General features: G+C 34.3%; 6 protein-coding genes across 15 annotated transcripts in view; 4 read left to right on the top strand and 2 right to left on the bottom strand.

Annotated features, from left to right (window-relative positions):
• Nucleotides 1-5,424: 5,424 nt before the first annotated feature.
• On the top strand, nt 5,425-7,761 carry LOC109192496 (auxin-responsive protein IAA26-like). Its single transcript, XM_019343163.1, has 6 exons — nt 5,425-5,874; nt 5,971-6,442; nt 6,756-7,030; nt 7,142-7,262; nt 7,393-7,457; nt 7,552-7,761. The coding sequence occupies exons 2-6, from the start codon at nt 6,027-6,029 to the stop codon at nt 7,572-7,574; spliced, it is 900 nt and encodes a 299-aa protein (XP_019198708.1). The 5' UTR covers nt 5,425-5,874; nt 5,971-6,026; the 3' UTR covers nt 7,575-7,761.
• An 8,653-nt stretch (nt 7,762-16,414) lies between these two features.
• Nucleotides 16,415-19,223, top strand: LOC109192495 (protein IQ-DOMAIN 14-like). 2 transcript variants are annotated; one of them, XM_019343162.1, is made up of 4 exons: nt 16,415-16,433; nt 17,591-18,006; nt 18,296-18,502; nt 18,585-19,223. In XM_019343162.1, the coding sequence occupies exons 2-4, from the start codon at nt 17,623-17,625 to the stop codon at nt 19,116-19,118; spliced, it is 1,125 nt and encodes a 374-aa protein (XP_019198707.1). In that variant the 5' UTR covers nt 16,415-16,433; nt 17,591-17,622; the 3' UTR covers nt 19,119-19,223. The 2 variants fall into 2 exon arrangements, with proteins under 2 accessions (XP_019198707.1, XP_019198706.1); XM_019343161.1 differs by lacking the exon at nt 16,415-16,433 and adding an exon at nt 16,456-16,548.
• On the bottom strand, nt 17,539-36,209 carry LOC109192497 (suppressor protein SRP40-like). 3 transcript variants are annotated; one of them, XM_019343165.1, is made up of 4 exons: nt 35,776-36,209; nt 35,375-35,683; nt 26,706-26,720; nt 17,539-17,558 (listed from the first exon to the last, which is right to left on the bottom strand). In XM_019343165.1, the coding sequence occupies exons 1-2, from the start codon at nt 36,060-36,062 to the stop codon at nt 35,383-35,385; spliced, it is 588 nt and encodes a 195-aa protein (XP_019198710.1). In that variant the 5' UTR covers nt 36,063-36,209; the 3' UTR covers nt 17,539-17,558; nt 26,706-26,720; nt 35,375-35,382. The 3 variants fall into 3 exon arrangements, with proteins under 3 accessions (XP_019198710.1, XP_019198709.1, XP_019198711.1); XM_019343164.1 differs by lacking the exons at nt 17,539-17,558; nt 26,706-26,720 and having other exon boundaries at nt 35,217-35,683; XM_019343166.1 differs by lacking the exons at nt 17,539-17,558; nt 26,706-26,720 and having other exon boundaries at nt 35,217-35,680.
• Nucleotides 27,455-29,442, top strand: LOC109192498 (jacalin-related lectin 19-like). 3 transcript variants are annotated; one of them, XM_019343168.1, is made up of 3 exons: nt 27,455-27,563; nt 27,650-27,874; nt 28,946-29,442. In XM_019343168.1, the coding sequence occupies exons 1-3, from the start codon at nt 27,561-27,563 to the stop codon at nt 29,291-29,293; spliced, it is 576 nt and encodes a 191-aa protein (XP_019198713.1). In that variant the 5' UTR covers nt 27,455-27,560; the 3' UTR covers nt 29,294-29,442. The 3 variants fall into 3 exon arrangements, with proteins under 3 accessions (XP_019198713.1, XP_019198712.1, XP_019198714.1); XM_019343167.1 differs by having other exon boundaries at nt 27,457-27,563; nt 27,644-27,874; XM_019343169.1 differs by having other exon boundaries at nt 27,483-27,570; nt 27,649-27,874.
• LOC109192494 lies at nt 31,636-35,131 on the top strand. Of its 3 annotated transcripts, XM_019343160.1 has the most exons (3): nt 31,636-31,901; nt 32,654-34,818; nt 34,887-35,131. In XM_019343160.1, the coding sequence occupies exons 1-3, from the start codon at nt 31,820-31,822 to the stop codon at nt 34,971-34,973; spliced, it is 2,334 nt and encodes a 777-aa protein (XP_019198705.1). In that variant the 5' UTR covers nt 31,636-31,819; the 3' UTR covers nt 34,974-35,131. The 3 variants fall into 3 exon arrangements, with proteins under 3 accessions (XP_019198705.1, XP_019198702.1, XP_019198703.1); XM_019343157.1 differs by lacking the exon at nt 31,636-31,901 and having other exon boundaries at nt 32,491-34,818; XM_019343158.1 differs by lacking the exon at nt 31,636-31,901 and having other exon boundaries at nt 32,492-34,815.
• Nucleotides 36,210-53,812: 17,603 nt separating the features above from the next.
• The window catches only part of LOC109192213 (acid phosphatase 1-like), a 14,677-nt gene continuing 3,012 nt past the window's right edge, over nt 53,813-65,477 (bottom strand). The window contains exons 2-4 of one of the 3 annotated variants that reach the window (XM_019342781.1): nt 55,698-56,023; nt 54,581-54,790; nt 53,813-54,172 (exon numbers count right to left, since the gene is read on the bottom strand). In XM_019342781.1, coding sequence (XP_019198326.1) covers nt 53,998-54,172; nt 54,581-54,790; nt 55,698-56,023 — 711 coding nt within the window. In that variant the 3' untranslated portion in view covers nt 53,813-53,997. Of the gene's footprint in view, nt 54,173-54,580; nt 54,791-55,697; nt 56,024-64,604; nt 64,958-65,062; nt 65,273-65,477 lie in introns of those variants that run through there. The other 2 variants (XM_019342782.1, XM_019342783.1) reach the window with 2 other exon arrangements.

Below are 65,477 nucleotides of genomic sequence, written 5' to 3'. Positions count from 1 at the left end.
TAAATGATTTTTTTTTTTTTTATTTTGAAGTCCAATAATTGACCCACGGCCCGCAACATTTGCTTTCTTCATCCCTTCTCGCTTCTGCCATTTCTTTGAAGCATTTGGGATGGAGAAAAATTATATGTAGAGGCTTGCATTAATTGCACTGTTTTAGATATTGAATAGGCTTTCATCAAAAATTTAATTAATATTGTAATCCCAAGAACCACCATAAATAACAAAAGCATATCAAATAGGCTTTCATTGTAAAGCCAGAGATTTAACTAATATTGCATCGTGTCATAATCCTAATACCATAACATTTAATAACTCCATTAATTTAATAAATGTAATCCTTTGTTATGGGCGAGAAAAAAAAAAACAGCTATTTTATTTTTCAAATGTTGTGCTTCTTTTATCAGGACTATGTGGTCTAATGGTATCCGGGTTGAACTTCCATCTGGAAGGTTGTGTGTTCGAGCCTCGGTGGAGGTGTTATTGGTTCTTTGTGTTTCAATAGGTTGAGAAAGTATATGAACAGATACTACAATGTAACAGAGCATTCAAAAAAATGTTGTGCTTTTTTTTTTTTTTTTTTTTTTATAGTAAAAGATATTTTGGCTATTTTATATTTATAGCTAGTAATAATAATAATGTTGGTAATTAATTATAATATTAATTATTTCCCAACCATATAGCTTTATTATATGTAAGATATTATTGTTATTGAATTAATTGTATTCAATTAATTGGTTGACAGTTTTTATATTTTGAAATTTTGAGACACAAAGACATAAAGTGTATCTAACTCAAAACACTTCTCCCTCACTTCCAAAATTTCTTATATATATTTCTAAAATATTTTTTCTTATTTTAAGTAATTACCTAACCAAAATACGTACACATCTACTACCAATTTTGTTGACTCACCAATCATCTAACTCTCATGAAAAGTGTCTTCTTAAATGAAAAAAAAAAAAAAATTACACCAAAATTGTCGTCAAGAAATGCAAAAAAAAAAAAAAAAAAAAAAGGATAGATGTTGATGAAAATAGATAGATGCATGTATGAATGCATATCATTTTGAATGATACGTAGAGTAGCTAGTTAGGGTAGTGGGTATTAAACAAGAAACATACCCACACGTGGGCAAGAAACCCTATTAGTCTTTGCTTTGATAAATTTGGCAAGCTTCAAAGAATTCTGATTGTCTAAATTACTAAAAATAATTTAGTATAATTAATAATATAAATTATAATGTTGGTAATTGACACACCAACAACTATGTTATCTTTTAAGGTGTAGGTTTGACTTTAAGGATACAACAAAACCTACTAGTTGGACTAAAAACAGTAAATAAATATATGTGCATGGTGCTCTTGTTACATATATATATTATATGTAGAGGGCAGTCTTCTTCCTATCTGTGAGGGATCTTCGACAGTATATTACAATCTGATTATACAGATCAGAAGTTATAGATCAATTGAATTTCAAGTTTTTTCAAAGAGTTGATACAAGGTAAAAATTTATAACTTTTGTAGTTAGTTATTGTAAAAGGTCTTTAAGCCTTGTATGTGTAAAAAAAAAAATGCTGCAATCAATCTTGCAAATTCAGAAAATGAAGAAATTTCAAATATAGCCACCACTGTAGCATTTATTGATCCTATAGGTAAAATACTTATTGTGCACACTCTTTAAATATATTACAACTAATATAAATTTACAAACTTCATTTCATTTTCTAGACTCAACTTGCATGGATTAAAGGCAAAATCAACATCAATCTTAACATAAAATCACTTATAATATATAGGATGTAGCCGCAGTTTGAAAAAATTTATGGATAAAGTGACAAATTAATTAACTACATGCATTGGGGTGATTTCATGTGCACACGGTGTGCATTGATTTGGTCAGAGTAACTGACTGCTGCTCTAGCCATTCATTTTATTTTTAAGTACTTTTTACTATTTTTTACATTAAAAATATAAAAAATTATATTTTATGTATTACGAATCTCATTTAGTCCTTTTACTTTATTATAATTAAATTTATAATTTGTATCCATTAAAGGTTTTAATTAAATTATAATTATTATTAGAAACTATAAACGATAATAAATTAGATACTGTAAAAGACTAATAAATTATAATTGATGTAAAGTGTGTTTCACAAAAAACTAAGAAAAAATTTGAATCATTAGAAAGTAGTTATTTGATTTTTTTTTTTTTTTTTTTATATAGTGGATGTTGATATGAAATGTCAAAGCCTTAAAAGATTAGGAAGGATGCCCTTAAATATTCAGCTTTAATAACTAAAATAATTTGATATTAATTTAATTAATTAAATAAAAGGAAAGTTTAATTAGTTCAATTTAAAACTAATCAAATTAACCTAACTCAGCTCTAAACTACAATTTATTTTTCCTTTTTTTTTCAAATATTCAAGATAAAGTATATAAAAATAATTTTACATCAACTGTAATTACTTTCACGTCAATGCCACGTAATTTGTAATTGAAAATTATATTGAGCTTTTCTTGTTAAAAGAAGAATTGTACAATTCATTTTTTTTTTTGAATATTATTAACTCTATTACAATGCAATGCAGTATCTGTAAATAACTACTTTCTCAATCTACTGAAGCACATAAAGTTAATTGCGCCTCCACTAAGAGAATTGTACAATTCATTATTTAGTCTAATATATCCATGCAATATAATCATTGATTAATTTGATAATCACATTAGATTAATTAACAAATTTCAATTTAACAAATAGGCATCCCAATGGGGATTTTTAGAGGATTTTTGATGATTCAAAAATCTCCATTGAGGTGTTGTTTAATGGGAGTATGAATTTTTTTTAGAAAGAGAAAACTCATGTTTAAGTTGAAGCCCATTTCGCAAGATTTTTTATTTTTATTTATTTATTTATTTTTTTTTTTTTAAGTTCTACATGTAGTTTTTTTTTTTTTTAAGTTCTACATGTAGAGATCAGATATGCATAGCATCTAGTAGTCACATGCGTTTCACGCACCTGCTAAGTACATGGAAGTGGTAACCAACCGCTCACTGCTACTCTATTTTCTCTTTGCTTTTTCCTTGTATAATTTGGTTAAAGCAATTTATTGTTGTTATAGTCATTTATTTTCAGTTTTAGTAATATTTTTAATTTAAAATATATTTAAAAATTAAATAGAAAAACTCATACTTAAGTTAAAACCAACCGTTGTGTGCGTTTCACGCGCATGCTATGTGCATGGGAATACTCGCCAACCGCAATCACTCCCTTTCTCTTTGTTCTTTCGTGTATAATTCGGTCAAAGAAATTTATTGTTGCTTTAGTAATTTATTTTCATTTTTAATATTTTTTATTTTTACGACTAACGGGTAGTCAGCGGTGGACCAACACCGCCGTTAATAAAATGTGTATGAAAAGAGATATTGAGATATTAGGAAAATTCATATACATTTTAAGTTCTGCGTATAGAGACACAAATAGCACCAAGCAAGCGTGTACGGGCTTGCTAATTACATGGGAGCGGTCACCGACAACCACTCCCTATCTCTTTGCTCCCCCCCCCCCCCCCCTAAAATTTGGCTTAAGCAACCTATTCTAATAATTTATTTTAAATTTTTTAGTAATATTTTTAATAGTTAAAAATATTAAAAAAAAACTAATTTTTATTTATTTAAAATCTCATTTTTATTTGTTATACTTTTTTTAACGAGTTTTTTGTTAGAAGAAACATTGTATTGTATATATATAAAAAGGTAGGTACTTGCCCCCGGTCCCAGGACTAATATAGTGATTAGGAAAATTCAAGATGCGTTTTAAGTTCTGCGTGTAGAGATGCGCATAGCATCAAGCAAGCATGTGCATTTCACACGCTTGTTAATTACATTGGAGCGATCGCCAACTGACAACCGACAACCACTCCAATCCCTATCTCTTTGGTTTTTCCCGTAAAATTTGGCTAAAGCAACTTATTCTAATCATTCATTTTAATTTTTTAGTAATATTTTTTAATAGTTAAGAATATAAAAACTAATTTTTATTTATTTAAAATCTCATTTTTATTTGTTATATATATATATATATATATATATATATATATATATATATACATTTGATAGTTTTTGTTAACTTATAAATTATAGTTATTATTAGAAACTAGAATTGATAAATAAATTAAATACAAGAATAATAAATTATAGTTGATGTAAAGTAGGTGGCCTCACAAAAAATGAAGAAAAAACTTGAACCATAAGTTTTCAGTTTTAATAACTTTAATCAATTCAATTCAAAATACACCAAATTAACCTAATTAATGGGGGAGTGAAGTCCTTAAAATATAAATTAAAGCTCTCTCAAAATCTATTTTATGTACTTTTTAGCCCTCAATAACCTCTTGTTATTTTGTCAATAGATCAAAAAGTATAAGCATTTGAATTTCATTTTTCACATTATTATATAAACGTGAGGTGATTTGTGTGGTTGAAAAAACTCTTTGAGACAAAATCTCACCCTAGCTCGACTCTAAACTAAATATATTTAGGTTCTCACTCATCATTTTATTTGTCACACTTATTATTCATTGGACAAACTAAAACTCTTTTTGATTTGTTTATTTTATTTAGTATTATTTATTTATTTTTAAATTTAATTTATTTTTTTTGTCTTTAATAATACTTTTAGTGTAGTTTCTTAAGATATAAATTTTGTATACTAATACTAAACTTAATATTATGAAAAATTAAATTAAAAATAATTTTAGTCAAACCTTATTAATCGAATCAGACATATAAAATGAGATGGAGGGAGTAATTAGCTTGTCAAATAATTTTGGTTTGTTTGACCACTATTAGCTGTTTGACTTGGTTAAACAATTAATATGAGTGTTTGATTAATTCTTATTGCTCCAAAACACTAAAATTAAAACAACGGCTCAAAACATTTTTTTTGGACCAATTTTTTTAGAAAGTCATTTTGTATGTAATCAGCTATCAACTAATAGCTAATTTGTCAAATATTTCTCTACAATCAGCTAATGTTATCAATTAGTCAAAATCACTAACTCAATCAGCTAACAGTTATTTACCAAATACCATATTCGTAAATAGAAAAAGAGTTTATTGTTTGAAGAGGTAGGTACTTGCCCCGGCTCCGAGACTAATATTTTGAGTAATCATCTGACCTCAAGTTATAACGAGAGGTGACAGGGTGGGAGTTCGAACCCCATTAAAAAAATAATAAAAAGAAGATAAGTACTCTATGAAGCTTGAGTGCTTGACTTTGTGAACCATCAAATTCTGTTCAAATTGAAACGGAAAAGGTAGGTGTCAGGGATGTTAAATTTGCATTTGCCGCAAAAATTACTATCACAGGAATTCTGTCATTGTCATTCTATATGTATATTAATGTCTCTTTTCTCTCTCTAGTCTCTATCTCTCTCACACACAGTAATGAGGTATCTGTTTTTCTAGACAGAGAGAGAGTCAGCAGAGCACGCTTGCTGCCTTGCCCACGGATCACAACAAATTTCAAGGGTTGCGTCTTGTGTGAGAACTTCTCCAATTCCGTTTACAAAAACAGATTCTTTCTCCTTCTTCTAATCTCTTCCAATCTTTAATCCCCTTGCTTTCAGCCTTTCTTTACTCCCAACAAAAAGACAGAAAGTTTGTAATAAAGAAAACCAGAGAAATTAAAATTAAAGCTTTGGATCACAATCCTATTTAGCTAACACTTCACTTGTAGTTTTCCCTGTTTCTTCTTGTCTTTGCTCTTCATCTTGTAGTCTGTCACACTCCATTCAGGTTTCACTGTCTGGGTTTCACAGTTCTTGAGGTTGAGGCATGGGGGTGTCTATAACTTTCAGCTTTAATTGGTAAAGTTCTCATCTTTTTTTTTTTTTTTTAATATTCTGATCTTCCAATGTGAAATTCTTGAAAAGTTGGTGCCTTTTTCTTCTTTCTGTCTGCAGAAAGATCTCTGTGGAGTGGGTTTTTTTGTTTATTTTGTGTTGTCAGGAAAAAAAACATGGAGGGATATTCAAGAAAGGAAGAGAAATGCAATAAGGTTCTGTTTGAAGGGAGAAGCCATGGGGTTTCTGAAGAGAAAAAGCTGGAACTGAGGCTTGGTCCACCAGATGGAGAGTGGTGTGTGAAAGATAGGTCCAAGGTTAGGGGAAGAGATGATTCACATTCACACCTCTCCTTCACCCATTTCTCCTGTGCTTCTGCAAAGAGAGGGTTCTTGGAAGCTCCTGTTAATGGAGCCCAACCCCCCCATCAGTTCTCATCCTTCCTTGGCCTTCAATCACCCAGCCAGAGCCAGTGTTTGCCTGTGAGGCCCCAGGAACCATCACAACCTGGGTGTTCTAAAGGTGTAGACTTGAACAGTTCAGAGAAGATGGCATTTTCACCACCTGCTGTGCCAAACACCTCTCAGAAAAGGTTTCTTTTTCTCACTGTTTTGTTATGTTCACTGTCTTGGTAGTCCTTGCACAATTGTTTTATAAGTCTGGGTGTTTGGTAAATAGCTGTTAGCTGTTAGCCGTTAGCTGATTGGGTTAGTGGGTTTGATTAGTTAATAGCATTAGCTAATTGCAGAAAGATGTTTGGTTGATCCGATTCCCTGGTCTAGAGAAATAAGAATGAATCGTGGATGCGTTTTCTTTCATATATGGATTGGATTATGATGATTTAGCAATAATTTTGATCGAACGATACTGACCCTGTGCTATTCTTGTGCTATGGGGAACTAAAGGACTGCTCCTTCTCCAGTTGTGGGGTGGCCGCCACTTCGTTCGTTCAGGAAGAATCTTGCAAGTAGCAGCTCTCTGAAACAAATCCCGGAGTCACAAAATGCAGTCTCGAACAAGTTTTCGAGTGAAAAACCGATGGAAAGGAGCCAAAAAGGTTTCTTTGTTAAGATTAACATGGATGGAATCCCGATTGGAAGAAAAGTGGATCTCAGCGCCTATGACAGCTACGAAAAACTTGCTTCTGCTGTCAATGAACTCTTTAAAGGCCTTCTTGCAGGTTTCTTTCCCATAACTTTGACAGTTTCCTAAGTGTTTTCGATATACGAATCATGATTAACTGTATTCTAGTAACAGTATTCTGATTCGAGTCCTCCTCTCTATGTTTTAGCTCAAACTGAAGGGGGAGAGAAAGCGATAACTGGATTGTTAGATGGAAGCGGGGAATATACCCTGGTTTACGAGGATAATGAAGGGGACACGATGCTCGTTGGGGATGATGTCCATTGGCAGTAAGCACTTTTTATTTCGCCCGTTTAGTCCTTATTCATGATTCAACACAAAAAACATCTTAGTATGCACCAAACAATCCAAGAAACAGACATGTTCTGATCAATATGTCTTCAACATATCTTATTTCAGAATGTTTGTGTCGACTGTGAAGAGGCTGCGCGTGTTGAAAACCTCTGAGCTCTCGAGTCTAAGCCGTGAGTTCGATTTCTTCACTTTCTTGGATATGTTGTGTGATGATATATATAGCGTCGTCTTCTGATATAAGTGTCGGGTTCTGATAAGTTTCAGGTGGGAAGCAGGTGAAGCTCTAACTTAACAAGGAGGAAGCTAAGCAGCCTTTTGTGTGAAGAGTCTTTTGCAAATATTGTGTTGAGTTGTTTTTGTAAGTCATCTATGTTTTTGGATAAAATTTTGAGTTGAAGCAGAAATGTTCAGAAAAAAATAAACATGTAATTGTATGTATAATTCCAGCAATCTTTTCGTTCCTGTGAAGACAAACAATTACAAAGTCATGACTCATGAGTTAGAATAACTAATTGATTGGATTCAATCTTTTAGTGTGATTTGACTCATGTGCATTATAACTCTTTACCCCGTTGTTTACCCGTGGTATTGGTGGTGCCATTTCTGAACCAAGCAATTCTCTTTTAAGGATGCATTTTATGTATTATGGAAAATATAGAAATAATGGCAGATAAAGAAACATATACACAATGAGATTGAAACTTGAACTGCACCAACCCAGATTACCATGGCCCAATCTAATTAAAAATACCTCGCAACCTAGTTTTGGGTCCTAAAAGAAATACTTTGGAGCATTATTGCGTGGACTGTGATCTGTATAACTGTGTGAATCACGGTCCAATATGATGAGAAGGATATTATTCTAAAGCATAAATTATATTATTTTAATTTATAAAATACATTTTTATAGTTCGTAGAGTACATTATTCTAAAGCATAAAGTACATTATTTCAATTCATAAAATACATTATCTTACCTAGAAGGTTATTATTCTAACACATAAATTACATTATTCTAACTTATAAAATACATTATTCTAACAAATAAAGTACAGTATTCTAACTCATAAAATACATTATCATACCCTGGAATGTTTATTATTCTAAATATATAAAGTATATTATTTTAACTCATAAAATATATTATCTTATTCCAAAAAATTCATTATTTTAACACATAAGCAATTACAACAGACGCTATTATTAACTAACAGTTTTTTTTTAAATATCAAAATGACATCGTTTTGAGCGCATGGCCACACAATAATTTGCCAAATACTTGTTAGTCCTCAAATTGCTGACATCTTTAATGTATGAATGAATAGGTCAAGTTTGCCTAAAAATTATGAACCCATAAGGATTTATGTTGGGTTCATTCAAACTAATGACTAAGTATTCGTTTGCACTTCTCTCTTAAGATAAGTTCTCCCTTGAATCAACTCCTATATATCTCAATCCATTGGATAATTGTATAATATTTAGTTTGTCAACTGTCAATTCTTTAATGAGTTAATACCTAAAATTGTCCTCGACTATAGTGACTTTTTTCAATTTCATTCTAAACGACTTTTGTGACCTAATATAGTCCCAGACTTTTGTGTTTCGCTCAATTTAGTCCTCCGTTTGTTATTCCGTCAAATTGGTGTTAAATAAAGGGACAATTCAATAATATCAATATTGACCTCTCTTTACTTTCAATCTGCGAAGTGAGAAATCTCTCTTTCTTACACGAATTACACCCAGAGTTACTTTCAGACCTACGAATCAAATTTTATATTCGCAGCTATAGAAGTGATTCTAGGAGTAATTCGTAAAAAAAAGAGGGATTTCGTACTTCACATGTCTATGAATAAAGAGATGCCAATATTAAAATTACTTAATTGTCTATTTATTTAACAACAAATGGACGGAATAACAAATGCGGGACTAAATTGAGCAAAAACACAAAAGTCTGGGACGAAATTGAGTAAAAACTCAAAACTATGGGACTACATTAAGTCACCAAAGTCGTTTAGGACAAAATTGAGAAAAAACCACTATAATCAAAGACGATTTTGGGTATTAACTCATTCTTTAATAACTACTTTCTTATTTGACTATAAAATGGTAACCAGCTATTATAATTTAAAAGTCCCAAACTTTGATAATTTTATCCAATTAAATCTGTTAGTAGCTAGTACTCAAAATAATAATAATAATAATAATAATAATAATAATAATAATAATAATAATAATAAAACCTCTGTTAGTAATTCCATCTATTGACGGTTAGATGCAAGGTCAGCATAGTAATTTCTCTCACTCCTCCCTTTTGGTCATATTGCCCAATTCTTCCTAATTTCTATTCCATCTTCTTCCTTGACTATAATTTAATTGTATCAGCAATAACTTAAAATCAATGTTGAAAAAATTACTAAGTGTCTTCTAAGCGCCTAGAGACCGTCTAGGCAGGCACTTAAAGTGCCTAGGAGACGGACTGTCTAGTGTTTAGGTACCGATTAATCAACGTTTAGGTGCAATTTTTGCAACACTGCATAAAATATTTATGGAAATTGGCAAAAAGCTCGACTTATTTCTGGCGTTGCATTGATTCACATTTCCCACTGAGACCATTTTGTTTTTACACAACGGCCCAAAAAATAAAATCCCACCCACAAACCTAACCCATCTCTCTCCGATCTCTCTCTGTGTATCTATGGCAATTTATATCCTACACCACGGCGCGCGTTGCACTATGCGCCCAGATGCAAAACGACGTTGTTTTAATTTTTTTTTTTTTGAAATTTCCCGCCCCAGTGAATGGCAGTAGTTCTTTCTTTAAAAAAAAAACTTGCTGTTCAAGAATGTACATAATGTTATACTAGAATACACATAATGTTATACATGAATGTACATAATTATATAACAAAATATACATACTCTTTTTAAAAGATAATACACATAATCTAACATAATACATAATAAACATAAACTTTTAACATAATACACATCAACTCTTAGCATAATACACACAAATTTTCTGATTCGGATGTACATAATTGTATAAAAAGAATGTACATAATTGTATAAAAAATACACATAACTGTATGAACCAATACACATAACGTTGTGAACAAATACACATAACGTTGTGAACAAATACACATAATCTCAGCAACTTCCTACCGCGCCTCCCAACACTACCCCAAAACGATGTCGTTTTGGGAGGCGCGTGGCGCACAGTGCTATGTGCGCCGTGGTGTAGGATATAACGATTGGTGTATCTATCTTTCTATGATCTTTTGCACAACTTTTCTTGCTACTTTATGTTTTTTTTTTTTTTTTTTAATTACAGCAGAGTAAAATAAGATGGAATGGAAATTAGGAAGGAGAAATTAGGAAGGAGAGGAAATTACCATGTTGACTCTGCTTCTAACGGTTAATTAACGGAATTATTAATAAAGGGTTTAATTGGATAAAATCATTCAAGTTCAGGACTTAATTAAGCACGAAAAGTCACTTACGACTAAATCAAGTAAAACTAATATAATAGAGGACTAAATTGTGTATTAACTTTATAAATTAATTTTTAAAATTTTGGATCCGCCCTTCAATCCGCATCCGATCCAATTCTCCAAATTCATTATTGGTAGAACAAATTAGATTAGATTGGATTCACATCCCTAGCTAGTGGATATTGATGCCAACTGGAGAGTCTTAACGGAAGTTATAGCGGTATGAGTATTTTTGTCCAAAAAATTATATAGTACAACTCTAAAAGCACAATGTACAAAATGATTAGCATTAACAACATGGACATAAATAAGAGATATAACCTTGATTGAGACTTATTATGTTTTTAGATATATTAAAAATTATAAAAATTTAATTGTAGTGAACTAATTAATTCAATCAATATCTCATTGTGACTGATATGCAGTAACATGATATTTGTAGTAAATTTAAGAGGGTAGGAGTGCGATATCATATGATAATTTGTGGAATTCAACCATAATGATGTCTACTTAAGACTCCAAATCATGTACCGTTGATCTTTCATTATCTTACCTATAGGTAATAGGCGATTAAATTTGGAGCCATTATTGGTACTACCGTTGTTGAATCTAACTCCTAAAAATTGATTGATTGATGTTAGTTAATGATTATTAATCTTGCTTAGCTCTCCAACGTTTTCCCTCTTACGTTATATGGCATGCAATAAAGAAACATTAACTACCATAAAAGACCACAAATATCAAGTTATGTTATATGGCATGCAATAAGGAAACATCATCAACTACCATAAAAGACCACAAATAGCAACAATAAATGTTTTTATTTAAGTTCTATTTGGTAACATAATTAATTATATTATCAGTCAATTTTAGTTTGTTTGTTCACTATTAATTGTTTGACTTGGTTAAACAACCAATATGAGTGTTTGGTTAATCAATTTTTTGTAATAGCTTATTGTTTCAAAACGCTAAAATTCAAAAAGCTGCTCAAAACATATGTTTCGATCACCTTTTTGATAAAATAAATTATACCCTTAAAAGTCATTTTGCAAGTAATCAGCTATCAGCTAATTACCGCTAATTTACCAAACATTATTTCCAAACTAAATATATTTATACAACCAGCTAATACTATCAACTAGGCGAATGTTTATATTATAATTTTTGTATTAAAAAAAAAAAAAAACTTTAGTGTCTGCATTCTAGCCGAACTCGAATAGCTTGAACTCAAGTCGAGTCGAGTTCGGACTCAAAAAAAATTAAAATTCGGTTGAGCTTGAGTTTTGACTATTTAGACTCAACTTACTCGATTATTCCCCTATGAAAATTAAATAAAGGACACAATTTTTTTTACATAAAAACTCATAAAGGAAAAACCATAGCTATTTTCAATGGTCCATGCCAAATCGCACCTTATTGTTTTAATATGTAGAAGTTAATTATATGAGAAAGATGGCATGTCTTCGATCTAAGATTGGATAATGTTCATCTCTTCTTTTGATAATTCATATTTATAAGTGGTGAAACATAATCGTAAATCGTAATCCCTGCAATAAAAATAATATATTCACATAAAATAATCAATATGAGAGATTGAGATAATCCAAAAACCATACCGAGTAGAAGTTTTCTTGGATGGACAATTCATATAAACTGTACTTTCTTTTCTTACTATAATTGTTCGTCTTACAAGCCTTATATCAAACTTGATTTAGGCCATGAAAAATACAATATCAATTCAATTCTTGTAAATATTTCACTCAATAGACAAGTAAATTTTAGTACAGTGTAAATCTGGAAAAAAAGAAAAAAAGAAAAAAAAAAAAAACTGGTTGGTCTTTGTGGTATAATAGGGTAATCTTGTCACCATTGATGAACTTTTACGTATACCTAAAAAATGGAAAGATTGGTCAAATATAAATAATAAATTGTTGAATTCAAAGAAGATATATAATTACTCCAAACCTATATATCTACACGTTGGAGCACCAATAGGTTGGTGTCACCTAGCTATATGCCTATATCTTAGCAGATTTTTATTTTACTTTTTAAAAGAAAAATACTCACTAACCTCGGCTTAAAAATTAAAAGTTATTATTTATTTGCAACAAAAATTTGGAATAATTACTCAAAATGAATGATGGAGTAGGTATAACATGATTTACATATATGAAAATCATGAGTAATATTTCTATCATGCAGGATCTTTTAAAATGGACAATCATATGATAGTAATAAATCGAATATTGATGCTTTTTTTTTTTTTTAAATTATATATACTTATAATGTTCTAGACTTATTAAAGTTAATTAATTGAATTGTCAATGACCTTGTGATTTAGTAGCATGAAGTGACTCTTTCAAAGGGGAGGCAAATCATGATGTGCATCTGTGTGCACCATGCATGGTGCATACGGATGCAAAAACGACGTCGTTTTGACTAAAAACACGCGTCCAACTTAAAAATAAATAAAAAAAATAAATTTCGATTCCCGTCAACAACATTATGTTGTGCATAATTTCTGAATGTATAGTTATGAAATTATGGATGTATAGTTATGCAATTCTGGATTTATAGTTATGAAATTATGGATGTATAGTTATGCAATTCTGAATGTATAGTTATGAAGTTATGCAATTCCAGATTTATAGTTATGAAGTTATGCAATTCTGGATTTATAGTTATGAAGTTATGGATGTGTAGTTATGCAATTTTGGATGTATAGTAATGAAGTTATGGATGTGTAGTTATGCAATTCTGGATGTATAGTTATGCAATTCTGGATGTATAGTTATGAAATTATGGATGTGGAGTTATGCAATTCTGAATTTTTTTTTAAGTCGACGTCAAAACAATGTCGTTTTTGCATCAGTGTGCACCATGCATGGAGCACAGTATAACGATCCCAAACGGGAGGTCATGAGTTTGAGTCATCAGTAAGTTGAGAAAGTAGTTATGAACAGATACTATATTGTAACATATTGTGTTAATAGTACTCAACAAATTAGAATTATCTTTTGTGCATATAAAGGTTTAATTGATTGAAATTATAAAGTGTTGAGTACTAATATGTAAGATAATCAAACGTGAAATGAAAAGCAAACACATAATTGAAAACGTTTATGAAATATTTATGGCCAATTTAAAATTACAAAAGTTATACTATAGACCACAGTCTACTTGCATTATGGAGTTTGCTTAATTTAAAATAACCTTATGTGTCAAGAGTTGATATATCCTGTACATACCGTTAACAATTTATGTGCTTATAAATAAATTGAAGACACATAATAGGGTAATTACAGATAGTCATACATAATATATTAATTGCAAACACATAATAGGATGGTAACATAGTAATTAATCACAGACATATATATAATTTTTTTTATTGGTATTGTTTGTTTTAAGAATTTATATTGACAAATTTGAATAAACATCACCGTGTGTCCGTGTGAATGATAGATTTATTTAGGCCAATATATATACTTTGTAAATTAGAGGGAGAGAAATATTATAGACCTTGTATAGTGACTTAATAAATCTATAATAATAACTAATAAATATGTAGTTATGACTTAATGTACTTATAAATTAATTCTAAAAAATTTAAAAAAGAATCAATATGAGTGTTATTTAAAATTTCTTAGTCAGAGTTTTTTAATAATATATTTTTATATATTAGTTTTATTTGTGCAAAAAAAAAAAAAACAATTTAGGGATATAATTATTAATTTATTAAATAAAAAAAATAATAAGTATCTTGTGTAACCTAAATTTAGAAGGAAATATATAATATCAACCATTTTAAAGAGCTATTTAATTCCTTTGCTAATATAGTATACTCCAATTGATTAAAAGATTGACTAAAAGAGTTATAAATTTTATTCTTTTCTTTTTCTTCCCAATAAAATCAGGGTAATAGAAGTTTACACAACACTTGTCGTTTTCCTCTCTAATTACTCTACTGCCCTTGCCTTTCCAAATATAGTAAAGACAACCATTCTGAGTTTCTGCAACAATCCATCATTCCCTTTCACTTTCTCACTCATTTCTCCCAGAGATTATCTTCCGAAAAATGGCAGCACACATTTCTGAAGGCATCCTATGTGATGCAAATATTTTTTGGGGTACCTATAATCTAACATATTTATAGTATTTGCTAACATCTTTGATTGGCATGATGGGGTTTGAGGCATCATGTAATGTAAATATTTTTTTTGGTAATTATAATCTGACCTATCTATGGTATTTGGTTAACATGATTATGTCAATATCTTAATTGGGATGAGACTTGAACCATGACATTCCGTTTGAAATGATAATACTGATGTCATCAGACTTATTCAGATCACAATGTACTTGACTCATTTCTATTTATTTTCACATCATTATTCCATAATTACTTATTTTGTATCATAATTACAAAAAAAAAAAAATGATTACACCCCAATCTTGAGGGTGTCACCGCCCTTACTTGGAAAGTAAATGAGGTTAACCGCAACAGTATCTGGCCCTTAGGGACCTAAATGTCCACAACAAGACTAATTCAATATCTTGATCTTTTTGTTTGTATTAAGTCTAAAACTATACGATTGACAATAAAGTTAACTTATTAATTTTTATTAAATTGATTAACTAATTGATATTGTGAAAAAGTTTTAATATAACGATTAAACAGCCGTGTCAACTAAACACAACGACATTTGTGTAATATTGAAATAACTTTTAATAATACTCTATTAAACCCGATACCATTGAAAACCATCCAACTTGTATTGGTGCACCCCATGGTTGTAGCTTTTATTATTAGAAGTTATTTTAGATTATACCAGGTATTTGAAACCAACAAAGATTGTACAAGGTATAATCGTTAAAGAACTTCACAAACAATAAAAAAGGAAAAGTGACAACAATATAATTAAAGGATGAAAAATAATATTTTCTTATAATTTAATAACTAAAATTTTTATTTTTCAACTAGTATTTAATACAAAAATTAATTCATTCAACTAACCAAATTTTAATTTAGTTCAATCAATGATTTTCACCCAAAAAAATCCATTAATCCAAATCCGAATAATTAAATTTAAAATTTATTAAATTAACCAAATTAAAACTCATCATATTAGTAGTCTAGCTACTAACTTATTTTTGAAATACTATTTAAAGTAAAGTATTAAAATAAATTAATATTTTAATCTTTTTATGTTTTATCAAACAAATCTGGGTTGTTTAAAATTGGTTAAAATTCTAAAATAAATTATACCAAATATTTTGAAACAAATGAGGCTACGGCAATAGACACTCACCGGAAGGCCTTTCTATGATAATTACGCTTAACTACTGTATTTGGTGAGGGATTTAATGGCGGCCGTTTTAGTATCCGTTTGAACGGTGAGGAAATCATTAGATTTCCCAGAAACCCATTTCTTATTTTGTCTATATAAAAACAAAGCTTCAGGAACATGCATTGCATATACTCCATACGGGTGAAAAAGAGAGGGAAGAGATTCATAATGGGCCACTGTGTCAGCCTAAAGTAATGGGTATATATATGTTTTGTTGCTCCAGAAAGTTAGAGAGAGAAACAAAAGGGATTTCTTTACAGTGAGAGAAAGCTAAGCTTGCAGCTTTGAACACAATTGCACAAGTACTAAAGATTCTATTTTTATTTTATTTTTAATCTTCTGTTTTTGGATAGCTTTGGTATTGAGAGAGGTGGAGATCCAGTGCTTTTTTGAATCTGAGAAGGCTTCTTGTGTATGGTGAAAATTCACCCTTTTTCTTCTCTCTCATTATTTTCTGCTTTTTCAATGGTTTTCAGTTCTCTTTTACTCTTTATCATCCTGTTTGACCAGAAAAAAAAAAGGTAGAAATTATGAAAAAGAAAAAGAAGGAACAATTTGGGCGGGAGTCATCTTGATTCTTGAGCCCTGGCAATGCGATATACCAGATTCTATAGATTGTAGGCAAAAACACAGATTAAGTTTTGATACTTATAGTATAAGAATTACACATAATGTAATGATTCTTTATAAGCACTAATATACTGATCATTCTACCTAATAAACAGCTGAGTTACTATGATTTACACCGGCCAGAGTGTGGGACTTTGGAGACGAGAAATTTGTTTTTTGTGGGCAAGAAATCAAATTGCAAAATAGGAGAATTTTTGTATTTGAAAAAGGAGGGAAAATGATTATGCTGTTTGTGATAATTACCCCCAGTGAATTGTTGATGTTGAGTTTTTGGGTTCTTGAAAAGTTTCAATCTTTGTTTTCTGTGTGCTATTTTTCAGTGCTGTTTGTGACTTTGTGATCTTTATTGTTGTTGTTATTAATTACCCACTGTAAGTTTTTGTCTCTACTTGTGTTTGGGATTCTTGAGGTTGAAGTTTCAATCTGTTGTTTCAAGTCTTTAACGGTTTTTGTGTGATTATTATTATTATTACCTTCGGTCAAGTCTTGAGAAGTTTCAGTCTTTTCTTTTAATGGTGATTATTACCCTCTGTTAATTCTCGTTTCTTCGGTTTTTATTTTTGAATTAAATTATTTTATTTAAACCTGTTTCGTTCTGAGAAGCCTTTTTGTCTTATAATACAGTTCGTCACGAGGTTTGTGTCGGTAAAAAAAGAAAAAAAAAAGAAAAACCGGATCTTATTTTAAGGTTTCGGATTCCTTTTGTAAACCATTTCCTCCATGTACTCTGTTCTTATAACATATATATGCTTGCAAGCATGTAAAGTTTCTTAATCTCTCTCTCTCTCTCTCTCTCTCTTACATTCTTTGATTGTTTCTCTCTCTATAGATATAGTTCTGTATCGTGGATTTGGAGGGAGAATGGGGAAAGCTGTGAGGTGGTTGAAGGGGTTGCTGGGGATAAAGAAAGACAAGGAATTTCCGGACAAGAAGGTGAATAAGCGGTGGAGCTTTGGCCGGCTGAGCAGCGATTCACGGGCGGCGGCGGCGGCTGGGGGCCAGTTTCCGGGGGATATGACGCCGGTGAGATCTTACCTGTCTGACTCCGAGAAGGAGCAGAACAAGCACGCAATTGCTGTGGCTGCCGCCACCGCAGCCGCGGCTGACGCGGCCATGGCGGCGGCGCAGGCTGCGGTGGCGGTGGTGAAACTTACCAGCCAAGGCAAAGGTGGTGGAGGAGTGGCGTATGGGAGGAGGGAGAAGTGCGCTGCTGTCAAAATTCAAACTTTTTTCAGGGGCTATTTGGTAATTTTCCTCTTTTGCTTCATTTTTCTTGCCCGCAATCTACCAAATTGTGTTACATTTTTCTTGCCCGCAATCTATCAAATTTTGTTACGTTTTTCTTGCCCACAATTTATAAACAAAAATAAATTTTGTTTCGTTTTTCTTGTTCAGAATCTATGAATATAATTCAACTGAGCTGTTCGTATAGGCAGTCATTTGAATATCTTATATTCCTATGTTGTCTTAGCAAACCTTAGAGTCTAACATAAACTACTAAATTGTCTTGTGATCTAATTTGATCCATTTGCAGGCAAGAAAAGCTTTAAGAGCTCTGAAAGGAATAGTAAAACTGCAGGCTTTAGTGAGAGGTTATCTTGTTCGGAAAAGAGCCGCCGCTACTCTGTATAGTATGCAAGCTCTCATCAGAGCTCAGGCGGCCGTCCGATCACAAAGAGTTCGTCTTTCGTTGAGCAATGACCCCAGATTTGTGGCAGACATTCGAGCCAGAAAGTCCACGGTAAGAATTTAGGATTTTATGTCAGTTCTTGATTTGTACGAGAAATTGTTGAAGAGTAATGAATTAATGTTTTTGTTTGCAGGAGAGGTTCGAGCAATCAATGATGAATGGAATGGACGAGAGCCCGAGAACAGTGGAAATCGATACGTACAATCTGAAATCAAGATCCGGGTGGAGGATCAGCGCCGGCATGTCGGATTCCGGCGACGATCAGATGAACTCTCCCCTCCTAATTTCAACCCCTCCGCCGTGTCGGATTCCCGGCAGGCTATCGATCCCGGACCGGCGCCATTTGTGCGATTACGACTGGAGTTTTCTGGGCGACGTCGACTGCAAGTTCCCGACGGCGCATAACACGCCGCGAGCTAGGGGCTCCGGGCGTTTCAATGCGCCACCAACGCCCGCGAAGAGCGTCTCCGGGGAGAGCTTGTTCCCGGGTTACATGGCGAATACCCAGTCCTTTAACGCGAAGCTGAGGTCTCATAGCGCGCCGAAACAGAGGCCGGAGACGGGGCAGAAGAAGAAGAGGTTTTCGTTGCCGGAAATAATGGCGGCAAGAAGTAGCTTCAGCGGCGTTGGAATCCACAAGTCTCGTTTTCAAGTTGACCGGGAATAAAGGTTCTGGGCAAGTTTTGTATAGAGAAAGTTTATATTGTTTCATAGGGTTTGACTGAATCTTTATATATTTTCATGAAATTTATGATATTGTCTTTGTTTTCTGTTTTGTTTATACAAGTAATTTGAAAGTTTATAACTGAAACATTATACTGGAAGAACCAAATGATATTAACTCCTTATTCATTCTACCTGACTTCCATGAATTCTGGATTTTAACATTTATCTTCTTACAGTTTGTGCAAAAATATGATTTTAACTTGCACATATCCAGGTTCCCACTATTAGGACTCTATGTATATAAGTCTGTTTAGAACTTCTTATCCTTGTCACACTGTGACTCTCTACTTCTTATCATTGTCACACTGTGACTCTTTACTCTATATATTCACATCATCTGATCTCATTGTAATTAAGTTCAGTAAAATACAATACAATCAGTTCTCATCTGGTATCAGTAAGCTAGGGTTTTTTTTTTTTCTTTGTCTCTCATCCCTATGGCTGACGGATCTGTTAATTCCTCCGAACGGACCGTGTCTGATGCTGCTATGTCGTCAAGTTCGTCGTCAATTGTGTCGCTATCCACCGCACATTACTTCATCAGTACGAAGTTAACCTACAAGAATTATTTGTTCTGGCGTACGCAAGTCGTCCCGTTTCTTCACGGGCATGACCTAATGGGGTTTGTTGATGGTACGAAACCCTCACCGGCTGTTCTTCTTGCTGCCGACGCCGACACCGCCGACGCCATGCCACGGCCGAATCCCGCCTATGCCGTTTGGATGCGTCAAGATCAAGCATTGTTGTCCATGCTTGTCTCCTCCCTCTCCGACGAGGTCATGCCAATCGCCGTCGGACGTCGCACGAGTCGTGCCCTTTGGGAGGCCATTATTCAGACGTTGTCGTCTTCCTCCCGCGCCCGCGCGTTAAACCTTCTCGGCCAGTTGCAAGGACTGGACCAGGGTGATTCTTCGGTTGCGGATTACATCGGGCGAGCTCAGGTGATTGTTGAAGAGCTCACCCTCGCCGGCCGCGTCGTCTCCCTCGACGATCAGAATCTCTTTGTTTTTCGCGGCTTGAGACCGGAATTCCGTGCCCTCACCGCGTCTCTTGCCGTCCGTGGGCAGCCGGTCACGCTCCAGGAGTGGCGGACTTCCTCGGTGCCCAGGAATTTATCGTAAGTCGTGATTACGGCGGTGCTCCGGCGGCTCTTGCTGTTCAGCGCGGTGGTGGCCGATCAGGTCGCGGAGGTCAGAACCGTGGCGGCGGTCAACGAGCAGGCGGTGGCAATGGCGGGTCCAATCGTGGTGGTGGCGGTAGACAGCAAGGTGGCCGCGGTCGCGGACGCAACAGTGGTGGCAATCAGGTTCAGTGCCAGATATGTAGGCGGACTGGTCACGAGGCTCATGTATGCTATAACCGGTATGATACCCCACCTCAGGCCAATCTAACATATCAAGATAATTCAGATGTTGGTACTCCTCAGACATGGATCCCGGATACAGGGGCAACTAATCATGTTACTCCGGACATTGCTGCTTTGACCACCTCAGAAGAATATGTTGGCAATGACACCTTGCGTGTCGGTGACTGTATGGGTTTATCTATTAGTCATGTTGGCCATGCTTCTTTTAATACCCCTTCTAGATCATTCACATTGTCTGATATACTTCACGTTCCACGTTTGTCTAATTCTTTATTATCTGTTCAGAAGTTTGCATCCGATAATAAAGTCTTTTTTGAGTTTCACCCCTCTTTTTTTGTTGTGAAGGATATTAATACCAAAGAAATACTTCTTCGGGGCAATAGTTCTGGGGGACTATACACACTTCCATTACCTAGTTCGTCTCCGTCAGCGTTTCTTTCCGCTCGTGCCTCGGCTTCCACTTGGCACAATCGTTTGGGTCATCCTCATAACCGTGTTCTTAGCCATATACTTCGATCTTGTTTAGTTAGTGGATCTCGTGATAGTATTCGTTGTACTAATTCTTTATGCAATGCGTGTCAATTAGGCAAATCTGCCCGTTTTCCCCTCCCTCGTGTTGCTTCCTCTAGTTCTCATGTACTGGATCTTATTTACACAGACATTTGGGGTCCTGCGCCCACTTTATCTACATCTGGCTTCCGTTACTTTGTGATCTTTGTGGATGACTATTCCCGTTATACATGGTTCTTCCCTATGAAATTAAAGTCTGATCTTTATGTCATTTTTGATAAATTTCGTACTCTTGTTGAACGGTCCTTTAATTGCAAAATAAAGGCCATTCAGTCTGATTTAGGTGTTGAGTACAAAAAGTTGCATTCTTCGTTTGTTCAATTAAGAATTCAACATAGACAATCCTGTGCCTATACACATGAACAGAATGGTCGTGTTGAACGAAAACATCGTCACATTGTTGAAACTGGTCTGGCTCTTCTAGCTCATGCCTCTGTTCTTTTGAAATTTTGGGATTTTGCCTTTGAGACTGCTGTCTATTTAATTAACAGAATGCCATCTTCTGTATTAAATAACTCCATTCCTCATCTCCTATTACATAAATCCCCTCCTTCCTATCTTTTTCTTCGTGTCTTTGGGTGTTTATGTTACCCTCATCTTCGACCATATAATCGTCATAAGATGTCATACAGGTCTTCTCCATGTGTCTTCCTAGGTTATCCTGAGTCATTTAGGGGGTACAGATGCATGGACTTACATACTAATAAGATTTACACATGCAGGCATGTCAGATTTGATGAAGAAGTTTTTCCCTTTGCTACTAAAACTTCTTTGCAGGATCTATCTGCTCCGTTTTCTGGACCTTGGGCGGAATCTGTTCTCAGTCACAACACACATATTCCTGCCGTGTCCAATGATGAGCCGCCAGAACCGCCGCTACCTGCTTCATTCGAACCAGCCGTGGATCCCGGACAGGCTGCCTCGTCGGGTGATCCTGTGGAGCCTGTTGCTCGCCGGCGAGGCCGTCCACGTGGGCCGTCCATCAGGCCCAATGTCCATACTCACTCTATGGCCACTCGCAGCAACGCAGATGCTCCTCTTTTTGCTCTAGCAGCTCAGCTGCATCCCACGGAACCCACATGTCACTCTCAAGCTGTCAAATATCCTAAGTGGCGTGAAGTCATGGACCAAGAATTCAATGCTCTCCTGCATAACCACACATGGTCTCTAGTTCCACCCACTGCAGGTATGAATATTATTGGCTGTAAATGGGTGTTTCGTACGAAGAGAAAGGCTGATGGTGCTATTGAAAGGCATAAAGCCAGGCTGGTTGCGAAAGGTTTTAATCAGGTTCCAGGTCAGGACTTCTTCGACACTTTTAGTCCAGTGGTAAAGCCTACGACTGTAAGACTCCTTCTATCTCTAGCTTTATCATCTGAGTGGTCTATCAAACAGCTAGATGTTCATAATGCTTTTTTGAATGGTAATCTGGCTGAAACAGTTTATATGAAGCAACCCCCTGGTTATATTGATGCTAACTTCCCGAATCATGTTTGTTTGTTAAAAAGATCTCTGTATGGGTTAAAACAAGCTCCCAGAGCTTGGTTTAATCGACTACATACGTTCTTACTATCGGTTGGCTTTCAAGCATCCAAGACAGATGTCTCTCTGTTCTATTACTCTAAAGACTCTGTTTTGGTTTATCTATTGGTGTACGTGGATGACATTCTTGTAATGGGAAGTGATCAGGGTATTATGTCACAGCTCTTGTCCAAACTGTCTGCTACATTCAAAATCAGAGATCTTGGTGAACCAAATTTCTTTCTAGGTATTGAAACAGTTAAGAGTAACAATGGGATTATTTTATCTCAACAACGGTATATGAATGATATTTTAAAACGGGCTGGAATGTCTGAATGCAAACCCCTTTCTACACCTATCTCTGTCTCGAAAACTGTCCCCTTTAATTCAGATCTATATGATGATCCCACACAGTACAGGAGTCTAGCTGGAGCACTGCAATATCTCACTGTCACATGACCTGACCTATCCTTTGCAGTTAATCAGTTATGCCAGCATATGCATGCTCCCACCATATCACACTGGGAGCAGCTCAAACGGGTACTCAGGTATGTTAAGGGAACAGTTGATCATGGTTTACGCATACGACGGTGCTCATCTAGAGACATTCATGCTTTCTCTGATTCTGATTGGGCTGGTTGTCCTGACGATCGAAAATCCACGAGTGGTTTTGCTGTTTTCTTGGGGAGTAATCTTATATCATGGGTTTGCAAGAAACAGAGAACTGTTGCCAGGTCATCCACTGAGGCTGAATACAAAGCTCTTGCAGATGTTTGTGCTGAGGTTCTATGGATTATGTCATTACTGCGTGAGATACAGATTCCGGGTATTTCCATTCCAAAATTATGGTGTGATAATCTAGGAGCTACATATATGAGTGCCAATCCAATCTTTCATGCGCGCACCAAGCATGTAGAGATTGATTATCATTTTGTTCGTGATCGAGTAGCTTCGGGCGACATCCAAGTCAACTTCATCTCCACAAAGGATCAACTTGCTGATATCTTCACCAAAGCTCTGCCTGGACCTAGATTTTCTTCCTTAATGGACAAGCTACAAGTTACTAGTATACACTGTGCTTGAGGGGGAGTATTAGGACTCTATGTATATGAGTCTGTTTAGAACTTCTTATCCTTGTCACACTGTGACTCTCTACTTCTTATCATTGTCACACTGTGACTCTCTACTCTATATATTCACATCATCTGATCTCATTGTAATTAAGTTCAGTAAAATACAATACAATCAGTTCTCATCCCCACTAATGTGTGTTGAAAAGAAAAGACGAGAAAAAAGTTTGAGACATGTGTACCGGTTGAGATGAGGTTTTCGAATTCGTACATCCTGTCCCAGAATATTCGCTCTGCTTCAAATTTCAAACACTACGTACGTACTACAAGAGATCTTTGTCATAATCTTTTTCTTTGTTTTCTTAAAGCAATCATATACTCTTTTTTTCCCTTTTTTAATCAAAAGTATTTTTATGATTCAAATAAGAAAATGCAATAATAAGGTTGAACATCTAGAAAGTGATAACTAATCTGATTGTACATGGGCAGCTCAGTTGATTACAAGGGAGACGTTTGAGAACAATGACTCAGGATCGAATTTCACCAGCACCAGTGTGAGAGCAACCTTTCAAAGTGGTGTTCAGTTGAGTTACCATGAATCATCTTAGATGCTAACAATGATAACTAATCTGATAAAAAAAAGGTACTAGGATAATTCTTTTAAAATTAACCCTACGATTGAGGAGTGTTGAAATATAAGAGGAAAAAAAAAAAAGATACTACGGATAATTCTTTTTATAAATATTAAAAATTTAAAATTTTTAATAATTATAAAATTAACTCTGTATTAGTGTATTTTTTTACTAAACTCTCAATCGTTAATGAACAGTTGAGATTGATCCGTCCTCACTTTGTATAAGAAGGCATTATTCTCATTTACCCCTACATAGTTCGTGATTCAAAAAAAATTCAATTTTGATTCTCCAAAACTTCAAAAATCTAACTCATGACAATATGTGCAAATTATCACCACAACTATTATCGACAATGTTACCAACAATATACATCGTCATCACCCAATGCCTCAACCACCATAATCCACCCACCCCCATAATCTCTATCCAAAAAAAAAAAGAAAAAAAAAAAAACCAAAACAAAAAAAAACATTACTACTCATACCATCAAACTACTAGGCAATCACTATACTCGAAACGTATTACCATCTTTTATTGATGAACCTTTTTCATCACGTAACTCATCAAAATTACAATTACCAATTTTAAATCACCTCAAAACACAAATTAGTTCGAATCCGTTCAATATCCACTCTTCGAAAAAACATTGTAATTCAAACTATATAATTAAATGATAAGTTATCTTTGTTTTTAGTAGGGGTGGGCATCGGTTCGGTTTGGGTGACGCTCGAATTTTATTTCGGATATTTGAAATTTTCGGGTGATTTTTTGATACATGATATTCGAACTAAATTTAATTCGAATATATTCAGTTCGGGTAAAATTATTCCGGGTTCATTTGAATATACTCAAAATTTTATTTTTATCAATTTTAAATTTTTTAACGATTTTATTATTTTTGTATTTATATTTTCTATATACTATCAAACTAAAAATAAAACAAAATAGTAATTACTACTTAAGAGACTTTTGAGAATTAATATATTATTAATTATGAAATAAATTTAAAATTAAATATATAATTTATATTATTATATTTATAATAAAATTTTGATTAGTTCGAGTTTCGATTCGGATATCGATAAAGTATTCAAATAAAATTTATATTTAGATATACCAAAATTTAAAATATCTAAATCGATAATTATTTAAGTTCATGTGAAATTTAAAATTAAGTTCGAATTTCGGGTGGTAGTTCGAATAATTTAATTTAGGCCTACCCTAGTTTTTAGACATTAGATCTAAATTTGAATTCTGTTATCCAAATAATATCGCATTTCGCATATATGCATGTGACAGAGTAATAGCACCGTTGTAAGGTCAATTAAGAATTTCATCTTAATTAATTTCATTTGCTAAAAAACAATTAATTTAATTTGCTCGTTACGTTGGCGCCAATTGTTATTTACGGCATTATAAAAAGTTTAAATCTTATATTTTTAAAAAGTTTTGAAATGGGTTGCTGAGGCAAAATAATTAAATAAGGCATAATCAGAATTAAGTAAGTAGCATGTTCTGATGATTCGAACACTTATCAATGCTGAATTTTCACAATTTCCAATAATTCAAGATGAAGGATCGTCGTTGTTGGTTGGTCGAACGGCTATTGCTTTCATCACGACACGCTTACCTACGTTAACAATTCAATTTTTGGAGAGATTAATAATTAATTTATAACCTAATCTAATCATTATTTTTTCTCCACACCCCCGGCCAGATAGAACATTTAAAATGATGTAAATCACGGTAACTCAATTCTGATTATCTGTATGCATAAGGGATCTATTCACTTTAGGTATAATTTTTACAGCTGTCGAAATTCAAACATTGATCTATTCTTACAAATACTGTCTACTGAACCAGTGAACTAAACCCGTGTGGACAAATCTAATCATTATTAGATAGCTAGGTTGTTGTTTTACTCATTAATTAACACTTCACACGAGGTTAGTTCACGCTAATCGATGGCATCAACTTATTTAATCGTTCTTTGTAGTTTGAAATCTTAAAATTGTGTGATGTTAGTTGTATCTAATGAATAAATTATATATACAATCAGATCAAATGAGAGATAAGCTTCTCATAATGAGAAATGTAAATAATTTGATTCATCTATTCAAAATGATAAATGGCTAGACAATAACATAAAGAAAGGGATGGAGTCAATTTCATTAGCATAAATGGAGTTTTTGGTACGTTATATGAATGATCAGTCAATTTTTAGCTAGTTAATTTGATCCACTTTGCCTATTTTAGTATGTCAATTAGCTAAAATGAGTGTTTGATAATCAGCCAATTATCATATTTTAAGAATTCGGATCCAATAATTCTAAATAATTTATTTTCCTACTGACCAGAAAACTTACTAAGAAAATAAAAGACTCAACATCTACATAAATTCAATAATGTTATCTTTTATATGTAGACATGTCTAATGAACTCAAATCACGTTATCAATACTTTAAAAAAATAACATAATTCATTAAATCAACTAAGCGAACATTACAAAGAAAAAGGGAGGGGTAGCACTCCATATAGTCTAACATAGAAGTAACCTTAGCTAGAATGTGGGCATTGGGCAATACCGTTTGCAGACCATTTGACAAAGTGAAAGCACATATTAGAGAAACTCTCCGTGGAATTTGAAATGACACAAAATTTTATAATTAGCTGTTTTACCAAGCGTCACCTGAATTAATTGTTATGCATGCATATACTAGTTGTAGATGATATCTGGTAAGAATTAAGAAAACTGGTTGAAATGACTAAAAATAATAACAATAATAAATTATAAGTCGATAGACTATTGTATGGCTGAGAACTCGTAAGTAAAAATACAAAAAAATTTGGAACAAAAAACATTGTCGTAATAGTTGATTACCTGGGGAATTTTCAGATTCGTCCTTGTTCTACTGCTGCCATTATCTCCTTAGAATCTTTTTCAGATTGCATCCGATACTCCACAAACATCATATATAGTATCAGATTCCAATTAACACAAAACAATGGGAGACTCATCAGGAGTATCTATACCACAAGGCAACATAGGTATCAGATGCTACAACCACTTACACTTATCTGTTCTCTAAATCAGTCTTTTGGCTCTAAACTCTCATAAACCCATTGCTATATATTTAAACATTTATTTATTGCTGCAACCCCTCATTACCTATCTATCTTTCATCAGTTTCTTCTGCACGTACTCTCTTGGATCAACAACAATGGTATCATTTATTGACCAAACTCGATCTTTAATCTTTTCGAGTTTTAGTTATAACTCAGACCTATATTATTATATTGTTAGGTGCAGGAAGAAGCTAGTGCAGTGAAGAAAAGAATAGAAATTGGACCATGGGGTGTTCATGGAGGCGGCAGTAGTGAGTGCAGGGATGATGGTAGCATCGATGGAATAAGAGAGATAAGCCTCGTCTATGGCCGTTGTATTGACTCCATAAAGGTAGTTTACAATAAAAATGGCAGGCCTTTTATTGCAGAAAAAAAGCATGGAGGAAATGGTGGTGACAAAACTGGGGAGGTATATATGTAACAAAATCTTCCTTATTTTTTCAAGTCATTTTTGTCATTCACTTTTTACTTTGTTCACTTAACCAAAACCAAAACTCCTTTTAACAAACATGATAATGTTTGGTAAATGGCTGATTAGTCATTTTGACCAGCATTTTAGAATAGATCAGTATTGTAAAAATCGTGTAATCGGCGCCTAGGTGGTCAGCCTCCTAGGCGTTCGCCCCCGCCTAGGCGTTCTAGGTGCCCTAGGCGGTCCCTAGACACCTATAGGGTGCCTAGCGATTTTTTCAACATTGGAATAGATGAAGCTCAACTGTCTTATTTCTTAAATGAGTTAATACCCAAAATCGTCCTCAACTATAGTGGTTTTTCTCAATTTCGTCCTAAACGACTTTAGTGACCTAATATCGTCCCAGACTTTTGTGTTTCGCTCAATTTAGTCCTCAATTTGTTATTCCGTCAAATTGGTGTTAAATAAAGGGACAATTCAGTAATGTCAATATTGATCTCTCTTTACTTTCAACTTGTAAAGTGCGAAATTCCTCTTTCTTGTATGAATTACACCCAGAATTACTCCCGGACCTGCAAATCAAATTTTATATTCGCAGTTTTAGGAGTAATTCTGGGAGTAATTCGTAAAAAAAAAAAAAAAAGGATTTCGCAGTTCACATGTCTATGAGTAAAGAGATGCCAATATTAAAATTACTGAATTGTCTATTTATTTAACACCAAATGGACAGAATAACAAATGAGGGACTAAATTGAGCAAAAACACAAAAGTCTGGGACTAAATTGAGCGAAACACAAAAGTCTGGGATGATATTAGGTCACCAAAGTCGTTTAGGACGAAATTGAGAAAAACCACTATAGTCGAGGACGATTTTGGGTATTAACTCTTTCTTAAATATTCAATGTGGGATCAACCTCACACCGAAAGCAATAAGTTATAAACTATCAGCTAACTCAATAAACTGTTAACTAACGGCCATTTGCCAAACACTCATAATAAGGTTTGAGATTATGAAAGAGGCTCCTTACTCTACTCCTAAAGTGGCCAATTTTCTTCCATCTATTTCAGGTAAAGCTACAATTTCCAGAGGAATACCTAACCAGTATTAGTGGCTACTATGGACCAGAACGTGGCAGCCTTGTGATACGATCGCTCACCTTTAAAAGCAACCTGCAGAGGACATTTGGGCCATTTGGGTTGGAAGAAGGAACCCCCTTTTCAGTGCCCGTGGAAGGAGGTAAGATTGGTGGGTTGAAGGGGAGAAATGGGTGGTATATAGACTCAATTGGCTGCTACATTGCTTGTATCCAGACGCCTAACGCCGCCGCCGCCAATCAAAAGGGTAAAAAAACACGCAAGAAACGTACCACCACTGTGGTTGGGCACCAGAATAAAAGCTGCAGCACCATAACTTAAGTTACGTTCCTTGTAAAATTATACAATGCAAAGATGCCATCAAGAAAGGGAAGGAGTTTGTAAGGCATTAAACACAAGTAAAGAGTGCATCTCTACTTGGATGAAATCTACATTCAATCTCTTTAAATAATACTTTAGTTTGTGGAAAATGAAACTAAAAAAAAAACATAAATCATACAATAATATATGTATATATTTCCCACAACTGGGCCAATCATTGTTCCATGGACCATGGTTCATACAGCTGTGTGAACTATAAATAAAAAGTATATTTTTAATATATTAAAAGTACATTATTTGAAAATATATTATTTGAATGTCGAGAGTACATTATTTTGTATATTATCAAATAATGTACATTCAAGTACACAAATAAAGTACTTTTAGTATATTAAAAAGGGATAATCAATTATTTGATCCCTTAATTATTGGCGACCTGTCAATGTAGTCCATCAATCGCTTATTCATTGATTTAGTCATCGAAATCAATTATTTTTAGTCGGTTTAACCCCTCCGGCCATCTTCCGTCAATCAGCCGGTGAGGACTCCGATTTAGCAGGGGCATTTTAGTCTTTTCTTGTCTTCAGCCCTCTTCTTACCAAGCATTGACGGTGGGAACGACGCACAACGAAAACCAGATGTCCAGGAAGAGAATCATGGAGATAAATGCATGACGCTCATAGCACCACATGTCGATGGTGGACCACGTGATGGGTGGCAGCGGCGACTGTCCATTTGGGGGCGCTGTACGTTGAGGTAAAGATCGTCAGATCGGAGGCCATGTAACAAGGTCCTGGTTTACGTTGCAGAGCAAGACCCGTTATGCCACATAGGGCGGCGATACACGGCGGAGCTAGCTAAACCGGGTTGGCAAGGGGAGTCGGAGGTGGTGGAGGCTAAAGGTGAAAATCATGTTTTCAATTTGTTCACTCCAACGTTTCATAATGTCATGGCTATGGTGAAATAAAGCACTGGACTCCGCCGCCGCCTCCCATCACATGGTCTACCGCCGACGTTAATATTGGAGTCTATTTCAAATACTAGATATTAGAAGAGGGTTGAAGACAAGAAAAGACCAAAATACCCTTGCTAAATTGGAGTCCTCACCGGCTGGTTGACAGAAGACGGCCGTAGGGGTTAAATCAACTAAAAATAATTGATTTCAGGAACTAAATCGATGAATAAGTGATTGAGGGACCAAATCGTTAATTTTTCCTATTAAAAATGTACCTTTTATTCATGGTTTACACAATTGTGTGGACTGTAAACCATGGTTAACAGAAAAATTTGCCCAGCTAGAAATAGTTGGGCCAGATTTTGTCTCCCAGCAACATTGGTCCACCAAAAGATCACACGCAAATTATGCTGTGCAACCGAATGCACCTTGCAAGGTGCATACGGTTGCAAAACGGCGCCGTTTTGGTTAAAAAAACGCGCGTCCCACTTAAAGAAGAAATCAGGTTCGATTCCCGGCAATAACATTTTTATATATCCAGAAATTCATAACTATATAATCACAGTTTCATAACTATATATCCACAATTTCATAACTATATATCCACAGTGAATGAATGAAGTAAAAATCCACAATGAATGAATGAATGAAGTAAAAATCCACAATGAATGAACTAAATATCCACAATATATGATTGAACTAAATATCCACAATGAATGAACTAAATATCCATAAATTCATAACTATATAACCACAATTTCATAACTATATATCCACAATTTCATAACTATATCCACAGTGAATGAATGAAGTAAAAATCCACAATGAATGAATGAATGAAGTAAAAATCCACAATGAATGAACTAAATATCCACAATATATGATTGAACTAAATATCCACAATTAATGAACTAAATATCCATAAATTCATAACTATATAACCACAATTTCATAACTATATATCCACAATTTCATAACTATATATCCACAATAATGCTATTGCTGAGAATCGAACCTGATTTTTTTTTTTTTTAAGTGGGACGCGCGTTTTTAATCAAAACGACGTCGTTTTGAACCGTATGCACCATGCGCATGGTACATTCGGTTGCACAGCATAACTATTGAAGATCACAAATTATATAACAAACCAAGGCGCACCAACCACAATTCATTTTATATATCTACAATTAACAAATTATGTACTTGTAAATAAATTAAAGATATAAATTTAGACAATAATGAGGCACAAAATTAATTGGAGCAGGCCCAATAACATTTCAAACGCAATAACGCCGTGTTGCAACTTGCAACCAACCAGGAGCTGAGTTCGGCCGTTATTACGACGCATTACGAAACTGACAGCTCACACACAGTACTCCAACGGTCAGAAAACCCCGAGATTCCAAATTTCAAATTCCGTTATTTTAATCCACTACCCAACGGTCATATTCTTCATTTCCAGATTTCTTTAATTCTTTCCTTCTTTAACTCCCCGAACCCTCTCTTCTGAAGAAAGCGTTCTGGATATCAGAAAATTTCCAAAATCAAACAAAAAATCGGTTTGGATAGACATGGACGGTTCATCTTCCGGGAAAAGGGTTTCTTCATCGAGGCCTCATCAACCTTCCGCAGCTCCTAAACCATCACTTTCTGGTAAGCCATTTCTTCTTCCCCCATTTTGTAGCAGACATATGTTGTTTCTTGAAATGGGTATTCTGTTTAGTGAAATTTAAGAGGGAATTAAAAATCATGGAACCCTAGAATTTGCTTTCTTGCTCTCTTAGTAGTAGTAGGAATTTGAAATGACACAGAATTTATAATTAGCTGTTTTCCCTTGTTAAGCTTGTTTTCCAGCTTTGAATTTTTCGAATTTCATGCTATATGATGTCTATAGATGTTGATCAAGAACTTTTTACACTTGTCTTTCAATTTTTGTGGCATTTTTCACTTGTAATTATCGATTATACTTTTTATTTTACTATAAGTAACTCAACTTTGAATGTATTATTACCTTTAGCAATTTTGATGAGTTTTCCAACTAAGCATCACTTGAATTAACTGTTGTTATGCATATACTTGAATTGCCCGCACGAGTTTAGCTCAATTGTTCAGTAGGTAGACCAAGGTTCGAAAGGTGACAGTGTGGGGATTATACCCAAAGTGGACAGATCCGTTGTATGCACCCGCATTTGGCCCTGTCTGCTGAGCCAAAAACAAAAATTTAACGTATAGTTGAGAACTATAAGTAAAAATGTCCTTGTAAAATGTTGTTGAAATTTGAAACCAAGCATTTATGTCTTGTGCATTAAAAGAAAGTTGGATGTTTAATTTTCTGTGCATATGCAGTAACAGGTTTGTTTATAGAACCATTTCTTATACAATTTTCTGCATTTCCTCCTGTATAGGAGCTGGGGAAACAAATGAGAATGTATTGACCCAGGGCCAAATGAATTCCAAGTTGCATAACCACAAGAAACCACTGAATAGGCATTTCATTTCACCCCCCATGTCTGAAGCTTCTAAGACTGCTGTAAGGGGGAAGAATATTTTGGGTGAAAGGAATGGAGCTGACTCAAACTCAGGAGGCTCGAAATACTCTGGCAGATCTTCTTTAGGAGTTTCATCTCAAAGTTGTGCCTCCGGGTCGAATGATGATGAGCAAAACAGTAGCTTTGTTGCTGATTCGTCCTCAAATCAGTATGATCCTTTAACAAATTACCTCTCCCCCCGGCCTAAGTACTTGCGCTATAAACCTAACAGGCGTCGGGAGATCTTTCTGCATCTTGAAAATAGGGGTGGAGAAGGAAATGATGGTCTTGGTGTTGAAACCAAGGAATTTGTTGGAGATGAAGGATCAATGGGGCATGCCAAGAATGAAGTTAATGTGCAACCAGAAAACGATGAAATTCTCAAGAAAGGGGATGGCGATGATGACTCCCCTCTTCCTTCCCAGGAAGGGAATGCCGAGCCAGAAAATGATAAAATTCCTGAGAATGAGGATGCTGATGATGATGACAACGATGAAGCAGTATACAGCGAGGAGGAGGATGAAGATGATGTGGAGGAGGAGAATGGTCAGAGTTTCAATTGGTTGTTGAAACTTCTTCTTTTAATGGTGATTGTGTTCCTATCTCCCTTGTTTGCATCTTTGATGGACTATCCTTTATCTTCACCAACTGAACCGGCTATGATAGGCTCTGATGATATCTACCCAGTACTTGGAGCTGTCCCCTTAGATGTGAATAGAAGTATAAGTGATTCTCAGAACAAAATTGAGGCTTCGACAAGTAGTTTTTGGGAATTGGATCAAGGAGAAGTTGGTATTCAGGCTGATGATGAGGTAGAATTGGCTGAAGATGAAGAGGAGATCTTTGAGGTGGCTGGGCCTGAGAATGGGCTCAATGGAGGATCTGATCAAGAACTAGAGAAAGAACCCACAGAAGCTGATATGGTAGATGATAAAGAAGCAGAAGCTTTTGATCACCTGGCTATATTAGAACCTACCGAAAACAAACTTGATGCTGTCAGTGCAGTGGAAAATGAAGGTTTTGGCTTGCTGAAGAAGCCCGAAGCCTTTGATAAGACGGATGATTCCTGTGAAGATCACGAAAATCTGGAAATCTCTGAAAGCCTTGCTATTCCTAATGCTGCACCATCAGAAGATGAGAATTTTGCTACTGTAATCCAAGAATTCGATCAAATGAGTGACGAGAATGAGGTCGTACTGGTAGAAGAACCAACTTCAAAGGCAAGCCTTGGAGAAACAGTTCTAGAGACACAAATGGATAGAGATGAAGATACTTGTGCAGATACAGATGACAAGATTAGTGAAGAATCTGATTCCAGTAATTCTGATGGTGCCGAGAAGTCCATATATTTAAAGCTCCAACAGATTGGACCCACTCCAGCAGCTCTTGCCATTGCTTCCTCCATACTTTCCCTGATTTTGGCATATGCAATTTCCATTTATTCTGCAAGGAAAGCAAGAAGAACTTCTCATAAACGCTCAAATCCTGTCGTTGAACCACCACAGCAGTCTAACAAAGCGGAGATACTCACAGCTGTGATTCCAAATGTCGAAATAGCACATGTTGAGGATGGTGTTGATGGGAAAAGAGAATCTATTGCTGCAAAGGTTTCTTCATCGTCGTTCTATCCTATTCAAGAAACATCCAAGGACCACCCCAAGTTGTTCCCCCAAATTGAAATCTCCCCTAGAGTCGAAATGGCCACTCAAGACACCATACAACTTCACAACGTTTATTCTATAGAAGCTTCATCTTTGGCTCGCTCAGTGAGGGATTCATCGGTAGAGCTTAGCCACACCAAATCGCTCGGGGTTGAGCTTCTTGGAGAACTTGTTATAGGAGAAGTGAGCAGCTCCCTAAGAACTCATGCCAGGAAAACCAGGCTGCCTGAAACAGAAGAGAGTAGTAGCAATTCCTTCTCTCATGTCAGTGGCTCAAGACTTCCTCCATTGCAGCCATCTGCTTTCTTGGACTCTCAAACCTCTGAATCCTCCTCATATGGAAGATTTACCACTGAAAAGAAGCTAGTCAAGAAAGAGGTAAATTTCATGTCTGAAGTATACATACTTTCATCCCAATTTTCATTACTTAATTTCGATTTTGGCCACAGGGAGGCAAAGATGGAGAGGCCAAGAAGGTAATCACAACTCCAGTAAGGCGATCCAGCAGAATTCGAAGCCGAGTCATGTCTCCATGAAAATCAATCAATCTTAGTGAATTGTATTTGTTTCTTTAGGGAAACAGCAATCTGTTGTTTCATAAGCTAGCTTTCTTCATTCTTCTTAGAAAACTTGTTGATCTGTTCTGATCTAATGTAATGGATAATTCTCTAATCTTTAGTTTAATTTCCCTACTTCTCTTTTGTTCATTTCTGGAGATTTTACTGGTAATTGGCAGCTATCATCATATATGCTCAAAAGAGAATAACCCCATGCTCATAGAACATTAAACAAATCAAATTAAACTCTTCCATATGTTGTTATAGAAGTAACAAAATTCAATAACTATAAACATCTCTCTCTCTCTCTCTCTCTCTCTCTCTCTCTCACTATATGTAAGAAAATTAATAAGACCCTTGTTTCTCTCTCTATGAAGAACAACAAAGTTTAGCATCCTAGGTGGTTCTCCTGCACAGGAATGAGAGGGGGTCTAGTGCTCCTGCTGGTGAAGCTCCCTCTTCTAGTTTGAGAAGATGAAAATGAGATCTTGGATGAGGGTTTCTTTGTGATAATTGGCTTAGGAGAAGTGTATGATTTGTAGGCATCCAACCCAGCCCCATAGCTCTTGCAAGCCTTCATTTTTCTCTTGAATGGTGTTTCTTTCTTTGCAAGCTCTTCTATGCTGCTCACCCTTGACAAAGATGTGAAAGATTCTGATTTCCCATTATAGAATTTAGACAGCCCCCTCCTGGAATAACACAAATCAAGATTAAGGAACAATAATTTGATAGATCTAAGAATATATATCATCTAAGAATTCAGTATATTGTGAGGACTTACTTGATGGGTAATTGGGACATGAGAGATGAGAGGTCATACAAGGATCCATTGAAGGAAGGAGGTGAAGATGAAGAAGATGCATCATCTGTGGTGTCCAGAGAACATATTGTTGATGATGATGATGATGATGATAATGATGAGGAATTCTCTCCTATGAATGATGATGAAGTGGATGATGATGATGCATCATCTTCTTCTTCCTGGTGATTCTTGAAACCATTATTATTATTATTATTCCCATACAGAAACCACTGATCTTGAATCAACTGAGTCTTGCCTTCTCCCATTGCAGATGATCTGAGCTTTCTGGGATTTGATCCAACTGCGAAATTAATTAAGAAGAAACCTTTGTAACAACCACCTTATAATAATCGCCCGGGTATGGTCCTCCGATCCTGATCAAGAAGCTTCCTTTATCAAATACTATGAAACATGCACATGAAGATGAACCTATTCCTAGGAGGCATATTTATATGGCCAGAAGATAGCGTGTGGATTGGTTCAAGTTGCTTTTGGGACAATGAAATCTTATCACATGTTGCCACACCAAAATCCTGTGCTACCATGGATGATCTGGGACCACCAAATATTTATTTACAAAACCATACCTTTTACTTCTTTTTCTTTTTTTTTTTTTAGTGACCAGGAAATTAAAACCTGAATTCACTATCTAAAAATATGTATTAAGTAAACTCCAATCGCTGAGGATCACAAAAAAAAAAAAAAAGAATTAGTCTAGCTTACTCATAGCTAATTGACTCAATCAAAGGCTAATAAACATCTCTCGATAAGTCAAACTTATAATAATCTTATTATTATCAGTCAATCACTCTACTAACTTGGTTGAGATTGCTCTATCATACTTTTACTTATACTCCATATATGCATGAGGATTTGGGTAGGTAACAATGTAACATTGCACAACATAATTTACTTCCGCTTTTAATAACCTATTTACATTGATATAGTCACTGTTGTAGAATGCGCTATGAACTAGTCGGGCACCTAACGCCCAAGTAGACAAGTAATAATAATAGGAAAAATACAGTAGTGTAAACATTGCACATTAAAAAAACACTCGGTCGAGTTGACCAACTCAGAAGCCGAGCTTGGCTGACTTTGGCACCGAATTAACCAACTCGGGTGCCTAGACAACCTAGTAGGCTGACCAATCAACCAACCGACTAATGTTCGCCTACGAGTAAAATTCCATCTACCTAAAGGCGCTAAACGCTTAAGTCAATTTTTACAACAGTGAATATAACACGATGATGTTAATTGTTAAATGTAGTATAATATCATTTTTTTAAAAATAAAAAAACATTACATAACATAATCTATTTAGCTTTACAATCTCAAACATTTATACGGAGTAATATTTAGTGGTAATATTTCTGAAAAAGAAAATTATTGGTGAACGTGGCAAGTAGGGAAAGAGGTAGCACGCAAGCAAGATAAGTGAAGAGGGTGAGAATAAAGTGGGGCCCGGATTATGATAAATTAGAAGTATATTAAATGTGTATGTATATCTGTATAGGTTTGGTTATTGCCTTATCTACAGATTCGACATTATCTGCTGCTTCGGAGATCCTATGGTTCACAATCAATGATTGACTAGTTGGAATTTTAAGGATAAGCTCTATATGTCGGAGCCATCCAAATCCTCGTCACCACCAGACATAATAATACATATATTTCTTTTTTTTTTCTTTTCATTTTTATCAAATTATTATGTGCAACAAAACATTATTCTATTCTCATTATTATATCAAGTTTCTATCATGTTAGACCAGTGGATGAGCCACACCCCACTGCTCCCATGGTGCAGTGAAAGTGTGACACAACATAATTATGGGAATTTAAAAAAAAAAAAAAAATCCCAAAAATAATATTTTCTTTTTAAAAAAATTAAAATAATAATTAGATTAGTTAGGGATAACTGGCACATTATATTTTACCATATTACCATATACAATTTAAATAATTTTTATTTAGTCGCGCCGATCAGCACAATAAACATTCAATATATATACATGTTCTTGCAACTTGTAAAAGTGGTGAGTGCTATCATAAGAGCTGGTTATTTAATGTTGTTAAACGGATCGACGGATGTTCTCAATATAATACTAAAATTGAAAATTGTTCACTTTTTAAATATATGTTATGCAAATTATTTATTACATGACCATAATTTCAATTCTAAAATGATTCATAATTCAATTGTGAAAAATATTTTTTTTGAAAAAAGAAACTATTTTTAAAGAATAATATTATATTATCAAGAAATTTCAAAAAAAAAATGATTTAGTTTGTGTATCCTCACCTCCATTCAACACTTTTTTTTTTACTATAATGTTAAATGTCTTGTATCATATTTTTGAAAAAAAAAAAAAACATACTCAAATATAATTATATCTTTAAATTATACCTTAAATAATTGTGTAAAATAATATGTGACCATCTAACGTGTCATTAAGATACATTATTATAATATAAAAGTAGCCACTCATTTAGTGGGTCAATTAGGTTTTCTGTTTCCCCCTTAATTGTATTGTATCTAGAAGTTGAAGATAATATTTTTAAAATTATATTATATGTAGAAGTTGGGGATAACTTTGAAAGCTTAAGTGGATTGACTAAACACATCAACTAACATGATAGGCTAATAGTAATCCTACATGCTAATTGTTGGTTTGCCAACAGGCCTATTATATTCTTGGCATAAATCACTTGACCAACCATACCCTCATCTCTTTCTTTTTATTAGGTAAATTGTAACAATTCAATGATTTAATTATTTTGTCAGAGTAGTAATTAATTGTAATCAATCTTGAAAAGATCACTATTCAAATACTAATGTACGTAATATCGCATTTGTCATATATTTGGGATGGTATTTAAAGATCATCAAATTTAATACATTAAGATTATCTACACATCAGTAATGAATGTGATTCAAAAGTAATCAAATGAGTGGAGCATAATTCTTGTATCTAATATCACACATTGTCTTTCATCCCTTGTGTGGTTTGTACTTACAGCATCCACACCAGTGCACTTTGCATGGTTTTTGGAACAGTAACAAATTCATATGTTGGTTTTTGGCGGATGAGAAGCATAATTTTTTACCAATTTGTTCTCCTGCAAAACAAGATTTTTTTGCAAGATTGAAGAAAAAAAACACCGGAATAGCACGTGTAGAGCGCACTAGTGGTCACTCTGACTAGTAAACCGTTGCTTTAATTTCCTTTTTTTTTTTTTTTAAATTGTCTGATTCTTTTTTTTTTCTTTTTTTTTTCTCTTCCATTATTCTCCCTCAAGAACTGTGTAAAAATTCAACAGATGTGAATGCTCTTATAACACAAGAATAAAGTTTACCTAATACAGTAGTGCATACCATCGGATAATTATTAGAAGGTATATTAGTGAATTGTCAATAAGATGATATTATGGTAGAGCTACACTTTTGAATGCAATAATTTTAATTTTTCTGAGATATAAATATGCTATCATTCATGCATGTAATTATGCATAACACATAAAATATCATCATCATAATAATAATAATAATAATAATAATAATAATAATAATAATAATAATATATTATTATTATTATTATTATTATTATTATTATTATTAAATGAAGCATTTACTTATCAATATCATATCATAGAAATCATGACTCACAAAAAGAAAAAAAAGATTAGCTAATAAGAGTTGGTCAAAAAAGAATTTAAAAATAAAAGGAACAATCAATAAAAGTCTACCAAATATAAAATGGATAGGATAAGGATTATATTCCATTCTAAAATGGTGCAGCCTGCCTGCCTGCCTTCCTCAACTACCTTTTCCATGGAACACACCAACAAGCATGCCTCCTTTTTTTCGTTTTCTTGACAATTTGTACAATCTTAATTATATGCCGTGTTGGACATAAATAACCATATTGTCATCATAAAATAATGATGGAAAAGTAACAATATAATTTTTGGGTTGAGGGTGTGTAATAGCTTGAAAAATTCTATGTAATAAGTTTCACACTCTGGGAGGGTATTGAAAATAATCAAACTCGTGATATTCAAGTGCGAGAATCATATTTTACTATACTCACTCGATCACCTCTTTTGAGTCATAACAATATAATTTTATTATACTGCTACATTTTATATACAGTAATTAATACAAATGTATGTTGTTAAAAGTTAAATTAGTGTTCTTAATTGAAACTATATATAATAGTAGTTTTTAAAGTAATGTTTAATTATATATACATGTATGATTGAACTTAGTAATTTGAAATAATTGGTAAACAAATTACTTATGTAACTGTAAGATCGAAGGATGAAGATGGTATGTCACACATTATTTTCTCTACTATCACATTTTATTGGTGTGAAAATGGTAACGAGTAATTCATGCTTCCTAGTCAAAGATTTAAAGGGTCATCAATCAACGAAGTCACCATAACTAGTAGGCCAAATTGTATGTGCCTTCACCCTTTTCCACTCTGGCTATTCTTAGTACAAATATAAATATTACTAGTTTTATACGCATATCGCGATTGATTTAATGCGCAATGCTTATATAAATTAGTAATTTAAAGTACATCAATGCAAAATTCTATACGAGATGTTCATTATAGTTGACATTAAAATTAATTTTTAATTAGTACTTTTTAAAAAATAATTATCTAAATACTTATTGTAGTTGGTATGACATTAAGTAGTAGATATTACTTTTGGTTGAAAAGTTTTGTTAATTCACTTTTGGATAGATTTATCATTGTCTTCGCCTTCATTGCTTATCTGTTTCGTTTTTGTTGGCAGTGTCTCATGTGCAATTGAGTTTCTGGTGCTAGTTTGCAAAAAGAACATATTTGATCTAATTAGTTTTGTTACATTAAATAAGTAAATGCATGGAATCCCTAGCTAAGTTGATTCCTTTATACCAATATTTATAAAATTGGCCTTGTCAATTTTTAACCGTTGATCATCCTAAATTGATAGATCAAATTAGTCTACACATATCACGAGAAACCTAGTTCACATTTGGTCATGATTATATATATATATATATATATATATATACACACACACACACACGTATATATTCAAATAAGAACCCATCCTTAGTACTAAAAAAAAAAAAAAAAAAAAACATCCTTAGTACACATATCGCTGCAACGCTGCCGGACTGCATTTCGTGACTAGTCTAGCCATTCCGTCGGTCTCATTATTCCTAATGTGACAATAACTCCTAGACAGTCTAGGTTTTATATTCTATACGACTCCTAACCCAAAATATGCATTAATAGACCCCATGTATACATGGAGAAAGACAAGCAATATTCAACAATACAATATCCATATTATTTCTATTTTCTCTATATTTTCATATACTCGTTATTTTAACGATTGTGTTGGTCAACTGTTGACTACCCAAAAGTCATAAAACCAACAATATCAATTAAATTTTTCTAGTTAATTTCAACATACCACTCAAACAGTTGAGCTATGTTCCAATTTCATGGATACACTCATATATTTTAATATAATCAATTTTTCATTCACTCATTATCTGTTTTGAATGCATAATATATCAAATTTAACCTTCCAAGAGAATTCAAACCCATTTTACTTCAATACAAATTGAAAGTGAATCTCACAGACACACACACAAATCACTCTTACTAATTTATTGAGTCAAATTTCATTGGCCAAACATTATCCAAGTATTGAGTCAAACTAGAGGTAGAAATCATTGGACCATGTTTCATGCTTGAACCAGTCTGCAAATTAAAATATCACTCCGTATGACCGTATGCCTACAAAATTGGTCAAACTATTATGAACCACAATTTTGCCCGAAGAAACAAATTAAATAAACCAGCTTCTAGACTTTTCAAAAAAAATTAATTTATTTTTCTTATAATAAAGTCACAAGCTTTTAGTGCAATTTGTCTCTCTTGTGTAATTTACAAAATATTATACAAGAGCATATTTTATCCAATGCACACATTAAATAGTAATGGTGTGTTTCTCTAATAAAAAAAAATGTTTCCTCTCATCAGCAATTGGATTAAAAGCTCTACTATATATTAACAAAAAAAAAAAAAAAAAAAAAAAAAAAAAAGGTGTTTAAGTGTTGAAATATCTTATATTAAAAAAAATTAGAAATGTGAATATATGTCAAGAATGCTTGTGGCTCAGAAATGATTCCCCAACGCATGCACAATATTTAAATGAATATAGAATTAGAGAAAATAAAGTTTTAAATTTTGTTAAATAAAATGAATGAATTGACGATATAACGTGTGAGAATGCAACTGGATTGGGCTGCCCGACAGGGGACATTATTAATTGCATTAACTAAGTCAACATTTGAAACTATTGTATTTATGTTCAACATTCTAGGTGAGAAGAGATGGATCAGTTCACACATTGTATTAAGATCGGCGATCGCAGCAAATTATAAACAAAAATCACACAACTTTTACATTAATAATTTTTTTTTTTTCTTTGTGTGTATTACTTCGTTGCAACAAAATACACTCTACTAGCCCCACAATCCACGTACAATCATTATACATTGCACCACGGCGTGCGCAGCACTGTGCACTCCGCGCCTCTTAAAACGACGTCGTTTTGGGAGGCGCGGAAGGGAGTTGACGTAATTATGTGTATTTGTTTATACCATTATATGTATTTGTTTATACAAGTATGTGTATTTTTTATATAGTTATGTGTATTTGTTTATACTGTTATGTAAAACGACGTCATTTTGCATCAGGGCGCACAATGCAATACGCGCTCTGGTGCACGATATAAATTGCCATCCACGTATGCCTGCGGGCCAACATAGTGCGATTCGGCAAATTATATCATGCACCGCGTGTCAGACACTACAGTGTGTCTAAACCGACACTGTCAAAACGACGACGTTTTATGTAATGAAAAGAAACAAAATCTTCGCAAAAAATAACTTTGTTCTTCAGTTTCATTTTGTACACACTACAATTTCAGTTCAACACAATTACAGTTTCATTTCAATATAATTACAGTTTCATTCAATATTTATACACTCAAATATGTGAAAATGTTATTTAATTTTATTTTATACACTATAATTTCATTAAAACACAACTACATGATCATTTCAATATAATTACAGCTTCATTGTACAATATACACTCAAATATGTGAAATGTTATTCAGTTTCATTTTATATATACTCTAGTTTCATTTCACCACAACTACAGTATCATTTTGATATAACTGTAGTTTCATTTGATAATATAAAAATAATACGTGAAACAGTGTCGATTTAGACACACTGTAGTATCTGACGCGCGGTGCATGATTGATCATGCCCTGTGGTGCATGATATAACAACCGGTGCGATTCAAGTTGGGCTGAGCTGAAATGCGGCCCATTATTTGATGGATTACAGATCCATTTTGTTGAATTGGGCTATATGGACCTAATCGTGGACCATCCGCAATGCATATGGGTCACAAAATCTACAGAAGTGGACCGCAGTTCACAATGTATTGTAGTCCAAGCATCAAAACGACGTCGTTTTGTTTAATGAAAAGAAACGACACTCGTTTCGCATCGTTCCGCAAAAAGAAACTTTGTTATTCAGTTTCATCTTGTATACATTGCAGTTTCATTTCAATAGAACTACAGTATCATTTTGATATAACTACAGTTTCATTGGACAATATACACTCAAATATGTGAAATTGTTATTCAGTTTCATTTTGTATACACTGCAGTTTTATTTCAACATAACTACACTTTCAGTTCAATTCAATTGCAGTTTCATTTGATAATATAAAAATAATACGTGATGCAATGTCAATTTAGATACACTGTAGTTTCATTTGGTAATTAACACACAAAAAATACACACTCCGTTAAACTATAAAGGCTACCGTTTCTTTACTTAAAGAAACGGTGTCCTTTTTGGATCATGATCCACAAAGCTTTGTGAACCGCGGTTCACAGTATAATTACTGTATTTCTATTTGTCAACCTAATTCCATGGCCTCTGCTTTTGGTTTTACTTATTGATAATGGCAATTTATATCGTGGACCATTAAAACAACGTTGTTTTAATCTTTAGAATTTAATAGTTTCTCAATTTTTTCGTTTCTTATGTTTTATTTTTTGAATGCTACTGACTCTATTACATTGTAGTATCTAGTCAAACATACAATTAATAATATATTTCAGGTACAAAATTCATTTTTAAAATGTAGAATTTCATAACACAAGATACAATAACTCACAACGCAAGACACATACACATTATATATTTACTTATTTTCAAATCTGATTTAGGTAGATAACTTATGTTTTATAGGCACAGGATTTCACACGACACACAATATGATTTAGGTAAATTACTTATTTTCAAATCTGGTTTAGGTAAACTCATAATATAAGACACACAATATGTAGTGTGCTACACAACTACTAATCTATTCTAGATACAAAATTCATATTCTTAAGGTACAAGAATTCATAACACAAAACAAAAACCCACAACACAAGACACATACACATGTTATATATTTGTTTATTTTCAAATTAAATATGATTTAGGTAGAAAATTTATGTTTTATAGGCACAAAATTTCACAATACGGGATAAAAATTCATAACATAAGACGCATAATATATTGTGTGTTACACTGCTACTAATTTGTTTCAAGTATAGAATTGATACTTTTAATGTATGTACAAATTTTTATAACACACGACATAAAACTCACAACACATGACACATACTTTATAGTTTAAAAAGTGTAATATGAATTGAACAACCAGACGGTCACCATCAAAAGTAAAAAGTTGATGATCCATTATATTAATGAGAGAAAAGGGTCAAATAGACCCCTAAACATTACCCTAAAGGTCAATTAGCCCCCTAAACTTTAAAAAATGTCAATTAAACACTCAAACATGCTAAATTTGGTCAATGAAGCCCAAAAATCGGTAAATGACCTGTTTTTACCGGTCATTTTAATTCCGGCGACGAAATCCGGCCACCGGTGACGAATTCCGGCCACCGGCGAATTTTTCCGGCGGCCGACGAATTAATTTTCTGGCCGTCCGGTCGTCTTCCACCGGAGAAGACGACCGGACGGCTGCCTTCTCCAATGGAGAAGGCGGCAGGCGGCCGTCTGCCGCCTTCTCCAGTGGAGAAGACGACCAGATCTGGTCGTCTTCTCCATTGGAGAAGATGACCAGATCTGGTCATCTTCTCCAATGGAGAAGACGACCAGACGGACGTCTTCTCCATTGGAGAAGACGACCAGATCTGGTCGTCTTCTCCACTGGAGAAGGCTGGAGAAGGCGGCCGTCCGGTCGTCTTCTCCGGTGGAAGACGACCGGACGGCCGGAAAATTAATTCGCCGGCCGCCGGAAAAATTCGCCGGTGGCCGGATTTCGTCGCCGGAATTAAAATGACTGGTAAAAACAGGTCATTTACCAGTTTTTGGGCTTCATTGACCAAATTTAGCATGTTTGAGTGTTTAATTGACCTTTTATAAAGTTTAGGGGGCTAATTGACCTTTAGGGTAATGTTTAGGGGTCTATTTGACCCTTTTCTCTATTAATGATGGTGTTAAAGGACAAATTTGTTAAAAAAAAAATTATAACATTAGCTTTTATACTATCAAAGGTTTACCATTTATCAGTTGTCATTTGTAATGCATTGATCTTTGATCTACTTAAGTAATACAGTTATTTGCTTAAAAAAAAAAAAAGTATTTATATTTGTGCTCCCATGATAATTAGGTCAGTTCATTTATTATTCCTAACTATTATTTTATCATATTTAATGCCCGATTTTTTCATCACATTTTATCTTTTTTAATAAAAAAAATTGCAGAAACAATCAGAATATGTCACGTGTTCGATTTAAAATCACGAACAATTTGAATTTTTATACAATTTTGAACCGAAAATAATGTACTAAACATATTTATTAATTGTATTTCAAGCATTTATCAATTAACTAATCGTAATATACTTTATATTCAGTCATTTAATTTAATGAAAGAGAGAGAGAAAGAAACCATACTCCACTTTAATTCTTTAATTTCTACCAACTAATAAATTAAAATGAATTAGGAGATATTTGACAATTAGATGTTAATTGATAGTTAATATATAGTTGATTGTGTCGGTGAATAATTTCCAGTTGATTGTATAAGTTGCTTTGATAAACTAGTATTATTAGCGATTTGTATAAACGTATTTAGTAAATTAGTTGTTTAGTATTAGCGAGTAACATCTAATATGACTTTAAACAACATGAAATACTATTTTATATATTGAGTTATTCTTAAATTATTTTTAATTATTTTTTGATTAATAATATTATTTCTAAATTAAAAATGTATATTTGAATAAAATTTAGTATGTTTGTTAGTCTTTAAATTGTAGTAATATTTTTTTAATCATTGACTGTGAGATTAATAGTAACACCTTAACTTATTGATGATAATATATATCTTCACACATTTCACCAAACTTCATCTTTTTTTACAAGTTAAGTGAGAACATTCAGAATAAAATTTGATTAGACAATCATGATCTTTCAACTTTCAAAATGTAGTCAGTACCATGGTCCTCATAAAAGAAGAACGATTGATTAAAATTTGATAATTATATTGAAGGATCATTTCGATGATTAACTTGGATTACGAATGTTAATAATTTGAAAGTCGAAGAGCATATTTGGTCAATTTATTGAAAATTTAGGACTAAACGTGACAAAAATTATTATATTCTGAGAACTCCAGATGGTATGAACTTTGATCTTATTATTATTATTATTATTATTATTATTATTATTATTATTATTATTATTATTATTATTATGTACTACAGTATTATATTATACGTACATACTTTTATTTTACTTACTACATTCTTATGTGTTGATCATTTGTGACTTTTCTATGTAAAACTTTAATTTGTTTTTTCTGTTTCTGCAGGCGGCAGGCCGGAAGACTTGTCGAGAATATAATATATATATTTGGGAGAAGAGAATATATATTTTTGAAGCTACAATTATTACGTAGTATTTTTTTGGAAAACATTATAATATTTTAATTTCATTTTACATGCATGCTACCGACTCAGCCAGTTGGTACTTTAGCTTATGTATTTATTTCAGCTTTTGTTAATAACGTACGAAACAATATAATGTTGTGCAATGTATTGTCGCCAAAGATAAGATAAATTAATAGTCGTCATATCCCATTAAATATAGATTACCAAAGATATGCTCATTATTACAGGTATGGCGAGCACATGGCCCTATTATATATTTAAGTATGATAAATATTTTTTTTTTTAAATATATGTGGTATTTCATTAGAAATAGGCTGAAATAATATTAAATGGGAAAAGATCCCAGTACATAGCAGCAGGTTGCTGATAAGCCGTAGTAGCTAAAGCATAAGCTAAATAATTGTCTAATCTAGAAATAAAATTAAACGAACAAGACTGAAATAAAGATGCAGCTTGTCTGCAGCTGTCAATGGCATAGCCAACGTAAGAGCGAAACGCAACGGATGGTGTAGTAAGATAGCGTTGTAGTGTCAAACAATCTGTATATACCTCGATATTTTGTTCTCCCCGATCCTTTAACCATGATAAATTAAAGCTTCCTTGCATGCCAACGCCTCGGCCATAAGCGGTGAGAAGCAATTTGGGAGTGGTGCACTGTAGGCCGAGACGTATCCTCCATTCACATCGAGCAGAATTGCCCCAACTGTGGCCTTGCCCGTTTCGTGTAGATAGCAAGCGTCGACTTGACAAATCCTTAGTGTCGGTGCATGTGGTTCGGCAGTATGTGCGTCGGCCTCTTATTGCAACGGTGATGTTGCGGCTGGCAGAGGAATAATTCGGGCAGCAGGAGTCGGATGCACCTGTCTCCATGCATGCTTGGCAGCAACGGCGGCTTTGAGCAAGGATATTGGTCGTGGTAGGCATGCCTCCCAAACCGCCCTATTTCGTGCTCTCCAAATATTGTATAGAATTGACGCTGCATATAATACCCTATCAGAGTCTAAAACATTTAGGAGTTCACCAAACCAAACATGAAAAATATTTGTGACAATATTGGGAATTGTAAGGTTGGATTGTTCCCAAATGTTTTTTGCAAATTCACACAACACTAAGGCATGCATTGAATCTTCTTGTGATATTCCACACATGGCACAACATGGATCCACATCCACTCTCTTTATAAGCAAATTAGTAGTGGTAGGCAAGATATCACAAATGGCTCTCCAAAGAAACATTCTCCATTTTGGGGGGATTTTGAGTCCCATTATCACTCTCATAATCTCCAACTATTAGCCTGTATCCACTTTTTACAGAATACATTCATCTCGGGTCTCCATGCCAATACTAGGTATCATTATAATCCGGGGAAACAGGTATTTTCAGAATATTTGCCACATCAATAGGTTGAAATTAATCCGTTAGAATTGAATGATCCCATGTACCAGTTTGTTGATCAATCAATCCCACCACTTTGGCTCCCTGTAATTGTGTTGGCATTTCTGTTTATACCATGGGGTCCTGATCATCCTGTAACCAGGGGTGAGTCCATATGAGTGTAGACTCCCCGTTTCTAATTCTACGCCTTACCCCACTACAAACTATACTCTAGGCTGCCATAATACTCCGCCAACAGAAACTGGGATTATTCCCTACCTATGCATCAAAAAATGATCCCTTGGCAAAATAGCGGGCCTTATAGACACGAGCCACTAGGGATTCAGGTTTAGTAAGCATTCGTCATGCCTGTTTCCCTAACATAGCTAGATTAAAAGCACGCAAGTCTTTAAAATCCAATCCTCCATATTTCTTAGGGATACACAACTTATCCCATGCCTTCCAATGTATTCGTCTGTCAGTTCCAGAGTCCCACCAGTATCGATTCATAGTTCTCTCAATTGCCGTGCGCACTGATATTGGCAGTAGGAAGACACTCATTGAAAAGGTAGGCATAGATTGTGCTACACTTTTCAATAAAATCTCCTTACTCGCTTGTGACATCAGCTTCTTGTTCCACGATCCAATCCTTTGGCGGATTTTATCCTTAATATATGCGAAAGCTGCCTTCTTGTTCCTTCCAACAAAAGAGGGAAGTCCCAAGTATTTGCCCAAATTCGGAGCCTGCACCACTCCCAAAACCTGAACCACACTTTCCCTGTCTGCATTACTTGTATTTCTGCTATAACATATGCTTGACTTGTGGTAATTAACCACTTGCTCAGATAGATCCTCGTAAACTGATAGGCATCTCTTTATCTCATTTGTCTCCTCCACATTAGCCTTAAAAAATAAAAGACTATCATCCGCAAAAAATAAATGAGAGATTGGGGGAGCACCTCTTGCTACTCTGCATCCATGAATTGACCCTGCACTGTGTGCCTGTTGCAATAATAGGGAAAGACCCTCTGCACAAATAATAAATAGATATGAGGACAAAGGATCTCCCTGCCTTAAACCACGTGTGGGTACAATAGGGTCACTTCGAGAGCCATTCACCAAAACATTATAAGAAACTGTGGTTACACACTTCATAATCAATTCCACCCATCCACCATGAAACCCCAGAGCCAACATCATGTTACGAAGGAAAGACCACTCCATACGGTCATATGTTTTTGCCATGTCTAGTTTGAGAGCACTCTATCCCCCCACTCCACACTGTTTTCTGTTCAAAAGATGCCCCACTTCTACAGCTAATAAAATATTATCAGTTATCAGCCTATCTGGGATAAAGGCACTCTGTGACTCCAATATTATTTCCTCCTTTAGCGGCTTCATTCTATTGGATATCATTTTAGCCATAATTCTATAAACCACATTACTGAGAGCTATAGGGCGCAAGTCAATCACCAATTCAGGGGTATTCTTCTTAGGGATCAAAACAACATCTGTATCATTCAAACCAGGCGGAAAATCACGAGATTCAAGGGAATCTACTACAAAACTCGCAACATCCCCACTACCACATCCCAAAAATGCTGATAGAAATCCGGATTCATTCCATCCGGCCTCAGTGCTTTGTCAGGAAACATTGAAAACAGTGCAGCTTTAACTTCCTCTAGAACAAAAAGCCGTAGTAATGACTCATTTTGTTTCTGAGAGACCCGCGGTATAATCCCCTCAAAGAAACCCTCCCTAGGTCCCGGATTTCCAGAGCAGAAAATATTATTGAAATAATCCAAAATAACATTTTTCATAGGCTCCCCTTCCACCCAATTCCCAGTATCATTCATTAGTTTAGATATAGTATTCTTCTTCTTACGATGAGAGGCATACCTGTGAAAGAATTTTGTATTGGCATCGGCCTCCTTAAGCCAGTGTTGCTTGGCTCTCTGTCTCCAGTAGGCATCCTCCTGGGCCTCAGTGCGGCTTAGTAGCTGTTCTAAGCGCTGAAACTCTGCAAGCGAGGCCGGGTCAGTACACTCCCTCAAACGTTGTTGATCCTTTCTCAGTTCCATAATCTGCTTCCCATACTTGCGGTACCGATCTCCACCTCATCGTGTTAATCGGTTCCCACAGTACTCAATACAACTCTGCAATCCTTGTCCCCTTCCCTCCTGCCACGACTGCTCCACCACACCTCTACATCCCTCATCATATAACCAGGTCATCTCAAATCGAAATCCCCTTCTTCCAGCTCTACTTGTCCCTAAGGATTCATGGATTCCCAGAAAAAGAGCCGAATGATCAGACTTTCGGGTTCTTAAATTCGTGACCTTGGCTCTCAGCACCATGTTGCGCCACTCGTTCGTTACTAGGACCTTGTCGACTCTCTCCGCAATCCAATTGACTGTTCCATTTCCCTTCTCCCAAGTATACGGATAACCATCCATTTGCAATTGGGCCAGACCACAATCCCCAATAACATCCCCAAACTCGCAAAGGAGGCTATTTGGATGCGGATTTCCCCCTCTCTTCTCATACTGAAACAGCAAGTCATTGAAATCCCCCACAACAATCCATGAGAGATTTGATCCGACCGCTAAGGTCCTCAAGAGTTCCCAATACTCAGTACGCCTGGTACGCTCCGAGAAACCATAATAACACGTCATTCGCCAGCCTGGAAAATCGGTGATAGTTACTTCAATATCAACATAATTCTTTGAGTAACTGAGGAGTCTTGCCGTATTATTCTTCCTCCAAAACAACGCTAAACCACCACTCAAACCACTGTTATCAACATAGAATAATCCTTCAAAACCAATTGTGACACGAATTCGCTCAGCGTGATCTCGTCCCACTTTAGTCTCCATTAGAAATAAAAAGTCGGGTTGCTTACGGGACACCATGTCCACAACTTCACGAATTGTTTGTGGATTACCCAAGCACCGTAGTTCCAGCTCAATGTACTCATTGGGTCGGGCGGGTTTGGGATCCAGAGCCCGCCATATACAAGTTTTTTGAACTTTCCAACATCGTCACATCACCATTACCACCCTCCTGCCTACCTCCTCCCCTCCCCTCCCCCTCACGGCGGCGTTTTGCTACCGCAGCCACCACCTCCCCGGCCTCCCGTGCCACGACCGTCCTCGGGTCAACATAGTCCGCCGGCTGTTTCGCCTGTTGCCTTGCAGCCGGATCCCCCTTTGATTTTCCACCTAGCGGAATCAGCCAGGGGTCGCCTATTGCACGCGGCCCCCGACTCCCTCCCACACGAAAATCCGTAGAGTACGAAAATTGTTTTACCGGTATTGCCGCATTCCTAGCCCTTAGGCAGAACTTGTAAGAGTGACGCAACATACCGCAAAAAAAAAAAAAAAAAAAAAAACACGAAACATGTGTAGCCTTTCATACATAAAATTGACCCAGCAAGTAGTCTTGTCCTGCTTAAGCAGCTTCATTCTTTGCTTAATCGGTTTGTCTATTGGTATTGAAACCCGAATACGGTAGAAGGTCAACCATGGTGCCCCAATGAACCGTTCATCCAATTTAACGAAAGTACCAATAAAATCTCCAATTTGCTCAAGAATCGATACAGACGTATAACCCATGGGTAGATCATGCAACTGAACCCATAAATCGATCGTGTCAAGCACCACATCAACCGGGAGCACCCCATCCGGAACCCTTTTACATACCAACGTATGATTATCAAACGACCACGGGCCCTCCTCCAGCACATACTGCACATCTGTCTCATGGTATAACACAAAGAGAAACAGGTTCGGTTGGATTTCCGAAACTTGAACCCCCCGTATCAGTTGCCAAACAGAGGCCATGACTTGCCGTATATACTCCGCCTTAATGAGCTTATTGGTTAAGAACCTACCAACAATTCCCCATGTCTGTTCGGCGTCCGCATGTTGTTCGTCGGCTGCCCCTCCATCTGGATCAAAAATACGATCCTCCTCATCGTTAAGGGCTATATCAGCCCATCTTTCGGTTAGCGCTGCAACACCTTCTACCGTAGCCGATGTTGCCATGTTGTTCTATTGGAGCAGTCGATGCAATAACCGGTGAGTAACGCCGAAAAAAGGGCAGAAAACGCATGTGAATGACCTAGAAAACCCTAGGGGTGGAGAGAACTCTAGCAAACCCTAGAGAGCGAAAATTATGATAAATATTTAATTAAGTTAAATATTATATAGCTTTAGCAACCACACTCGGTCAGTATAAAAAACATATGCTAAAAATGAATTATATAATATATAAAATCAGAAAAGATACGATACGATTTTCTTAAATTTATTGAATTGAACATAACATCAATCACAACATTTGTAAATGATTTTAACCAGTCAAAAAAAACAAAGATGGTGTCCCCATAGGTTGATGATGGATGATGATATGCGAATGAGCGACTCTTTTTTCACAGTCGGAAAGTGTAAAAAACAAAATGGATAAAAATATATATGCCTCGAATTTATGATTGTCTTACTCTTGTGATCAATATTTTATTGGTCAAATCTTTCGCACATAATTTTTCTAATGCACAAGAACAGAGTTTATCCTTGTACACCCTTTAAATAATTTGATCATATCATGAAAAGCAAAAAGAATTTAAATTTGTCTTATAGGACTAGCATAGTGGTTGATCACCTGACTCAAAGTCACGGCAAGAGGTAATATGGTTGGGCTCCTTCTCTTGTGTGAATAGTGAAGTGGGAGACTGATTGAAAGACGGTTCATACGATTTAGATTTACATCTTCTAGTGACTTTTGATGTAGGAACTAGAGACTAGAATTAGTCTCATGTAAGTTGAAAATCTATGTAATAAAAAAAGGATCGGAAGTTCATTAGGGCAACCACAATAGTGGTTTTTGGGTAAGTTTTTTATGTTGTTAATCCTATGTGGAAGAGAGAGGAAGAGTTGAGAGAAGAAAAAAGAGTGTTGCGCTGGTGTTGGTTTTTTGTCTCTCATTGTGGGCCCTACTAAAATATATATATAATTGGTGCGCATTAAGTACACCAGCAGTACACGCGCCTAGTGGGCGCGCCAACTGGCGACCACCCTATTTGATTGCTTTTTCTTTTTCTTTTTTTCTTTTTTTTTTTCTTTTTTCCTTGCTTCCTCTTTCTTACTTGGATTCTACAAAATTGTGCAAGATATTGGACTATTGAAGATGCGCTTAGAGCAACCACACCAATGGTTTTTCACCTTTTTGATAAATTTTTGTCGGATTAAAAATTGAAAAGTAGTTTTTTGTTGATATGGAGCATGATTTTTATGGTAGATTTTACTACAGTAATAACATGCTTTTTGTGAACCCCATTAGAGAAAGAAAGAAAAAAAAATACTCTCTCCTTATGCGTGTTTGGCGCACAGCGCCTAATTGAGCGCGTGTTGTCTACGCTCCAGCTGGGCGCGTTAGGCCTGTCCCTTTTTTCTTTGAGATGTCAATTTTTGTTGTTTTTTTTTCTTTTTCCCTCTTCTTTGTTTATCCTAATGTCATTGTAAAAAATCCAATAAAATCTAAAATAAATGTGATTGCTCTTACGAGTTACGCCATATTGCTTCATCGAAAAAACGTGCTTTGGTTATAATTATTTGGAGTCGGACAATCGCAGTAGTCAAGTTCCACGTCATAAAAACACAATAGGATTGGACCGACTTTCGTTGATAATACAATTAATTAATTATTTATGGCATACGAACTGGTGCCTGCTCAAGAGCTCCTCCATGATTTAATCCATTCAACCAATGTAGTACATTGGATCCGGCAGCTTAAACGTCCGATCTCCGGCGTCCGCTCCGAGAAGATCACTCCACTGGTCTCCGATGTTCCCCACAATTTTATATCCGGCGTTCACCAGCTCCGTCCTCTTACCGGACTTGTACTCCACAGCTGACCCAGTATCATTCACTCCCCTACACAATAACACACATTTTTTAACCTCAATAAGTCATTCTTATGTATCCAAATCGAATTTGTAATTTTGTAGTTACCAAGTCAACAATCTAGTTAACTCAACTAGATTGACTTAGTTTGCATGGTTAATTATGGATCTTGTCCTCATAGTACTCGGTTTAACTCTTTTCTCGGAAGGTTAAATCTCCGCTAGACAGAGTATTTTGGAGGATGTAAATTGATTTCAATGGCTCAGACAAGATCAAATGTCAGTGTGCACAAAGGATCTGTCCACTTTGGACATAATCACCACAATGTTACTGACTAGTGATTACTGAACCAGTGAGTTAAACTCGGTTTAAGTCCATTGTATACATGGTATAATGAAAAGCAAATAAAATAAAATTGATGTTTTAATTTTGACTTACTTGAGGATTAGCTTTTCCCAGTTATAGTAACCAGCTTCCTGCAGATTAGCGATTCTAACTTCTCGGAATGCTTCTTTTGTTCCGGTTAGGAAAACGGGTTTAATCCCCAAAGAGAGTACCGTGTTATACAACCGGAGACTCGCCGGAATCGCCGGCGCCTTCCCCTCGCTCACCCATGCGTTAAACTTGGTATCGTTATAGGGTACAGCCCTGAAACACAACGTATTTATTATGAGCCATTAAACATGAATTGCATCATTAAATTAAACAAGAAAAATCCGTCATTACTATTGTGTACTGGGTTTGCTCATACAGACTCAAGTCAAGAAGGTCAATATTTAGGTCCCGTCATGGACAGAGCCAGAAATTCCGTTGAAGGGGGCGAAGAAATAGTAGAGACGGATTCATAATTTTTTTTCAATAAAACCGCGGCGAAACATTAAAACAAAAGAGATAATTTGAAAAAAAAAAATTACTTAAAAGAAATATATGTATAAATATTGTTGGACATAAGCAAAAAATAAAATCAATCGAAACTTTATAAAAATATTTATAACAAAATATGAAATATAATTAATTTGATAAAATAATTAGAATAAAAAAACATATTATAAATTACACATCTCATTATTAATATTAAAGAATGTTATATATGTATATTATATATATGTGTATGTGTGTGTGGAATATTTAAAACAAACTATTAAAAACGTAACTGTGTTAAAGCAAAAAAAACTGTTTAAAAACATAACTGTGTTAAAGCAAAAAAAATTGTTTAAAAACGTAACTGTGTTAAAGCAAAAAAAACTGTGAAAAGGTGGTTGTGCCAAGCCTCAAATCCTTGATCTTTAAGATAACCACAGACATGCTTTGCCAACTCATCTAGGTCACTTCTTGTTAATATTCTTCTGTTTGTTATACTAATACTAAAACTTGTACTATATATACATACAAAGGTTATATATGGGGCGGGGATGAGGTGAAGGGGGCAGCTACCCCTGCCTCCTTTGGCTCCGTCCTTGGTCCCGTTAAGAATCGTAACATTATAGTTATTAAGTCAACAGGTCTGATCAGTTTTACGTTAGAACGTTGTAGTTATGTCGGGATTGTTACGTACCCGAAAGCAACGTCGGAGCGAGCATAGTAAGGAATGTTAGAGAGGGTAGTCTCGTCGATGTCAAAGACCCAAATGTCGGTGCCGTCGCCGGAGAGAATGACGCCGTTGGCGTACTTGATGGCCTCCTCGGCGACGTACTCGCAGTCCTCCCTGTACTGCTGGCCGAGCATGTAGTGACCGACGTAGTTTTCACACTCGGCCGGGACAAGTTTCCAGTCACGGATATTGTTGGTCTCCACCGCGAGACGCCAGCTCAGGCAGTCAATCTGCGGGACGCGGTGGCCGGCGGACCCCGTCTGCGGCCGCAGGCGGTGGATTTCCACCACCTGCTTGATGTGCTTTGACTGCTCCGTGGGAGTAACTGCCCACGCCGTTACGGCGAGAAGAAAGAAGAGAGGAATGAGTTTGATCATTTTTTAGGTAGTGAAAGCCAAGGACAAGGAGAGATTGAAGAATTTGATGAGTTTTGGGTGTTTAAATAGTAACCCATAACCCAAAATGGTCATTTTCCATTAGAAATTATACAGTAAAATTTAATAATTAAAAAATGCGTGCACACTTCACGTTATGTTAATGAAAATAATGCAAATAATACAACAATAATTATAAGAGGGAAACCAAGTCTAGTGGGTCCCAAAAAGGATAATTAATTTGTTTTTTATTTTAATGTGTTTACTATTTTCATCGGAGCAAATACCAATTTTAGTCCCACGAGTATTAACAAATGACAGTTTTTGTCCACATGTTTAATTCTTACCAATTTTATCCACGATTATTGTTTTAGTACCAATTGTAATCCACGACTATTATGAGAAAATTTCAATTTTGGTCATATGACTATAGGGGCATTGTTAATTTCAACACCTGACTTTTAAAAGTGTCAATTTAGTACCTTGACTATGTAATTTTCGTCAATTTTGGTCACTCCGGCCAAATTGATGGTCAAATTTGGCCAAAAATATTTAATCCAACATTTAGTCTATAAAAGATCAAAAGACGATTTTGCCCCTCAGATTATAGACTAAATGTTTGATTAATTTTTTCCAGTCAAATTTGACCGTCAATTCAGCTGGAATGACCAAAATTGACAAATATTACATAGTCAAGGTACTAAATTGACACTTTTGAAAGTCATGTGCTGAAATTAACAATACCCCTATAGTCATGTGATCAAAATTAAAATTTTCTCCGACTATTATTTTAGTACCAAAATTCATCACGTTGGTCACCCATCTATTTAAAACATCCAGAAATTTAAAAATTTTAAGGGCATTTTCATCCTTTTCAACTTAAGATTCCAATTTGAGCATAAATAAATGAATTTAAGCCCTAAAATCGATCTCAATTCGCAGTTCTCCTTTTCACCCTATCTTAATTTGAGGAAGAAAACTGCGAATTGGTATAAATCTTAGGGCTTAAATTCTTTTATTCATGCTCAAATAGGGATCCTAATTTGAAAAGCACGAAACTACCCTTAATAATTTCATATTTCGACATGTCTTAAACAAAGGGGTGACCAGTGTGATGAATTTTGGCACTAAAATAATAGTTGTGGATGAAAATTGGTACTAAAACTATAGTCGTGAATAAAAATTAGTAGGAATTAAACATGTGGACCAAAACTGTCATTTTACTAATACTCGTGAGAACAAAATTGGTATTTGCTAATTTTCATCACATGCATATATATAATTAGTCCGTGTTGTGTTTAATAAAGAAAGTATTTTTTTTTTACAAATTAATTTTAAAAAAAAAAAAGTATTTTAAGATAATAATTTTATATTTAGCACCCGTTTGGAAAGCGGGAAAATTAGTGTCTTCCAGAAAAAATTTTCTTTTTCAGTATTTGGCTGCACAGCAGAAAACTATTTTTATGTACTTGGTTCATTTTTCAGAAAATGAACACAACAAAATAACTAAGGAGAGATCACAAAATCACGCTCGGAAACCAGTTGGCCAAACTGTTGTGACATCTGAAATTAAAGCAGTCTGGCGGAAAACCAGTCACGATATGGTGGAACCACAGAGGTGTAGTAGAGACTAGAGAGGGCAGGACTTTGTCTATAGAGAGAGGGCATAACTTGGTGAAAGACTTGGAAAATGAGTTCATGTAAACAAAAAAGTCATTTTTCTAAAAAACATACTCATTTTTCATTGACTAAGAGCCCCCCTCCCCCAACACACACACCAAACATTGAAAACCCAAAAAATGATTTTCATAAATCATTTTCCAATAGGCCCTCGAACTTTAACTTAAAAGTCAATTAGGCCCCTAAACTTTTTAAAGGTTCAATTATACCCATCAACAATTCATTTAGGTGCAATAAAGCCCAAAAACAAGTTAATGACCTGCTATCACAGGTCATTAGGGTTCAGACCACCTTTCGGCGAATTTTCTGACAAAAAAAGGTGACCAGCAACCGACCCAGATTTGTCAAAAATTTCGCCAGTCACTTCTTTTGTCAAAAATTTTGCCGGTCACTTTTTTTTTTTGCCGAAAAATTCGCCGGAAGGTGGCCTGAACCTTAATGACCTGTGATAGCAGGTCATTAATTTGTTTTTGGGCTTCATTGCACTTAAATGAATTGCTGATGGGTGTAATTGCATCTTCAAAAAGTTTAGGGGCCTAATTGACTTTTAAGCTAAAGTTCGAGGGCCTATTTGACCCTTTTCCCAAACCTTTAAACCTTTTCATCCTCTACCCCAACTCTTCACCGCCCAACAACTCCTTTAGAGTTCTAACTCCAATCTCCGTTTATAAAAATAAATAACATCCTTTACCCTTACCAATTAAAAAAAAATCTTTTATTTTAATTTAATATATATCTCATATATATTATAAAAACAAAAACTTTTTTTATAAATTAAATATATCTCATATATTTAATAATATAAAAACAATATAATAATCATATCATTTAAATTTTATGAAAATGTCCTTTTTAGTATTTTTTACATTTATCAGCTTATCAAAAAGCTAATTTTACCAAACACTTTGAAGCATAATCAGCTAGTTAAGAGTTCTTCAGCTTTCAGCTTCGAGCTAATAGCTTTTCAACTTTCAGCTACTGATACGGTTAATTCCCGTGTATGTAGAATGTGTGTTGTATGTATGAACAATGTAGAGTAGACCTTGTCGAATACTAGTTCAAAGACCTCTTTATTTATTGTTGTTCTTCCCTATTTCCAGAGAGAGTTCAGAGGATTATAACTAGAGAGAGTGTAGTGGAAAGGGAGAGGAACTCTCAAATAAAAGGGCTAGGGCCCCTTTTATAGGCCCAGTCAAGATGGCTTGACCTTGACCCGTTGATTATAATTACGACCCGAACCGTTTGGCCCCGACCCAAGCAGAAGCACGGATCGTACCGGGAGCCTACACCCGGCGTATATTCCCCATCATTTACTTTTCAGCTTTAGCTACCTTTTTAGGTAGGTTTGCCAAACATAATCATAATTTTAATTTGATAAAATTATGGTTTAGGTAATTTAATTTGTAATTAATATATATTGAATATTATTCTTGTTTCAATTGTCTTAAAAAATATTTCAAATGAAATATCTATACTATATATAATAACAAAATCCTGAAATTTTAACTTCCCGTCCAATTCTTAAAAAATCTCTCTTCCTAATAAAATATATTGATTTCTACTTTCCCATTCGTACAATAATTCTGCGTTAAAATTTTATTCTAATATTATAAAATAGTGTAATACAATTCCTGTTGTAATCAATCAATCTATACTATATACAATAACAAAATCCTGAAATTTTAACTTCCCGCCCAATTCCTAAAAAATTTCTCTTCCTAATAAAATATATTGATTTCTAGTTTCCCATTCGTACAATAATTCTGCGTTAAAATTCTATTCTAATATTATAAAATAGTGTAATACAATTCCTATTGTAATCAATCAATTCTATACTATATATAATAACAAAATCCCTGAAATTTTAACTTCCCGCCCAATTCCTAAAAAATCTCTCTTTCTAATAAAATATATTGATTTCTACTTTCGCATTCGTACAATAATTCTGCAAACTATTCCTATTGTAATCTATATCTATACTATATATCAGTGTTGCAAAAATCGCATTGCTGGCCGCGGCGATGAAGGCCGGAATCGGCCTCTTCTGCAGCCACCTCTCCGGGTGAACCGGCGATTAATTTTATTTTATTTTTTTAAAGTTGTAATGTGTCAAAACTTCGGCATGGCATAACTTTTGAGTCGGTTTTCCGTTTTGGAAAAATGCTTTTTTGAAATCGCGTATTTTTTCGAAATCTATCAACCGCAAACTATCGTAGGCAGTTCGGCCCACCAATTTCTAAAAAAAATGCTTTATTAAATAGTTTCTAAGAAAAAACTATGAGAACATTATATTTTATTAATGAATTTTTAAAATTTTTTATTAAAAAATTGTCCCGTGCATTATTTAATAATCTTTCTTTATAATTGGTCAAATTATTTAATTATGGTAAATTAGAGAATAATTAATGATGGTAATAAAAATCCTAGAAGAATATAGAATTGAAGAATATGTAATTATTGTTATATTATTATTGTGACTCACGGAATACAATACAAGAATATTTAATTACGGTTATATTAGTATTGTGCCTCACGGTCATTATATACTAACAGAACTTGAAAAGAAACTAATAATAATAATAATAATATAAATGGTAATAATAATATCTAAAAGTAATTAAGTGTTAATAATAATAGTAAGAATATTAACTTAAGAATTATAACATAGAATAAATCGTAATAATTAATAACTATAATCTAGGATTAAATTTGGAATTGTTAGGAAAGATAAGCGATTTCGGGTGAAATTAACTCTTAAATAATTATATATTGATTTAAATATTCTTAATATATTACAATAATTCCATTCCGTGCATCGCATGGGTGAAAATACTAGTATGTTTAATAATATAAAACTTATGTATAAGTATTTCACAAAATATATAAATACATAAAAATAAAAATAAAAGATATCAAAAAGAATTAACAAAAAAAAAGCATAATATTTTAGTACAAATAATAATAATAATAATAATAATAATAATATTTTTAGTACAGTTTAATTTTGTTAAAATTATGATTAGGTCATTTAATTTTAAATTAGTATATATTGAATATTAGATTTATTTTAATTGTCTTAATAAAATCTTTCAAATGATATAATTTATGTTTAATACATATGTATACGTATTTAACAGAATATATAAATACATAAACATAAATAAATTATATAAAATGATTTAACAAAAAAAAAAAAAAACATAATATGATCAGAGGAATTGAAATATGATTAGTAACATGTAATTGTAATAATTCGTTAAAAAAAGTCAAAAAAAAAAAAAGATTTGTAACTTGTAATTATAATAATATTTATATTTTAAGAAATAACTAACAAATCTTTATTAATTAAAATTTTAAAGAAATCAAATTTATTTATTATATTACTCCAATATATAACGTCTATATATATTATTATCATTTGATACTATTAGAAAATATAAGGTGAATTGTAATTCTCTCGAACCAAATACTGTAATTTCGGATGCCAAAGAATTATATTGTAAATGAATTGCAACTACTTCCAGCCAAACAACCCATTAATATTTATTAAAATGATATTTAATTATAAGATCAAATCTGGAAAAAAAAAATCAATAATTAATGGAATCAATAGTTAATGGACCATTTATGGTTAAATTGAAAGTTAAGAACAAAAATTGGTAAAGATCAATAGTCAAGTGGTCATTTATGATCCAATTGAAAGTGAAAAGATAAAAATTAGTAAATGGCAATAGTCAAGAGATCACTCTTCGAATTAACTCATATAAATATATATAGTTGAAAGAAACAAATCAAATTGAATAAATATTATTCTATTTCAATTCTTACCACAAAGAAGAAATAGTTCATAAAAGAACAGAAAAAATATAACAAAATTGACACGATCGAGTTCAATTTTTTGTATACTATAATTTAATTGTTATCATATAATTAATTAATAATATAAAAACAAAATGTCCATCATCATTGTTTTTGTTATTATTATTATTAAAATGTTAAAAAAAAAAAATTTGCAATGTATCATTAAGGTTTTTTTTTAAGATTATACTCTCAACCTATTCATAATATATATGTTCAACAATTATGTCAACCATTCGAATCTAATACTTTTTTTATGGAAAAGAATGAGTATTTTATGGAAAAGAATGAGTAAAGGGGGTGTATTCAATCATGACTTTCATAGAGTTTTAAAGACTTTTATGAACTTTAAAAGTTTGGAGGTATTCAATTCAAACTTTTAGAGAGTCTTTAAAAGTTAGGCGGTATTCAATCAAGATTTTTAAAGAGTCTTTAAAAGACGTGTGGTATTCGATTAAGACTTTTAAAGAGGGGAAATTCTATTCACACCCCCTTTTTACTATTTGCACCACCTACATAATAGGTCAAACCACTTTATAGGTGGTGCTAACTAAAAAATGCTATTTACACCCCATCATTTAATGTGGTCAAAAGATTCATATTTATTATTATTTTTTTTTTTACAATCAAATTATTAATTAAAAAAAAAAAACAAAACAAAACCAAACTAGGCGTCACCTTCTCCGGTGAGAAAGCAACTGCCTTCTCATCGGAGAAGGCAACTGGGCTGCCTTCTCCGGTGAGAAGGCAACCCACAGTGGGAATCTGAGCTTATAGTTGAGTCTAGATAGTTGAAATCAAAAGGGAAAAAAGAAGAATCTTTTCTACAGGATCAAAGTATGAATAATTCCGAAAAGAAGTACCTGAATGATGGGAAGAGTGGGCAATTCCAGATCAGTGCGGACATGGTTGAAGAATCTCCGGAGTCTACTTCTATACTTCTTGGCATCCTCAAGATTCACAGTGTCAGTCTCTCCTTGGTACCAAAGGAGCGCCTGAATCGTCGCGCCGCCGCGGGCCGCCGCCTCGCCCCGCCGAATCAGCCGCGTGTAGAGGTGGCCGCCACGGCCCCACTCGCTGATATTCGTCCCCCCGGCGGCGCAGGGCACCAACCCGATCACCCCAAGCCCAGGATCCTTCGTCAACACCGTATGCGCAAACGACATCCCCGGCCCAATCCCCACCGTCTTGTTAATATCTATCCCCAAGTGCAGCGGCTCCTTCGCCGCCTCCCAAATCAGCCCCGGACTGAGGCGGAGCACCGTCGCGCTCGGCTGGCACTCCGGCGGCACGTACCCATCCCACACGTCGTTAACCACCCAGCCCCGGACTGAGAAGGAGTGCCTTCTCACCGGAGAAGGTGACGGGACTTCTTCTTTTTTTTTAATGTATTAATTAATTAAATTTTAAATTATCAAAGTATTAATTACAAGTCTGACAAGGTGGTGCAAATAGCATTTTGACCACCCATTAGGCTATTTGCACCACCTATGTATTTATTGTAAGTTTTTAACTTTTTATATTTTCAATGTACTTTTTACCCTATTTTAGTCAAAGGGGGGTGCAAATAGCAACATCGTTAAAGAGTCTTTAAAAGTCATGTGGTATTCAAAAAGTTATGAACTTTTGTAGACTTTTTAATTTTAGGACTTTTGTAGACTTTTCCTTGTAAAATATAAATAGTTGAAATCCAACCATCAACCCCAAGATTTCAAAATTTTCTTTCTAACAACTCTGAATGTTTTCTCTCTCTATTTAAACTCTATTTTTTCTCCATATTTAAACTTTATAAACCTATCTAAATTCAATAAAATTCAATAAAATTATTTTTTTCTTCATTATCCTATATTTTCCTCATACCTAAACTCTACCAATTTTTCTCTCCCTCCTAAACTTTACAATCTTCATCTAAAAATTTGAAATAATATTATTTTTATTTCATTATTATTGCTTGTTTATATTGATTTTTATTTTTTCTATGAATTTTTTATCCCTAACTTTCTCTAATTCTCCCTAAATACATGAACAAAGTAAATTTTTCATCTTCAAATTTTATCATATGTTTCATAATATTCATATAAATACTTTATATATATATATATATATATATATATATATATATATATATATATATATATATATTAACAACACGTTACTACGAATAGTGAACTACTATTCGCAACAACAATTTGGGGTTGCAAACAGTAGCACCTTGTTGTTCGCAGTCTCAAATTACTATTGCAAATAATAGTTCTTTGCACGATGCCTAGCAATATATCAAGTATAATTATAATTATAATTATAATTATATATATATATATATATATTATTTTATTTTATTTTATGCAACTTGTAATTATATTTTTAAATATTTTATTTGATCAATTCTTTTATTGTAAATTTTATTGATCAATATTGTTATGAATTTCTAATGAAATAGTTCCTTTTTTTTTTTTGTTGATGTTTATTAATAATATCTATGTAAGTAATTAGCATTTTTTTTTTTTTGAAGAATAAGTAATTAGCATATAAGACTCGGCGTGGATAAAAATAATAATATTGAGAATGTTGATATGGGTGAAGAACTATATAATAAGAAGAATTTTATAATATATTATAAATGTTTTGTAAGAAAATTATAAATGATAAGAATCAAAATCATTGAAAGTTTGTAAGGATGTATTCAATTTAGAATTTCAATGACTTTTGTAGGCTTTTTAAAATAAAAAGTTGATAAAAGTCTATGAATATTTTTTATATAGACTTTTATAGAGTCTTATAAAGTTTTTAAAAGTTTTGAACGACTATATGAAAGTCAATCAAAGTTTATTAAAATATATCATTTTAAAAGTTTTTAAAACTCTTCAAAAGTCATGATTGAATATACCCCCTAAGTTAAGAATAATATACAGTTAACATATATTCCATTACTAAAGTTTGTACATAAATAAAAAAATAAAAAATTAAAGGTTATAACTCTAAAAATATCTGATTATTATACAATGATAATTCGAAATATACTAAGGTATCAATTCACATTATTACACCCAAGTAACTCTTTAGATTATGAGATGAAGTACATATTTATTTATGGCATAAATTAAATCGTTAAATTTGTCCAAGATTTACTCTTCCATTCACGCAATGTAGTACATTGGATCCGGCACCTTAAACGTCCGATCTCCGGCGTCCGGTCCGAGCAGATCACTCCATTGATCTCCCATGTTCCCGACGATCCTATATCCGGCGTTCACCAGCTCCGTCCTCTTCCCGGACTTGAACACAACACCTGACCCACTTTCATTCACTCCCCTAATATATTTTTTACACATTCATCCAATTAATAACAGAATATGTAAAATCAAAATCTCTGATCATCATCTGCTGTAAAACACACCTTCGTTTCACTGTACTTACTTGAAAATTAGCTTTTCCCAATTATGATAACCGGCTTGGAGTAGATTAGTGGCTCTAGCTTCTCTCTGTACCTCTCTTACTCCTGTTAGGAATACCGGCCTAATCCCCAAAGAGAGTAAGACGTTGTACAACCGGAGACTCGCCGGAATCACCGGCGACTTTGCCTCTCTCACCCATTCGTTAAACTTGGTTGAGTTATAAGCTATGGCCCTGAATTGAAATCCAAATTCACCATATTAAATTGAAAGATGCATTGGTAAAGAGTTAATTCCAGCAATGGTCCTCTGACTATGTTGATTTTCCACAATTAGTCCTCGACTTTTAATTTGGACAATTTAGACACTCGACTTTCAAATTCTTTCCAATGTTAGTCCTTCCGTCAAATTAAGGTTAAGTGGATGTTAGTTTGAGGGGT

This window comes from Ipomoea nil, unplaced genomic scaffold, assembly GCF_001879475.1.
Source record: "Ipomoea nil cultivar Tokyo-kokei standard unplaced genomic scaffold, Asagao_1.1 scaffold1770, whole genome shotgun sequence".
NCBI lineage: Eukaryota > Viridiplantae > Streptophyta > Magnoliopsida > Solanales > Convolvulaceae > Ipomoea > Ipomoea nil.
The sequence above is the reverse complement of the archived record's forward strand: the minus strand, read 5'-3'. Positions and strand labels throughout refer to the sequence as shown.

Bases quoted from the DNA above. Each gene is read 5' to 3' on its own strand.
- LOC109192495 (XM_019343162.1), top strand. From the start codon at position 17,623: ATGGGGAAAGCTGTGAGGTGGTTGAAGGGGTTGCTGGGGATAAAGAAA. The intron at 18,007-18,295 runs GTAATTTTCCTC...ATCCATTTGCAG, and splicing joins CTTTTTTCAGGGGCTATTTG to GCAAGAAAAGCTTTAAGAGC. The intron at 18,503-18,584 runs GTAAGAATTTAG...TTTTGTTTGCAG, and splicing joins TTCGAGCCAGAAAGTCCACG to GAGAGGTTCGAGCAATCAAT.
- LOC109192496 (XM_019343163.1), top strand. From the start codon at position 6,027: ATGGAGGGATATTCAAGAAAGGAAGAGAAATGCAATAAGGTTCTGTTT. The intron at 7,263-7,392 runs GTAAGCACTTTT...ATCTTATTTCAG, and splicing joins GGGGATGATGTCCATTGGCA to AATGTTTGTGTCGACTGTGA. The intron at 7,458-7,551 runs GTGAGTTCGATT...GATAAGTTTCAG, and splicing joins TGAGCTCTCGAGTCTAAGCC to GTGGGAAGCAGGTGAAGCTC.
- LOC109192497 (XM_019343165.1), bottom strand. From the start codon at position 36,062: ATGGGAGAAGGCAAGACTCAGTTGATTCAAGATCAGTGGTTTCTGTAT. The intron at 35,684-35,775 runs GTAAGTCCTCAC...GTGTTATTCCAG, and splicing joins ATGTCCCAATTACCCATCAA to GAGGGGGCTGTCTAAATTCT.
- LOC109192498 (XM_019343167.1), top strand. The intron at 27,875-28,945 runs GTATATATGTAA...CATCTATTTCAG, and splicing joins GTGGTGACAAAACTGGGGAG to GTAAAGCTACAATTTCCAGA.
- LOC109192494 (XM_019343157.1), top strand. From the start codon at position 32,542: ATGTCTTGTGCATTAAAAGAAAGTTGGATGTTTAATTTTCTGTGCATA. The intron at 34,819-34,886 runs AATTTCATGTCT...TTTTGGCCACAG, and splicing joins AGCTAGTCAAGAAAGAGGTA to GGAGGCAAAGATGGAGAGGC.